Below are 72089 nucleotides of genomic sequence, written 5' to 3' on the forward strand. Positions count from 1 at the left end.
CTCTATATTGAAATATTAATATCTTTCCCCTATTATATTGCTTATGAGTATATTCATTATATGCCCCTTAAAATATAGAATATCTTAATTTTTATGAGTTGTTATCATTAACTTTAGCCAGTGGTGGAAAATATCTGTCTTGGATTTTATACAAATTATTTTGTTTCAGTTTACTGCCAATATATTTACATAGGCAAAGACTGGGAAAACAATGTCACAATATCAAATCAAAGTATCCCAAACTTATAAATAACATCCAAAGAGAAGAAAGTGAGGAAGGATCTTAAGAAGCACCACGTTTTACTGTACAGAAAAACATGACCAAATATTGTATCAGCTCCTATAGTTCACTAAAATTTGTGGAAGTCACAACTGATAAAATGAATGTGAGAAATCTGGAAGAAATGTCAAAATTTTCATAAAAATGTAAATAAAAGTATATATTATATATGTACTATGTACCTCATATCTAATTTTTGTCCATGAAATAAATCTTTAAGCCATATCCTAAAGAGAAATATTTTGAAGGATGTCTCATCACACACTACCAAACTAAAATTATTCATACCTACCACCAACAACTAAGATTTAAATTGAATTAAAATCAATTAGCCAGGATAGGAGATTTTATTTTTGTATATTAAAATGTTTAATTTAGGCTCAAATTTTGTGTAACCTACAGAAAAGCCTCTTAGTCATTTTGATATTCGTGAGTCATCAATTAATTTTATCTAGAATGTTTACTAAAGGCCCCCAAATGAGTTGAAACCAATTAAATCAATAGAATAAAATTCAAGTCTCTCTCTCTCTCTCTCTCTCTCTCTCTCTCTCTCTCTCAGAAAGCTGCCTTTAGTTCTAATAGTAAAGAAATCTATAAAGGTTACATTAAGTCCAGGTAACCTTTACGAAGAAGATGAAAAGACTTACTTCACCAACATTACATAAAACTTCAGAGTTTCAAATGAAAGAAGCCCAGAGATGGGTTTGATGAAACTTTTTCTTCAAATGCAGGCCTGATCATGTGTCTCATAAAGAAGACTTAGCAGCAAGATGTTCAAAAGAAAAGTATTGACTTGTTCAGAGAAAGCCTTAAATCTCCTACCAGGAATTCTGAAAAGACTAAATAAGGATTTTGTCTTCCCGTGAGATGAAGGAATAAAAACCACCTTAGAAAACTGAATACTTTCATTATAGATTGCTGAAAAGACTTCTAAGCAGATATGCTGTTCATCTTCTTCAAATGAAGAATATCTACAGCTATAATATGTTATTGTATCTGAATTCCACAAATAAAATAATATTGCCCCAAATAGTTGAGATACAATTTTGTATTTATTTTACAGAAAACTAAACCTCATCCCCCATCCACATTTTCTAAGCAACTCTGTGCATTGTTTCCAAAAAAAGATTGCTTAGTGAAAAAAAAAGACATTGAATTTCTATTTTCTTTTCCCACTTTCTCTCTTCCCACTTTATATTTTTTAGAAACATAGTGTTAATTCTTATTTGGTCTGCTTGTAAGGAAATTTTATGGCAATTTATTTGAATGTATTTGAAGAAATCTTTGTTGGGTTACATTACAAGTTAAATCACAGAATTAGACAATGACAAATCTCTGTTTCAGAATCTTGAATATAGCAAAACCATAAATAGTTCTTCTAGTAATTCAGAAAATGAAAAGGGAACTTATTATGTTCAAGGAGATATCAGGTAAATAGAACAACTAAATTCTGAGAAAAATCAGGTACTACAGGTAACTCTAGAATTTCAAAAGTTCTAAAATAAAATTATTAATTAAGGATAGAAAACCTAGAGGAAATCACTTTCTTGTTGCTGCCCCTGGTAAAGTGGTAATTAGGAGCTAGAACTAAAGCCAAAAGAAGTCTAATGCATGAATAAAAAAAGATGGTTTTTCCAACTTCCCTGATATCACAAAGTAAATAATAAAAAAAAAGTCACTAAGTTTGGAGATGCATGGAACTTATTAAATTCACTTGTTAAGATCTGTAAAGGTCAGCTCAAAGAATTAGACAATTGCCATTCAGAAAGTCAAAATTAAGATCTATGGGCACACCCATGGACTTCAAATGGCAGAGGTGCTTAAAGTTTTCCCAAAAGTGCTATAGTTTAAGAATTAATTGAGACTACAAAAGTTGACTATATCAAAGCTGAGCTTATTGGCCCATAATAAGCTCACCATGCCAGAACAAATTTGTAAAGTCTCTCTGGGTGAACAGAAATAAGAGGGCCATAAAAAGTATCCAGTTATCACTTTGGGTTGGTTAAAAAGGGACTGAAAACGCTGGGTGAGGTGGCGCACCCCTGTAATCCCAGCAGCCTGGAAGGCTGAGATAGGAGGATCATGAGTTCAAAGCAAGCCTTAGCAAAAGTGAGGCACAAAGCAACTCCTCGGTGAGACCCTGTCTCTAAATAAAATATAAAATAGGGCTAGGGATGTAGCTCATTAGTTGATTGCCCTTGAGTTCAATCTTGGGTAACAAAAAAAACTGGGGGTGGAGAGGAACTGAAAATCTCTTTAGGGATTGGGCATTATCCAAGTATGCTTTCTATAGATTAACTTCCCAATGATGTCTTAAAAAAAAAATTGTGGATTTTTTTTCCTGTATCTTCTATGGATAAAAAAAAAAAAAACAGCAAATATCACAAGTCTAACATGGTAAAAACAGAATCCAAAATTTAAGCATAGATGGTAAGTTAGCTTCTTGTCTTAGTGGACTTACACAAAAAACTGTTCCACAGTTATTTTTTAACATAAATAAGGTAAGTTTTATGGCAAAAAAAAATGAAAATGTGATCCTTCTCCAATTCTGATCTCATTTAAAATCCTCAACAGCCCTAATCTTCGAGATATTGTTTAATTTTACTTTGAGATATTGTCTAAGAGACCATATCTCATAGCATATAAATTTTCCCATCAAGAAAAAATATTTTTCAAAAACTTCTTTCCTGGTCTCTGGAAATTGAGAAAATTCAGGTTTGTGCAACAATAAGCTCATTCTTTTTCCTCCACTGCATACTAATAAAGCAATTATTCTCTTCTCACGCTTCCTGTTCAGACCTTTGGAGTATTCCTCTTTTCTCGGTGACAGACATGTGAAGTGAAAAAAGACATCATTAAAAAATTGTTTATTTTATTGTCAAATGTGGTTTAAAGTGTTGTTTTTCTTTCTTTACTCAGCTACTAGCTCCAATCTGAACATTTCACTACTGGTTTCACAGCTACCTCTGACAGGTTGCTAGGTATGAACACTTTTCCACACCTAAGGATTGCAGAACTACAATTGCCGATAAATTCAGAAAGTTTTTTTAGGAGTATTTGGTAACACTTCCTTACTTTTGCCTTTCCTTAATGTGCTGCTCTTTTAAACATCCCAGGATTGTTTTTGCTCTGCATCTTTAAATTGCTTACTCTAACATCTTGGCTCAGGCAAGAGCTCTTCATTTTTAAAGTACTACAAAATTGCTTAGGTGGGTTGTGAAAAAATAAAAATCATCCTTCATTTTTATTTCCTCTGAAACTTGAATATTTGACTATATACATTTTATTGTTTTTCCCAAGGACTGTTGCAAGCTTTAAATAGTATACAACCAATTATTTAAACATTTTCTACTTTGTCATGCCTCTTTTCTACAAAGGAATCTCAATATTTCAAGACAAATAAACCACAAAAACCCTTCAGAAATACCTCATTAACCTTTTGTTAGCAAAATATCTCTTTGTTTCCCTATACCCAAATTTCACAATTGATATATATTTCCCAAAGCAACATTTTTGGCCATGTTTATATGGAGAAAAATGTTAAGTTTTTGCTTTCCAAAACTCAATACAAAGTTTTCTTAAATGTAAGGGAAAATCTAAAGTTGTGTTTCAAATAAAATTATTAGAATGTCAAATGAAGAAATTGAAAAAGTGCTAGTAAATGGGATATGTATGAAATGTCTCATGTGTAATGTAGCTTTAATTACAAATGCTTCTAGTTATTGGAAGGGTGGCCCGTCATGGTTTAAGCTTTATATATTCTAATATGATGATGTTTTACTTATAGATATTTCTCTGATTTTAGTCACATTTTAGGAAATATGTTGGGGGTATGGATTTTCACAATATTCATTATAATTTTTCCAACTTAGAATAATTAAAAATAAGCTCTTGAGTAGTATTTACATGCAGATATCTAATTATCAGGAAGATATTTCTGGCATCAGTGTAGATAAATATAACTGATTGAAAACCATTTTAGTTCCCCAAACTCTCAATGTTATGAATTAAATTGCTAGATAGGACCATTACCTTCACATTCTTATGACTACAAATTCTAAATTTGTAAAAGAACGAGATTATTGCCACTATTATTTAGAGTACAAGTAAAGGACTGCCCTAATTTTTTCAACTATGAACATTTTGGTTTGATCATTACTTCTTCACAGTAATTCTAGAAGAATGTCCTAAATATCCTCAGAGAAATCCTGTTTCATAACTCTCAGTCTGGGATTTGGGTATATAGATTGATCTCAGTTCAGATTTCATCATTAGCATCGTTACCACCCACTATGCTCCCTTTGAGCTCCTATTTGTAATCCTAAGAGGGAAAATGCTTTGGAGCACAGAGCATAGTGATTAACAGTGCATACACTAAAGAAATACATCCTGAATTCAAATCCCAGTTCTACCATTACTAGCTAACTAACTAACTAACTAACTCTAACTTTACAGTATCATAGGGTTGGTTTGTTACCGTTTTAATACACTAAGAGATATTGGAATCCATTGAAAGGTAATTTTTTATACTAGAAATAATTACTCTGGTGGAGTGTGCCTAAAAGGGATAAAGGTGGAGGAAAACAATTTCCATCGATTTGAGCAGTTTTATTCAAACAGAAGTTTGAGATACATGTTGAAGGAAAATAAAAGTGAGTAAATTCATGATATATTTAGGAAGTAGAAGCTAGAGTAATGATAATTGATCTGTTTGTAGGAGCTGGCAGAGGAGAAAGAGACTATTTCAAGGATACTTAATATTATCTGGATTTTAACAAGTAGGTGAATGGTGTCATTCACTGGGATAAAAACATTGTATTAAAAGGAAGAATAGCTAAACTTTCTGGACAGAGACTCAGTAAACAATAGTAAAAAGGCTCATTCTACAATGACCAAGAAAAAAATTAAAGATATAAGAAAATATATTTTTCAAGGTATCAGAGAAAAATTTGAGAACAAATTTTACTTTAAAAAAGTTAGAAAACAATAGTAAAACAAATAAACTAAAGGAAAGAAAATCATACAACAGCAGATATCAATGAAATAGAATGCAGATTTATAACAGAAAAATCAAAAGATCAAAAATGGTATTTCTGACCAGGCATGGTGTTGCACACCTGTAATCAAGCTGCTCAGAAGGCTGAGACAACAAACTCGAAACCAGCCTCAGCAAAAGTGAGGTGTTAAGCAACGTGGTAAGACCCTGTCTCCAAATAAAATGCCATATATATATCCTGATTGAAAACCATTTTCAATCAGGGACACTGGACCACTAAGCCACATCCCCAGCTATATAGCTTAGTGGTCCAGTGTCCCTGAGTTCAATCACAGGTATCAAAAAAAGTTATTTATAATGAATGAGAAAATGCATAAACTTGAGCAAACAAATAAAAGGAAAATACAAAAACCAAACTCAGGATTAAAACATAATATCACTGCAGATTCTCAGGCATAAAGAAGATAAAATACTTTTAACAAATGTACAAAAAATAATTTTGTGATTTTTATGAAATGGAGAAATTCAAAGTATTATATTTGACAGTAGAAAAATAAATATGAGAAATGATGCAAAAGTAAATAAAAATTCTAAATCATCCTAGGTCTGTTCAAAGCAATGAGTACAAAAATAAAAACTTTTGCAAAAATGGAAACTTTAGGAACAGTTGGCTTCATTTACAAATTCTTTCAACTTTCAGGAAGAAATAAAACTATTCTTACACAAAATTTTTTAGAAAATAAAGAAAAAGAATATTTTCTAATCAATTTTATGAGATTAGCATAAAATTTATTTCAAATCTGACTAACACAATTATAAGAAAGGAAAATTATTGGCCAATATCTTCCAGGAATATAAATGCAAAAATGTTAAATATAGTACCATTTCAAAGAGTTCAGTAAAAGAAAAAATAGAATATAACTAGGTTAAGATTGTTTCATGAATGCAAGTTTGGTTTAAAATATGATTTAATTGTTGCATTATGCCACATTAACAGAATAAAGGAAAAAATAATAAGGCCATGTCATCAGAAAAAACAAACAAGAAATAAATGGAACTTCCTTATCTAATAGAGGGGATCTGTAAACACCTATATCTCACATGACATTTGATGATGAAATAACATTCTCCACTATAAATTTGACTGTCATTTTACAGTGATAGATTGGAAGTCAGTGAGTAGATGAGAATGAATAGACAGAAAATATAAGCTGAGAAGTGAAAAAAGTCTAGGATGGTGAGAAATATCAACTCTAAGTGGTACCAAAAAAAAAGATTGAAAATAACAGGCCAAGAAGTAGAACAATACACATGAGAGTGGGTCCAGGCAAAAGGACAGTCAATATACATAATGGTCGATTGGGTCTGTTCAAAAGGAAAAAAAATGCTAATACCTCCAGTACACTTCCCCCTCCTCCTCCTAGGTTGCTAAGGTCACCTGACTCCAGGGAATTGTTCCCCTCAGCAAGGAGTTGTTAATGAATACCCTCTGGATGGCTCTCTTCCTGCCCTTTTGTTAAAGTAGGCAAGATGAGAGGAGGAGGGACTGCAGAAGAAAGGAAACCTAAAATCCATAAAAGGGGCAAGACATCCCCACTCCCTGGGCACCAGCTCTGGACTGCCCCCTCAGACCTAGACTCCATCTCTCCAGAAGAGTGTCTATCTGTCTGTCTGTCTCTTTCTCTCTTTCTCTCTCTCTCTCTCTCTCTCTCTCTCTCTCTCTCTCTCTCTCTCTTTCTCTCCCCCCCCACCCCCTCTGTTCTATCCTTTAAATAAAACTGTGCACTTGCCTCGGCATTTCTCAGGTGTTCAATCCTCAACGGGAACAGGGACCCATTTCTGATTTCCAAGACTGCTATCAAGAGCATAATGTCATAAAAACTCAAGGATGGAAATTGTTCCAAGAAGGAGAGCATGATATTTATTACTTTTTCCTCTACTTCCACAATCCAAGTCTAGGCCTACATAGGTCATGGATTACTGCATTACAAACAATAAAAAAATAAAATCTCTGTGACACAATAGTACATATTTATTTTGACCATTCAACAGTGAAGCAGGGGGGGATCAACTGATTCAGTCTGGGCTTAGCTGAGCAGCTGTTAACTGACTAGTCCTTTTAAGATTGATATTCTATTAGTTTTGTAGAGCTTTATAAAGATTTACTGGATTTGTGCTAACATACTTTTCATCATCTATATAACCTGCCTATTCAATTATTGCTTTTTACCCATTACTTTGACAATGAAAAGACAATAGACTCATTTAGAGAAATACCTTTCATGAAAATTTGAAATGAGTCATTGGATTCTCATTTATAGTGATGTTACTTAAACCTACATGACACATTCCATTTTGTTTCCCATGAATTAGAAAGCCAATCTGCCATACTATGAATAAAAGCAGCTATCAGTTACATTGTCTTTATTCTATCCATGTTGGTACTATCAGCAATGTTTCAAGTTCCTTTTTATCATTTCCTCATTTTTCTTCCAAAAGTATTCTAAACCTCCTTTGTTTAGTACCATACTTCATTCCAAGCTCTTCATAATCAGGTGAAAGGTTTTCTTCCCAGGAACTACTCATATCACCGCAAACTATGAATATTTTATTTCAGACATTAAATTTCTTGCCACAATGCAAAATGTGAAATGCCATGTTTCCATCTTTTTTTTTTCTTCCTGAAAGTCCTGCCTCTTTATATGTTGCCAAAAATCACTTCTAATTGTCACATTTGATATTCAAACATCCACTTCTGAGAGGGATAGAGAAAGATGGTGGCAGAGCAAGAGCCTCTAGCAATTGATTATCTTCCCATACAGATATCAATTTGAATACCTATGAAGATACAAAATTAGTTTCAAAATAACTAAGGAAATCAGATGAGGTATACAATATCTGCTTTTAGAAAAATAACAAGAAAAGAACCATTGAGGAAGACAGAAATGAAAACTTTGCCCTATCGCCCTCAACCTGCTCCAAGAATACAGCAAGGAGGGGATGCCTCTGATTGTGTGAAGGGCACAGAATCAAGTCTAGGAATGAGATTGGAACCCTGTATTGGACCCTCCACAGCAAAATTCAGTACAAGGAAAATATTCACAGATCCTATCCACAGGCCCCCATAGACCAAGTCTCTGAACCTGTCTTAGCCTGGTGACCAAGGGAATGCCTCTAACATCTCTACTTTATCTTCAGGCAACACATTGTGGAGAGAGAGTTTATCCATTGAGGTGCATGGGGGATAAAGACTAGTAAAGTAAGCAAAAGGTATGCCTTGGAATTCAGTGTAGGGTCAGTGAAATTCAACACCATAGGGATGTCATTGTCTTCTGTCCCTAGACTAGCACCTACAGCTAGAGCTCTGGAATTGACCCATTATGAGCTTTAGATCCTCAGCCCCAGCTGGGCAAGCTTATATTCTGGGTAGCATCATTCATGGCTGGCTGCAATGGTCTCAGGCCAAAAGTATACCTCATTAGTAGGTTCCCCTTACCAATGGTATCAGTGGCTTGAGGATTCTGGAAGTGATGAAGCATCATGGCATTGGTGGCAATGGGACTCTTCACCCTATTTCTCCCCATCACTTGGCAGCATAACATGAAAAAAATTAATCATCCACTTGGGGAAGAAGAGAATAGCGGGTGCTAAATCACCTTATGAACATAGGGCTTATTACTCAGGGTCAGACTGAATCCTACAGTGCTTGATACAGGTTTGTAACTCTGAATGAGACATGAGGGGCTTCCCCCTACCAGGTGGAGATTTGCAAGGGCATATTACTCCTTCCTTTGTAAACATTAATCCAATCCATCCAGAACAACATACTAACCATTATTTGGGACAAACTTGGATCCAAAGTGTCTTCCAGTGCTGTAATGGCAGAGATAACTACAGGCTTAAAGAAAATAATAGCCTGCATAGAATTTCTATAAGCACAGTCCCACATATAGCTGGACCACAAAGACTGGAATAAATATCTAATCTTTCCATGTGTAATCATCATCATATACCAACAATCAAAAAGAAATTTCAGGAAATAATAACACTAGTTAACAGACAAATTAAGGTCTCCCAAACCAACTATATAGCAACTGATATGTGAAAGCATTCAGACAATTCAAAATAGCTGTTTCAAGAAAACTCAAGGAACTTTAAAAAAAATGACTAATTCAATACTTACGAGAAAATTTTAGCAGATATTAAAATAATTTTCAAAATCAAACAGAAATTTCAAGGTGAAAAATACACTAAACAAAATGAAAATGCAATTGAAGGCAAATTAGCAAAATAAATCAAATGAAAAACAATCAATAATATCAAAGATAGATTACTTGAAAATAGTCAAAGAAGAAAAAAGAATAAAGAGAAATGAGAAAAACCTTCAGCAATTTTGGAACAGCATTTAAAGAAAATATTTAGATTAGAGGGATTAAAAAGGGGCTTGAAAATACCAAAAGGGAAGATACATTATTCAAAGAGATAAAAACAAAAAAAAACTTCCAAATCTAGAGAAGACTACAAATATGCAGGTATAGTAAGGGTAAAGGTCACTAAGTCAGATTCAACTCAACAAAGTCTATCACAAGACATGCTATAATTAAGCTCTCAAAGGTTATTTGCAAATAGTAGATTCTTAAAATAACAAGGAAAAAACAAGAAATATCAAATAAGAAATTTGTATTTCTCAGAAGAAACCTTAAAAATTAAGAGAGAGTATAATGAGGTATTTGTAATACTAAAAGAAAATACTACCAATCAGGTATATGGAGAAAAAGAGAAAAGAACTATGATAAAACTACAAAACAATTTACAAAGTGGCTTTAGTAAAATCCTCTTCAACAGATGAATGGATAAAGAAAATGTGATATATATATTTGATGGAACATTATTCAGCTTTAAAGAAGAATGACATTATGGCATTTGCCATAAATGGATGGAGTTGGAGAATATCATGCTAAGTGAAATAAGCTAATCCCCCCAAAAAACAAAAGATGAATATTTCCTTTGATATGCAGATGCTAATTCACAATGGGTTGGGGAGTGCTAGGAAAGAATAGAGTTACTTTAGGTACATGGTACACTGGAGTGAAGGGAGAGAAGGGGTTCTGGGAAAGGAAGGATAGTAGAATAAAATAGATATTATTAACTTATGTCTCTATATAGCTGCATAACCAAGGTGATTCTACAACATGTAAAATCAGAAAAATGAAAAAATATACCCATTTATGTATGATATATCCAAGTACGTAAATGCATTCTACTGTCATGTATAACTAATTAAAACAAACAAACAAACAAAAAACAGTAAGACCCTATCTACTGATAATCACCTATTTTAGAAATGATAGATAAAGATATTCTCAATGGGGAAATTAAACTAGAAAATATTTCACCATCAGAACAGTCCTTAAAATGCTAAAGGAACTGAAAGGAGACATTAATGAGAAAAGCAAAGATCACGTGGTATAAAACTCACTGGTAAGAGTAGTTGTACAAACAAATTCAGAATATTATAATGTGTACTCATGAAGCATAAACCATTCATACCTCTAGAATAAAGATGAAAAACAAAATAATGAAAAATAATAATGGCAATTATTATTATCAATATGTTAAGAGATAAGCAATATAGAAAGATATAAGATGGAATATCAATTCAAAAATTGGTAATACTTTTAAGACTCCAGATGATCACAAAAAAAAATTTTATAGTAGACAAACAAAAATTAATAAGCAAGGAATATATTACTAGAGTAAATCACTTAAAGAAAAGGAAAGACTGTGAGAGATGGAGAATTAAAGAAAGGAATTACAATGAAACCTCAAAACAAGTTACAAATTGCTTTAGTAAGAACTTACCTATTGATAATTGCCTTAAATGTACATGAAATTTAAGTGACTGAATGAATTTTAAAAAATGAATTAAAAATATAAAGACCCAAGTATATGCTTCTTATACAAAACCATTTCACTTGTAAGAACATTACAGACTGAAGAGTAAGAGGTGAATATGAAATTCAAAATGAAGCAATAGTAGCCATACTTAGCTAAAATAGACTTTACAATAAAAGTAGTAAAAAAAAAAAGATAAAGAAGATTATTTTATGATGAAATAGGATTAATTCAGCCAAGGGAAAAAGCAAATATGCATAGATACACATACAGTCAATATTGGAGCATCTCTAAATATAAGAGAAATGTTAAAAACATAAGGGAAGGCATAGACTAAAATCAATAATAATAGGGTACTTTAGCAACACACTTTCAGAAATGGACAGATTACACAGAGAGAATATAAATACAAACAAACAATCAAAAATCCCCCAAAAGTTAAACTATAGTCAAGACCAAAGGAATCCATGAGACATCTACAGAAAAATCTAACAACTGCAGATGCACATTCTTCTCAACACCATATGTAAATTTTCCTGGATAGATCATATGATAGGGCACAAAGTAAGTTTCCAAAAATTTTCAAAATTAAATCATATTGTGTTTCTTTTTTGACCTTAATGCAATTGTGAAGATTAATCCTGACTGTCAGCGTGCCCAGATTGAGAAATGTGATGAAGTGCATTTCTGAATGTGTCTCTGAGGGGACTTACAGAAAAGGTTTACATGTGTGTGATTCAGCAGTCTGAGAAAGGAGGACCTGCTCTGAATGTGGACAGCCCTATCCAATAGGTTAGGGGCCTGAACAAAACAAAAACCAGAATAAGTGGGGGAGCCTGCCTGTGCTTGATTATTCTTGACCAAGTACATTTTTGGCAGCTGCCATTTCCCACAGACACGAGACTCCAGGTTCTTCAGATTTTAAGCATAGATTCACATTAGTGGCTATCCAGGGAGCTTGCAGGCCTTCCATGTCAGACTTCGGCCACATCATTGGTCCCTCTTTTCTGAGACTTTCAGCTTCTTGGACTGAGCAGCTACTAGTTTCCTCAGCTCTCCAGCCTACAAACTGTCATTGTGGACAGATGAACCTCTGATCATATAGGTCAATTTTATAAATACGTTTTTTCATCGTATATACTTTATATTGACTGTGTTCTTTTAGAGAACACTAGTTAATACAATAAAACTAGAAATCAGTAATAGGAAATAATTTGGAGATGATATAGATACATGGAAATTAAACAATAATTCCTAAACAACCAGTGGACTAAGAAAAAAATTTAAAAAGAAACCAAAAAACTTTTTGAAACAAAATGATAATGGAGACATAATATATTGAAACATATGGAATAGAACAAAAGCTGTATGTAGGAGGGAAATTTATAGCAATCAACACCTACACCAAAAAAAAAAAAAAAAACAGAAAAAACTCAAACAACCTTCCTGGATTAGTCAGCTTTTTATAACTGTGTCCCAAATACCTGACAAGAACAACTTAATAGAGGAGGAAAGGTTTATTTTTAGTTTACTGTTTCAGCAGTTCAGTCCATGGGGAGCCAAGTCCATTGCTCTGGGCCTGCAGTAAGACAGAACACCGTGGCAGAAGGCATGCAAAGAAAAACTTTAGCTTTTGGGAACCAGGGAGGAGAGAGAGAGATTGAGGTGAAAAGGACAAAATATTAACCCCAAAAGCATGCATCCAGTGACCTACTTCCTCTAGCCAATCCCTATTTGTTAATACTGATTATATTACAGTTCTCATAATCTAACACAGGTCCATTACCTAACATGAGCTTTTAGAGGGATATCTCATATCCAAACCATAATGCTTTCATTGCTCCTCAAGGAATTAGAAAATCAAGAACAAATTAAGCCCAAAATTAGCAGAAGGAAAGAAATAACAAAGATCAAAGCAGAAATAAATGGAATAGATATTTAAAATAATACAAAAGATCAACAAAAGAAAATTAACATTCCAAAAATGTTTTCAATGATAAATCGTTATCTAGACTAAGAAAAAAAGAGAACACAAATAAATAAAATCAGATATAAAAAGGAGTCATTACAACAGAAACCACAGAAACACAAAGGATTATTTAAATGATTGTAAAAAAAAAATCATACAGTGACAAATTTGATAGCCTAAAAGAAGTGAACAAATTTCTGTACACACATACATTACCACTTTTGGATATATATCCAAAGGAAATGAAATCAATATGTTGAACAGACAGTTTCACTCCCACATTTATTGCGGCACTATTTACAACAGCCAAGAAATAAAAACAACATAAGTAGTCATCAACTAATGAATGAGTAATGAAAATGTGGTATGTATACACAATGGAATACCATTTGGCTACTGCAAAAAAAAAAAAAAAAAGGAGAAAATCTTGCTATTTGTGACAATAGGGATGAAACTGAACACCACTGTGCTAGGTGTAATAATTAGGCACAACGAAGCAAGTACTGCATGATCTTGCTCACATGGAATCTACAAAAGTTGATCTCATAGAAGTTGAGTATAGAATGGTTGTCACAAAAGGCTGAATAAAGTAGAAGGGAGGAAAAGATGGGGAAGGTTAATCAATAAGTACTAAATTATAGTTAGATAGGAGAAATAAGCTCTGGTGTTCTATTGCAAATTAGGCTAACTATAGATAACCATAATGTACTCCAGATTTCAAAAAAAAAAAAAAAAGCTAGAAGAAAAGTTTCAATGATTTTATCATAAAGAAGTGATAAATATTTTAGATGATAATCTTACCCTGATTTGAACATTACACAATATATACATGCATCAAAACTTCACAATACCAATAAATAATTTTATATATGTGTTAGTTATCTTTCCATTTATGTGACCAAAATATCTGAAAAGTAGCAACTCAGAGGAGGAAAGGTTTATTTTGAATCATGATTTCACAGGTTCAGTCCATGATCAGCTGACTCCAAGTAAGGTGGCCCAAATTATGATGATAGAAGAGGATGGCAGAGAAGCACTGCTTCACTCACAGTGGCCAAAAAGCTGAGTGAGCAAGAAGGAGAAACAGAGAAGATGCACCCTCCCTTGGCATGCCCTCAGTGACCCACCTCCTACAGGTATGCCCACCCCATTTACAGTGACCACATAATCCATTCAAGTTAGGATAGACTGATTGCGTTACAGCTCTTGCAATCCAATCATTTCATCTCTAAACATTTCTGCATTAATACACAGGAACTTTGGGGAGACACCTCATATCCAAACCACAGCAAATGTACATTAATTAAAGAATTTATTCTACCAATTTAATTAGCAACGTTGAAAACTATTTATTAATTCATTGGTACTGGGGATGGAACCCAGGGCTGCTTTACCACTAACCTACATCTCCAGCCCTTTCTATATTTTTATTTAGAGACAGGGTCTTACTAAGTTGCTTGGAGCCTGACTAAATTGTTGAGTTTGGTCTTGAATTTGTGAGCCTCCTGCTTCAGACTCCCAAGTCACTGGGATTACAGGCATGAAGCACCATGCCCAGCAAATAATAAAGACTTTACAGATCCAGAATAACTAAAGAAATCCTGAGAAAAAAAGAATGCTGGAGGTATCACAATACCTGATTTCAACTTATAGTCCCAATCTATAGTAAAAAAAAAAAAGCATCATGGCTTTAGCATAAAAACACAAATATTAGCCAACAGAATAGAATAGAGGACACAGAAATATACCCACAGAACTATAGCCATACAATTAGTGACAAAGATGGAATAAACATATAAAAGAGAAAAGGCATCTTGTTTAACAAATAGAGCTGTGAAAACTGGATATCCATATACAGAAGATTGAATCTAGATCCTTCTCTCTCACCTTATACAAAATTTAGTTCAAAATGGATCAAAGACCAAAGTTTAAGGCCTGAAACTTTGATTCTGCTCGAACAAAACATAGGAGAAGTACTGTAAGATATAGTCACCGGCAGTGATCCTATAGCTCAAGAAATAATAGCAAGTATCAACAAATTGGATGGCATCAAATTTAAAAAGCTCCTGCAGAGCAAAGGATTAATGCTGAAGACACATGCACAGAATTGGAGAAAAACTTTGCCATCTATTTTTTTAAAAAAGGATTAATATCCAGAAAACATAAAGAACTCAAAACTTAACACCAAAAAATCAAATGGCTTATTCAATAAATGATCTAATAGAAATATCAGACATTTCTCAAAGAAAACTATACAAATGACCAACAATTATATGAAAAGATAATGTTCGACCATCTTTAGCCATCAGGGCAAATCAAATCAAAACCAGATTGAGATTCCATCTCACTTTAGTTAAAATAGTAGTAATCAAAAATACAAATAACAAATCCTGGAGAGGATTAAGGTAAAAGAAGTGTTGGTGGTAATGTATGGAAGTTCCTCAAAAAACTAGAAATAGAACTACTGTATGATCCAGCTGCACTACTCTTTGGTATATATCTGAAGGAATTAAAGTCCACATACTATGAAGAAACATTATACCCATGTTTATCACTGCACAATTCACAAGAGGCAAACAATGAAATCAGTCTAGACACCTGTCAATGATGAATGGATAAAGAAAATGTGCTATTTACACACAACAAAACCATGAAGAAGAACAAAATCATGTCTTTTTCAGGGAACTTTATGGAACTGGAGATCAACATATTCAGCAAAATAAGCTAAATTCAGAAAGTGAAGTACCACATGTTATCGTGTGCGGAAGTACCATATGTGAAATCTAGAAAAAAATATTTAAAACCAACACGAAAGCAGAAGGAAAGAATTAAAGATGAGAAAGGGTATTGGAGAGGGAAGAGCAGAAGATTTATAGTGCGGTTGAAATAAAATATGAACAAATGTGCCACAAGAAAGCCTATCACTCTGTGCCATTGATATTTTTGCTTCTTTTAAGTAAAACTAAACCAAACAAAAAGCAAATATCCCATTCTTTTGAGAGCCTTCCCAAATACTATCTATCACAATTGCTTGCTCAGATTCCTACTGTAAGAACTACTAACTGTAAAGTGTTATGCACAGTTGTGCTTTTTTTTTTCTTCACTATACAAAAAGTATTCAGAGGAGAGAATGACAACACAAATCCAACCAGAACTCTATTTGCCAGTCCTTTGTCCTAGCATGGAGCTCTATGCTCCTCCAGGAAAAAAAAAAAAAAAAAAACAGGGAAGAGAAGAAGAAAAGATCCAGAATATCTAAAGAAATTTATGCTCATTATGGTTTAGATGTGGTGTCTCCCAAAAGCTCTGGTGTGAGATAAGAGGAGAAATGATTGGGTTGTGAGTGCCTTAACCCAGTCAGTGAATTAATTCCCTGATTGATAGAGATTAACAGTGGTAACTGAAATGGTAGTGTGGCTGGAGGAGGTGGGAATTAGGGTATGGCTTCCTTGTATATATATGTACCTGGAAAGTGGAGTCTGTGCTTCTTGATCCCCATGATGTGTGCTGCCTCCCTCTGCCACACACTCTGCTATGACGCTCAGTCTCCTCTGGAGCCCTGAGAAATGGAGCCAGCCTTCCACGGGCTAAGACTTCTGAAATCATGAGCCCTCAAATTAACTTTTCCTCCTCTATGGTTGTTCTGATCAGATCCTTTGGTCAGAGCAGTGAAAAACCTGACTAAAACAATGTCCCAAAATGCCATCACCTTTTTAAACTCTTTAATAATAGGACTACTTCTTCCTAGAAATAAAAGCTTGTTCTAATTTATACTCAGAGAGGAGTTTTTTCTTCTAATTCACAAACTTATTTTGTTAGTTGTAAACTTCACTAGATACAACACCTGAAGGTAGATATGCATACAACATTTTGGTGGGTAAATTATGACCTGAGGACAAACAAGAGATGCATGATCTTTGAATAAAATTATCAGTAACTATCCTAAGGTCTAATACATAGAAAGCTAACAATAAGTGCTAGGTATCCAATAAATTATCCTGGGGGTGGGGTGGAGAGGATCCAGAGAGAAGTTTGTATTAAATTTAAGATACAGAAAGGAAATGCAACTATCAGCATTTTTATCATATTTAACTTATTTGATTGAGATTTAAAATTATTCATCATTTGTTTCTAAGCAACATACCAATTCATATTAATGATCAGGATGTCTTTGAATTTAGAAAATACCTACTCTAAAATAAAAGTGACTTAATTCTCCCTACATAATTCACCCAGATAAAATTTCCTTATTAGTTTCTTCTCAGGGAGGACAAATTCCTCATTAATTTTAAACATGTCAATCTAAGAATGCTATACACATCAAATAGAATAATGATTGACATTATAAGAAACACAATGCACTGCATACCAAAATCAAATTGCCCATTATTCACTCATACAAATACACACCTTTATTTGTACTTTGTTAACTTTATGAGGAGAAATTCAGTCAGATATTTAAATCATATTGGGATGGGAAAATTATGTGATAAAATGCTATTTTTAGTAGTGATAATATCCTAATGTGTGTTAATAATGTGCAATATCTCTGTACGGTTTGCCCATGTAAGCATACTTTTATATTTAGCATACTTTTATATTTAGATGTGTCTTCTTACCTAATCCCTAATTTGAGTCAACAATATTACTATAGAAAGAGAATATTTTCTTATGTCATTTCATAGGCCTCATTTTTTTACCCAATTATTTACAAAATAACAATTTATGTACTAAATCATTGAAAGAAATACTTCTGTTTGTTAGTTAAATGAATTCAAAGGTGTGGTCACTTTTTGAATGCTGAGAGGCATAATGAAAAGAGACCAACATAAATTCCTCTTAAAGGCATATTTTCTATAAAATGCTGAAGTATCCCTTCCTAAGGCTATTCATTTTCTCAAAGTTTACCCATGGCTTACCTATCTCACTCCAGACAAAAGTAAAGTTCTTTCCATGATCTGCTTGGCTCTCAAGGCCTAGACCTCTCTCCTACCTCTTATCCAACAACCACAAGGAACGCATTAGAGTCCTGCTTCAAGGCCATCCTGCATCCTGGCCCTTTAGCTCCCACTTTCCCCATGACTCACTCCTCCACTTTACTCCAGAGCTGCACACTTTTGCGCATCATGGAAATGCCTGCCCACCAAGTACTATCTTCCTACCCTTTTCTTTTTCTTTATGACACTTCTCACAGTCTGATAGTTGTCCTTTTGTTTTCCATGGTCCCTCCACTAGAATATAACCCCTAAGAGCAGATTGTGTTTATTCAGTACTGTATCACTATCATTTATTATAGTGCCTGCCATGTAGTAGAAACTTAACAAAATTTTATTGAATAAATGATATAATATCACTGGGCTGTTCATTGTGTATTTGAAGTCATTAAAGACCTACCATAAAGATAAAAAATTTTTAATTGCCAATAACAAAGCATTTTAACCTATCAAAGAATTTGTAAGCCCAAATTAGTTTTTTAACTATAGAAATATATGTAATATAACTTAAGGATTATTTTTCTCTTTGGAATATTGCTGATATTTTAAATTATGAATTAGACTTTCATTTAATATTTTTAAATGTTTGTCCTTGTCCTTAATTTTTTATCATGTTCAGATAATGGGATGGTTATATAACATAACTGCCAGGGGAATGCCTTCTCCAGAGTAAACAAGTCATCTATGTAAGAATGCTTATAACTCAGAATGGGAGCAATGCAACCTCTATTAAGATTTGCCCTTGCTATTTGCTGTGTGTCATGGAATTGAAATACTGCAATGTAAAATTGTCCACCAGGATGGATTCTGCCTCATCTGTAGATTTACAACTATTTTCCACTACTGTATTATGTGATTATATCTATGTTAAGGGTATTTTAACTATATCTCCAATTACCTATGCATTTTAATGCCAAAGGTTCTTGAGCATCAAGAGAAATACTTAGGGTATTAGCAAAACAAAACATGGGGAATTTTCATATATAAACAAATTCACTTTAAATATATTTAAACCTATCAGTTGCATCTTTGCTGATGAGGGAATAAATTAAAGAAATTAATAATACTGAAATATATATCAGTATATATATATACATACATATATATATATATATATATATATATATATATATATATATATACATACATATGTACATATGTGTGGTGTGTGTGTGTATGAGAAATGATTGAGTTGTGAGAGTCTTAACCCAATTAGAGAATTAATCCCCTGATAGAGATTCTGCCTCATCTGTAGATTTACAACTACTTACAACTACACACACACACACACACACACACACACACACACAAATATAGCCTTATCTCTTCTGGAACTTTTCCAAACAAAACTTATCCAAGTCACTGGGTTCGTAATACCTGATTCAGTTTGGGTAAAAACTAAACCCTTATGCCAAAATTATTGCAGATTTTGAGGTTTGAAAGAGAAACTATATTTTTTTACTTAATTTTATCTTATTTATTAAGCAAAGATTACCAGGCACATATTATGTAATATTTTTGTATAAGAGTAAAAAGATTATTAAGACAGTTGTCCTTCAAAGGACACAAAGCTGAATAAAAATGAGCCCACATCACTACAGAGTTTACAGTCCAGTGAGAAAGATAAGCATACAAAGTGATTATTGTCAATATTTTAAGTGGAATAGGTATCACTCGCACCATGTATTGTGGAACCTCCAAGAGCTTGGGAGCTTTAAAAACGTGTTCCAAGGAGAGGGATGCTTGAGATGTCACACAAAATAAGAATAAATTCTAAAAATCGTTGGTTGAAAGAGCAATGTGGAAGACAATTTCACATGTTATGCAACAAGTCTCAGTGTGGGAAAGAATGAGGCTAGAGAGGAGACAGGGAAGGTTCCCATGTGCCCACCAAAGGACAGATATTCAGCAGTAATTCTCACAATCGGTACAAGATTGTATGAGGATGGACATGAAGGCTTGCAAGACAGAAGGCAGAGAGACTAATTGGTAGACTTGAGTAATTCATTTGAGAGAGACAATGAGAGTCTTACCAAGTTGGAAGAGAAAAGATTAGGAAAAGCACATAGATATGAAAATATTTCAGGTCAATTAGGACAATGTTTTGGTTTACTGAAGTGTAAAAATGATGAATATGAAATATAGTTATATGAGAAAAAGTAAACAGAATTGTCCAAAGAATTGCCATACAATTGTCAATAGCTGAAAGGGACTTGATAGTTGTTTGAAATATTTGCTGCTTGCTTCATTTGGAAGAATTTTTCATTACCAGCTGGTGACACAATGTTTCACCCTGTGACTTGCTTTGGTCAATGAAATGGGGAGGGGGGGAGTGATATGGCCACTTCCAAAAAGAAATGTTATAAATAGTTTCAAGGTTCTTCTATGTTCTATTTGACATCAAATATGGGACAGAGCTATCAACCCTCATTTCAGATAGCTCTGTCCCATATTTGATGTCAAATAGAACATAGAAGAACCTTGAAACTACATGCTGCTGGCCCATGTAGCATGACAGAGAAAAAACTTTTTCACATCATAAGACATTGCCTGTTTTTAAATATTCTTTAATATTCCTTAGTCTCATTATTCAATATCCACCCTACTATTCATCTGAAAAGAAGTAAGTAATTGCCTAAACAACTTATTGAAGAGTAAATAGGGTAGACTTGATTGGAGCTTAAAGTTCATGAGTGGAACAGAATTGGAAATTATTGAGACAGGTATGAAGGATAAGGGCTCAAATAACTAGAAGAGAAAAAAAGGGGATGTTGCAATAAAAATCAAAGCTTCAGATCCAGAAGTAAAGGGTTTTATTCTCCATGACAGCACCGGAGTTTAAAGGTCAGCAGTAAAGCAGCTAGGTGAAGGTGAAGTCTTGTAATAGATCTTCTTAGAAGAGCCAATGTGTCCCTAAGCAAGTATCTACATCTTGATATGAGCAGAACATAAAGCTCAGGATGGATACTGTTAATGGTAACATATTATTTAGCCAATGTCCCTTTAGGAAACTGCACCTATAATCCAATGAAAATATATACTTTATAACCTGACTTTGACCCTAAAAACAAAATGTAGTTTGGACAATTTTAAACTGTGTAATGGCATATGCTGCATTGCAGTAAATGGAACGGAAGACTGATATTAAAATGAAAGGTAAATATAGCCTTTCAAAGAGGGTTCCCTCTTTCTGCTGTATTCTTTTGTATATTGTCAGTAAACAGTCATTCAAGACAGAATATAAGTATGTTTTGATAATACAGATCATGGGGATTATGTATACCTTTGCTTTCAAAAAGGGTTTTCTCTTTCTGCTGCATTGTTTTGTATATTGTCAGTAAACAGTCACTCAAGATAGAATATTAAGTATGTTTTGATAATATAGATCATGGGTATTATGTATACCTTTGCTTATAATGTTACCTGAGAATCAAACCTTGAAAAACTATAGAAACTGAGCAAAAATGAGGACGATATAAGAGTCAGGAAAGAATCATCCAGAAAAATAATGAAGGAAATGAATAGGAAGATAACTGTAGACAACCCTCAAATGCCAATTATAACGGAAGGAGCAGAAAGTCTTAGAGGAAAATAATGTGAGAAGAAAATTAGAATATAATATACACAAATAAGATAAGAAGAAACAAAGATGATTTATATTAATTTAATAATAATGATAAAGTTAGGAAATAAATTCATAGTACATTACCTACCTCTGCTAGCAACTAATATTTTCATAACAATAAAAATATAGCTTATTTTTTATTTAAATTTTTAAAAAATCAATAAAAATAAATAAATAAATTTGCGAATCCATCAGAATCAAGATGGTAGAGTGGAGGCAAGTAGTACATCCAAGCCCCTCTGGCCAAGAAAAACTGCTTAGACAAGGGGGTGATAGACAAAATGTACTAAGGCTTATTATTACATAGTCCAAGACTTGAGAGTCTCAAATGTGGTTATTGGAATGGAAAGCAAGAAGGAGTTCACCAGACCTGAACCTGTACATGCTACGGGTCAAGATTTCAAGGCAGGTTGACAAAAAGGGAAAGAAAGTGGTAAAATTGATAGGATCATCTAAGAAACAGCACAAAATGAAAAACTGAACTTAGATGAAGCATGAGCTGTCTAGTGGGTTGTTACATCAAAAGTACTCTGTTTTTCTCTATTCACTAGTAGAAAACTGTGGCATCCAGCTATTTCGTGTAGATCACATCTGGGAAAGATTCAATTTCTATAGCTCCATCTCACCTGGAGATAGCAGTGAATATTCTCATGAAAAATGCTTTTGAAGTAAATCATCTAAATAATTTAAACGGTGAGATAGCTGTGATCTGAAAGCCCACAAAGACCTCCAACAATAGGAATGCAGCAGAACACAAGGAGTACACATCAACATGAAGGTATGCATGCATCACCTGTACCACGCATTAAAAATTACAGAAAATTATGTGGGCACGAAAGCCCACAAAGACCTCCAACAATAGGAATGCAGCAGAACACAAGGAGTACACATCAACATGAAGGTATGCATGCATCACCTGTACCACGCATTAAAAATTACAGAAAATTATGTGGGCACACACAGCCCAAAACCACCGAAGCCACCACAATTGGCAGCAGGAACTGAATGGAGAGGGCAGGGTGTGAAAATGATGCAGGTGCACATACTCACTGCAGTCTAACATACTCTGTGCTATGCAAGCAGAGGGTTCTCAATTGCCAGAAACTATTATAAAACTCCCAAAGCCAATCTGGCGATGCAAGGCAAGGTAAGATCCATATTTATAAACCCATTGTGAACGAAAGCTGTCTCATGAGTCAGGGAAGGATTTAGTCACCAGATCACTACATTTCAGGACCATTCCCTCTGAGTCACAAGAGAATGTGTAATTGGATTATTTCTGTTTTTTCTTCTTTCTCATTTTTATACTCCTTCCTTTTTGTTTTCTCTCTTATTTTCTTTGCTTATCTCTATTTCCCCCTTTTTTAATTGTTTCCTTCCCTGTTTTTTTCATGTGTTATACAGTTCAATATTTTACATTATTTATACCTAAGTTTTTTGCCTATTCAATTACTCCTCTTTTTCATTTTTGGATTAGTGGAGTTTTAGAGAATATTTCAAATAATTTCCTAAGCCTTTTTACTATAGAGTTTGCTCTCAAGTGGTTGCAATTACTGATGATTATTATACCCTCTCAAAATGGTTCTGTATGCATTGAGTGTGTGTTTTGATGCTGAGATATGTCCCCAGCCAGAGGCAACTAGTAAACAGTTCATAGCTCACTAAAACAAACCTCCACCTAACATTGGAAAAGATATCAATTCCAGCAGATGTGAAAATATTGACCTAGAGAAAAAAAGGGTAATAAGACACCTCAAAAATTTCATCACTCTCCAATAATCAAACCTATAGTTATTGAGGTGAAGGAAATGCCAAACAAAAAACAATTTATAGATTGATGGTCAATGAATTAAATAAGAACTAAGAAATGAACTAAGGAAGAAAATACCGGCTGTGTCAAAGCATTTAAATAGAGATATACATTTTGAGAAAGAACTGAAAAGAATTCTTGGAAATAAAAAATTCAATAAATAAAAAAATTCAGTCAAGAGTCTCACCGATACACAGATAAGTAAAAGAAGTGATATTAGAGCTCAATGACAAGGTGGATAAACTAAAACATTCAGATAATTAATAATAAAGAAAAATAGAAACATAGGAACATAATACACAAGATCTCTGAAACAATATTAAAAGGATATACTTAAGATTCGTAGATCTTGATGAATGAGTAATGATTCATGCTATTGGCTAACAAAATCTATTCAGCAAACAATTGCAGAAAAATTCTTTAATCTTGGAAATGTGCTATAGGACACTCAGGTACTGTACATATTTAGAACCACAAATAAACATGACAAGAAAAGAAACTCTCCATGATACATCATAGTTAAAATGCAACACACACACACACACACACACACACACACACACAAACAAACAAAGAATTTTAAAAGTAGAAATAGAGAAATGCCAAGTCACTTATAAATATAAACCTATCAGAAGAAATTCTGAAGTCCAGCAAGGCATGGAATAATGCATTTCAAGCCCTGAAAGACAATAAACTTCCAAACTGGATTGCAATACCTAGGAAATTTATCCTTTATAATTGAAGAAAAAAAATTTAAAACTTCCAAGATAAGAATTAACTAAAGAAATTCATGTCCACTAAGCCAGCATTATAAAATCTACTTGAAGAAATCCTACATATAGAAGAGGGAGATAGAAAGAGAGTATGGGAAAGTATAAATTTCATTAGAAGACAAGATAAACAAATGGAAATTAGCTATGATTCTGATATTAGAAATAAAACAAACTAGTGGGAAGTAATAAACACCTGTCTTAATATATCTCTCTATAACACACTGAAAGTAAATGGTCTTAATTCTTCAATTAAAGGACACAGACTGACAGATTGCATTTAAAAAACAAGGCCCAATTGCATGTTTCCTCCAAGAAACATACCTCACAAGCAAAGACTTTTACAGACTGAAAGTGAAAGTGTGGAAAATGATATTCCATGCAAATGGAATCTGAAACCAAACAGGAATAGCAACTCTCAAATCTGAAAAAAGCAGATATCAAGCCAAAATTAATTAGAGGAGACAAATAATGTCATTAAATGTTGGTAAGGAGAAAATCAACAAAAAATTATGGTGATTGTAAATATTTAATGCTCCAAATGTCAGTGCACCCAATTTCACAAAACAAATATTATCTGATATAAAGGAACAGATAGATCTCAATACAATAATGGTAGGCATCTTCAATACATCATTCTCACCAAAAGGTAAGTCATCCAGATATGAAATTTAAAAAAAGACAACATATTTAAACTATAATAAAGATCAATTGGAACTGACATCTAGAGAATATTGCATCCAACATCAGCTCTTTGTCAGCCACTCAAGGAACTTTCTCAAAAACTTGTCATCTATTTGGCAATAAAGCAAGCCTTGGCAAATACAAATTATCTCTTGTATGTTTTCAGAAAATAATGGAATGGAGTTGGAAATCCACAGCAAGATAAAACTATAGAAGAGATGTAGAGATTGAACACTTTTGAATGATTGAGTAAAGAAGTCATGAATATGAAAAAATTTTAGAGTTAAACAAATATTAAAACAATGTCAGAATCTGTGGAATACTTTAAAGAAATTCTAAGAGGAAAGTTTGTTTATTTATTTATTTGAGATGAGATCTCACTGAGTTGCTGAGGCTGGCCTCAAACTTGGGATCCTCCTGCCTCAGCCTAATGAGTAACTTAATTATAGGTGTGTGCCATCACACTTGACTCTCAGAGGGAAGTTTAAAGCTACAAGTGCCTACATTAAAAAATAATAATAATAAGAGATTGCTAACATATAGAACCTAATTTTTCTTCAAAAAGTCTTAGATAAAGAAAGAAAACGAATCTCAAACTAGTAGGAAGAAAGAAATGTCGAGAGTCGAGATCAGAGTTGAAATTGATGAAATAGAGAATAAAAAAAAATACACCAGATCAATGAAACACTGAGTTGTTTCCCTGAAAAGATAAAACAACTAACAAAAGAGAGAGGAAACCCAACTGACCCTTAGCCCAACTAACAAAAGAGAGAGAAAACCCAAATAAAATTATTGATGAAAATTAGGTAATTAATAGAACAGATACTGCTGAAATCTGAAAGACAATTAGGGACTATTTTGAAAACTCATATTAAAAAAATAGAAAATCTGCAAGAAATAGGTGCATTTCTAGATACATACAACCTAACAAAACTGAACCAAGAGGAAATAGAAACCTAAACAGATAAATAACGAGCAACGACATTAAAGCAAAAATGGAAAACCTCCTAGACCCAGATAAATCCACAATTGAATTTTACCAGATCTTTAAAGAACTAACTCCAGTGTTCCTCAAATTAGTCCACAAAAGGTAAAAGGTGGAAATGCTTCCAAACTCATTCTGTGAAGCCAGTATCATCTTGATACCAAAAATCAGATAAGGACACATCAAAGAAAGAAAATTGATGACAAATATTGTTGATGAACACAGATGCACAAATACTTAATAAAATACTTGCAAATTAAATTCAACAACACATCAAAAAAATCAACAACATGATCAAGTTGATTTCATTCCATCAATATAAGAATGGTTCAATAAATGCAAATCAATAAACATAATACACTACATATGTAGACCCATGGACAAAAATTACACAATCATTTCAATAGATTCAGAAACAGTCTTTACAAAATTAAACATCAGTTCATAATGAAAAACTAGGAATAGAAGGAACCTACTTCAACATTACAAATTCTATATATGACAAATCCAAAGTCAACATTATTATGCTAAGAAACAACTGAAAGCATTTCCTCCCAGGTTGGATACCAGACAAGAATGTACATGTTTACTACTCTTACCCAGCATAGTGGTTGGCATTTTAGCCGGAGAATAAAATAAAAGGGATATAAACAGGGGAGGAAGAAGTCAAATTGGCCCTATTTTCAAATGGTATGATCCTATATTAGAAGACCATACAGGTTCAAAGAGAAGATTTCTTGAGCCAATAAACAAATCCAGCAAAGTAGCAAGATACAAATTAACACATAAAAGCCAATAACTTTTCTATATACTAGTAATTAACTTACTGAGAAAGAAATTAGGAAAACAATTCCATTCACAATAGCTTCAAAATAAATAACTGCATAAAATATCTAGAAGTAAATTTGCCCAAGGAAATAAAAGACTTCTACAGAATGCTGAGAAAAGAATTGAAGACACTTGAAGATGGAAAGATTTCCCATGTTCATGCATAGGCAAAATTAATAATGTTAAAATGTCATATTACCAAAAGTGATCTACAGATTCAAAACAATTAAATACCAATTATATTCTTCATAGAACTAGGGGGGAAAATCCCAAAGCTCATATGGAATAATAAAACCATAAACTTTACAACTGCTAGAAACAAACAGAGGAGAGACACTTCAACACATAGGCATAGGCAATGAGTTCCTGAATAAGACTCTGCTAGCTCAGGACATGATATCAAGAATCACTTAATGGGATGGCATCAAATTAAAATTGTTCTGCACAGAAAAAAAAACAGAATGAAGAGCCATCCTAAAGCACAGGAGAAATCTTCACCATCTGTTCTTCCAACAGAGGATTAATATTTAGTGTATAGAAAGAATTAAAAAACCTCAACATTTCAAAAGCATATAATCCCATCAATAAAGGGAAAAATGAAAAGAACCAACACTTCTCAAAAGAAGAAGTATAAATTACCATCAATTACATGAAAAAATGCTCAATATCTTAAGCAATCAGAGAAATGCAAATCAAAACTACACTGAGATTCTTTCTCACTCCAATCAGAAAGGCAATCAAGAAAACAATAAATGCTGGTGAAGATGCAGAGAAAAAGGAACTCTTATTCTGATGATAGGAATGCCAATTTGTACATTCACTTTGGAAATCAAAGTTTCCTCAAAAAACTAAAAATAAAATACCATATGATTCAGTTATAGCACTCCTGGGTAATTATCCAAATAAGCAAAATCTGTATACTTTAGAGATACATAAATACTAATGTTTATCACCACATAATTCACAATAGCCCAGTTATGGACTAACCAACGTGTCTGTTGACAAATATGGATAAAGAAATGGGATATATATTCACAATGAAATTTTAATCAGCTATAAAGAAAAGCAAAATTATGTCATTTCAGGAAAATGGATGGAACTGGAAACATTCATATTAAGTGAAATAAGCCAGACTCAGAAAGAAAAATATCACTTGTTTTCTCTCTTATGTGGAAATAGAGGAAGGAAAAATTTTAAATGGATTGTCAAAAACAGTAAAAAAGAGATTATTAGTGTACAGGAAGAGGATCAGAGGAAGAGGACACAGTTGGATGGAGAAGCAGGAGTATTGGATTTGATCAAACCAAGTTATAAGCATATGTGAATATGACTCAATGAAACCCACATTCTATGATTAATGTGCACCAAAGAAAAAGAAACCCATTTATTCTAAAAATGATTTGAAATTTAAAGCACACAAAAATGTACAAATATACAAACATATATTACCACACCACAAATTTTGTCATATTTTGCTACAAGTGTTCTATTTTATAAAGAAATTAAATATTGTGGAATAAGTTGAAATAATTTTGATCTCCATATTGCCTTTCCCAATGTCTAGAAACTATTAGTATTATAGCTTCATTATCTCTTGAAGATATTATATTACATATACATATCTTTATAAAACAATTTATATATTTTATATAAACATGTTCAAAAATGACAAGCATGCTAATAAAATTTAACCTTTTTCCTAAATATTTCTGAATACCCATTCCATTTAATTGCCATTTAGAATTTTATGTTCTAATCTAATTTTGTTTCATATTATTGCTGCTTTTGCTCTTACACTAAATAAATATTTAATCTGGAAATTCACTTATTAATTTATTTTCACATTATTGCTTCATGCATTTCACTGAAAACAATCTTTTACAAATTTTTTAATTTATAGTCTAAGTAAGCAAATTCTCTTAGTCTTTGTGTATCTTTATTCTGCTACCATTCCTAAATGATAATTTAATTGGGAATAGAAATCTAAGTTGAGAATCATTTTATTACAACTCTCTGTTTTCCATCATTAATTTCTTTAAGAATACTCCTGTCAATTTAATCTTTCTTTCTTTATAAGTAACTTTAATATTTTCTTGTTTCTTTTAAAGATTTTCTAATTATTATTAACACTATAGATGTACTTAGTTTTTCTTCTCACAGTGTACCTCTTCTATTTGTCCTATTCAGCTCTCAGTAAACATTTTTAATCTGAAATAAGGAATAATTTACTCAACTGTACTCAACTATTCCTTCTCCCCCAAGTCTGCAAATTAAGTTTTAAAAATGTTCACTGAAAACATACTAGGTTTTATTAGTTCATTGTCTCTTTCTTATCCTCTCTTTTATATTTTGCTTTATCTCTGTTGTTTCTGTGTAATTTGCTTTCTTCATCTTTAATATGATGATTCTCTTTAACTGAGATGGCACATCATGTATCTCATGTTAATCCTCCTCTCTCCCCCACAACCAGTACATTTTTGTATTATACACATATATAAATTGTCTTTCACACATCACCTGTCCTTGTTTGGTAACATCCGTTATCATTGCAGGGAAATTTATGTCTTCAAGAACGATACATATATTTATTTTAATGCCTTTTCATATAGTGTTACTATTTCTGCAAACTTGAGTTATTATGTTTAGCTTCTGTGGCAAACTTTCTGTGATAGTTATTGGTGTACTTTTCATTTTGACCAAAATTCATCATTTTGGGCTTCATCATACAAGTCTTTTCTGCTATGTGATTCACATTTGCCGGTCCATTGCTCTAAGTAGAATTAACAATGATGTATTAGGTGGTAATCTTGTGCAAGAATTCACCGAGTTTGCAGTTTTGAATGCTACCTGTCTTCCTTACTCAAACCTGAAAGGTTATGCAAACCTCTATCTCCATCCCTTTTTCTGACCAAGCTTTGAACTTCTCTTCTCAATTCTTGAATCAAATCTTTACTTCCTGTGAGCCATATTGCCACTTTTTATTTGAAACTATAGTGGTTCTCTCTCTCTCTCTCTCTCTCTCTCTCTCTCTCTCGCGCGCGCGCGCGCGCGCGCCTATGGAGATGGTTCTCTTTTGTTGGAGCACATCTCTGTATTTTTAACTGATGGATGCTCACATAAATATATATATATATATATATATATACATATATGTATATATATATATATACACACACACATATGTTATATAATATATATATATTATATAGACATAATATACATATAATATACACTATACATACATACACAATATACAATACATAATATACAATATAATTGTTGCTGTCTTCCCCAGTGCTTATCACCATATGATATGATGCATTTGAATTGGTTTATTTGTTGTTTATTGTTTATATTTTGCCACAAAAGTAAGATACATTCCTGAAGAACTTTGGGTGTTTTTCTTTTACCGACATATCCTTCCCTACCTTGTAAAAGAACACCTAAAAAATAGTCAGAAATCTATATATATCAAATGAGTAAATAAGTGAATTAAATGAAATTACCATAAAATCATGGCTATAAAAGGTAATGTACTTGCCAACCACAGCAGAATCTAAAATTCAGAATTTTAGGATAGAGGATGCTCAGAATAGTTAAGAAAATGATAAATGCATTAATATCCTCATCATATAAGGCAAGGATCAGTGAGGAAGGAGGAAAAAAGACATCAGTATAGTCTCTCATGCTGCCAAATTAACATGCAGGAAAAATGTATATAATGCTATAATGACATTAGGAGGTAAGAAGATATTTCCCGAGTGGACAAAATTGTCTTGTTATAATAAGAAGCTAATGTATGAAAATTTAAAAACAGAAACACTATTATAATATTTATATTTCTATAATACAAATAATGTATATTATTATAATTTTATAATATAAAATAATATTAACAGAAACAGAGGAAAATACCAGGAGAAATATCTCAAAGAGACTAATAACAGTACTTTAGGTTAATATAACTAGTGATTGGAAGGAATGAGACTGTGGGCTCATGCTTTCCACTATAAGCCCTTTGAAATATCTGATTCATTTTTTACATCATGTATATTTTATTTCGATAAAAATAAAGCAAGGCTGTTAGATGTCAGGAAGATGCAGCAGGAGAGGTACCAGAAGAAAAAATAAATGGGGGGAAAAAGAGAAAGGAAGATATCCATTCAGAGAATCTGGTTTGCATTGCTATTGGTTCTTATTTTAATTTTTGCAATTCATTTAAAAATCTGAAAATTCTAATTTGTAAAATTTAGAGTTATATAATCTGAGGAGGAGGAAAATACTGTCCAAGCAATTTTAGAAGTATTTTTCACTCTTAGAAGTAGGAAAGCAAATTCATGAAAGTGGGAAGGATTAAATATCAAAAGTACATCTGTAGGCCAGTGACAAAAGATAATATTGATTCTTTCTTAAAAAAAAAAAAAAGAATCAATTCCTTTCCTTAGGATACATAGATTTACTTTTAACAGAAATCAAGGGTTAATTTCTATGTACAACATTTTCTTGGCGGGGGAATTATTCTTTATTTTTCTCATGTCTTATGATCTTAGAGCAACAGCCCTGAATTTACTGGTGAAGAATGTGTACCAAGAGAAGTCTTATAAAGTCAGAGAGATAATATGTCTGTGAAGCCTGTTCCCCTGCTTGTCTTGCATCACATTAGAGAAGGGAACGTGTAGTGGCCACAGCCAACAGGAAGATCAATACTAAAGTTCATTGATTCATCATGATCAATCGAATGGGAAGGTCTGTTCCAAAATACTCTGACTGTATTCTGACTTAATACTGAGGCAGTAGGAATTCACTGTAACTGCCTTCATAATTCATTTCATTATTGAAGGCTTTAGTGGCATCATGAATATTTAATGGCACGAGAGGAAAAAAATAAGCTTTAAAATATATCTCAAAATTGCCAATGAAAATGCTTAGATGGCAAACAACACAGTTTCCAAGGTGAAAAGTTTTATTGAATAAATGCAGAGACAGCTGTTTTCAGAAAAATCACATTTTCCCCAGTCCCAAGTGAGACATGTTCTTACACATCACAACATTAATAGTCACATTGTGTTACCTGATTTAGTGCAACATAATGCAGTGTAACTAATGCAACCCGAAGGTACAAATTCATGAAAGTGAAAATTCTATCATCTAGGAAATGTGAAACAAAGACACACGTTCCTGAAAACAAAGGTTAAATAAATCAAAGTTATCCAAAGAAAGAAAAGTCACGCAAAAGAGGGTTTTATTCCAATCCACCTCCACAATGATCCCTGGATATGCTAGAGAAGGGAATAAGCATCAAAAATGAAAAGCTTTTAAGCTGCTTGAACTCAACAGTACTTAGCACTTTCACAATATTTTCCTCTGTTGTACCAGTCTTCTGAAGCAAGAGCTTTTTCATCAATCTTATCATGCATTGCCCAAGTGACTGCTGCATGGACCCAGTTGACAAGCCAGTATCCTTTCTCCAGCAGTATCTCTAATAATGTACTTGGGATATTGAAGGAATAATAAAAAATTACTTTTAAAGTCCATCTTTTAAGGACTATTAGAAAAATAGAAATAATTAAGTGAAATTTTTACAATAGGCCTTTATTTGGGTTTTGATTGTGCAGATCAATTTATATGTTGTTTTTTTTCATTGTCAGGAACATGAATTATGTGAAACATTATCTAATAATATCAACTGGACAGATAACAAGAGACAAATGTTGAACCTCTCAGTCAGTATTTTGAAATTGAAAGAATTGTTATTTTACCTTTCAAAAAATTGCACCCATAAATTTGAGGAGAAGATCCTAAAAGGGTATTTGGATTATATTACCAACATTTCATTCTCATAAAATGAGATAATTTGAATATTATTCCATAAGGTATTCCTTGATAATTCCTCCTCCATTACCTCCATCTCAACCCTGCAACCTTGCAAGTTAAATTGAAGGATATTTTAAGTCCGAATGGTAAGCATTTATTGAAGCTGTTTTTTTTTTCTTTTTAATGTCCTTAATTATACTGGATGCCCCTGAGCCTATTTATTATAATTATTGAGAATAACTACATATGATCATAACATATTATTCTAAATTATCACTGAGAATATACTGTTATTTGACATAGCAATGCTGAAATAAAATACTGTTATTTTCACTTTCCAGATGAAGAAGCTGAAGCCAGGAGGTCAAGTGAGTTGGTTTCTGAACATAACAAGTAAATGATAGAATGGTATTTTAGTACAAGCTTATCTAGGTTCAAACATGTGTTTGTGTCATCTACAGAACAGAGTGTGTGTCATATTAGAAGTGCTCAATAAATACTGAGTCATAAACTCTAAGAGTTGAAAGGCACCAAAGTCTTCTTTTACTTCAATGTTCAAAGAAACTACTTAACATTTATACATTTCAATAATTGTTTTCCAGCCGCAGTGGAAATCTTCATTGTTCGGATCTCATTTATTCAAGGTCATCTGCATAGTTCTAAGCACTAGAAAGTTCTTAAAGCTGCCCAGAATTAAGTCTCCCTAGAAAAGTCTGACATGTGCATATTCAGCTGAGTGTAGTCCCTGAGAGCAAACTGATTTAAGCATGCCTGTGGTAGACTGAAACATTGGTGGCTTCTAGTGAACCAGACTTCATAGTCTTCATGTCTTGTGTAGTTTCCTCCCACATAAGATCTAAGCTCATGTGACTTTCTTTAACCAAAATGGTAGTAGCCTGCTTAATGTAAGTGGGCCTTACTCTCTTGGAAGCCAGAGGCTATGATGTAAAGAACTCAGGCTCACTACTGAATGATGAGTGGTCACATAATAAGAGATCCCACAGATGTTCTCTTGATGCTGTAGCTTTCGCTAAACTCCATCTGCAACACGTGGAGCCACCCAGGTGAGCCCTGCCAACTCATATAATCACAAGAAATAATTTTTTGCCAGTTTTTCACTGATAAGTTTAGAAATGGTTTGTTATACAGCAATAGATAACTGATACATGGTACTTGAAGGCTCTCACATTTATTGAGGGAGTGACATCTGCAAAGGCATGCATTTTTCCCCTCTGATAATAAAATAACTTTTCCTTTACTAAGGCTTCCTTCTCAACATCCATCATATGAGAAGACTTTCAGATCCTTTGCCTTCCTCATATGTTGTACCTGTAATATGACATTGATTATATTGCAAGTGTAAGTGGTTTTTCCTTTTTAAAAGATCCTATTAAATAAAACAATTAAAACAGTATCTTAAATCAAATGCTTATATTCCTATTAAGTTTCAGATACTCTGCAAATTTATTTAAATTTTTTTACCAACTCCCTAAGATAATATGTACCATTATTTTTCCTATTTTGTAATTCTGAAAACTAGGGCAGAGTTATTTTGAGAATTTACATAAGATTAGATAGCTATAATTAGCAATAACAAATTCAAACTTATAAACATCTGACACTAAAATTTACATCTTTATCCATTATATATCAACAGACAAAATCTCAAGTAGTATCTGAGGATAAATAATGAGAGAACCTCACTCAATAATGTATATACTGGTAAAGTGAATTATCCTCTTCAAGTTAAAATATAAGATCAACACATAACACATGATATAAAAAAAGTAAAGTCTCCTTGAAGAGACAAAATTAATCTTAGACTTAAGCAAAATATAGTTTTAAGATGATTTACATCATTAAATTCACATAGGGGCAGAGTGGAAGCAATTTAAAGGAAAAATAAGGCCCAATTAGAACTTGAGAAAGAAGTGTCTATGACAAGCAGTGATGAAGATGATCCAGAAAATATTCTGCAGGAAACATTTGGACAACTTCATGTTGGGTTAATATGGTGGGTATTTTTTCATGGAGAAACAGACCAATTCCTATAGGTTGTTGATCCCTACAGCTAATTATTTTGTTCTTCAGGTTCTGATTTTAATCTGACTTTCCATGACACATTATAAATGTGTAAGTTGGTGCTCTATTTGCTGCACTAATTAAAGTTAAGGCACTAATAGAACCTAAGCTCAGGCTGCCTGTATCAAGGTAATAGTGCTATGAGATCTCTGGATTTCAGCCACTCCTGCCGTAAAAATTTGACCTCTTTAAATGTTAACTTTATCTTTAAATTAATAAATGGTAGTTAGTCATAGCTTATCTCCTATGTACCCAAATTTGAGGAAATCTCTTTCCACTACCCACACTAAGTAAAGAAAGAACTACATAGTACAGCTTTGCCTCTTGCTGAATGATCTACATATGGTATTGCAAACTGACCTTGTGTAGCACAATATGGGGAAGAATCCCATGGTCTCCAAAGTTCACCTTTGACATTCAAATATAGATTTCAAAGAGTAGCTGTAAACTTCAACAGATTACTGAATTATGCTGTAGCTTTCATGTCTACAAAATAGAACTAGTAAGATAATGTCTACCTCAAAGAATCATAAACACTAAGAAAAAAATTAAATCATAAACATTGCTAAGCATGTAAAACCAAATACTATTATGTGGCATGTAACAGGTACTCAATATAGTAGTGATGATGATCATGATGGATATTGTGGTGTCTGGTTCAATCTGGCTCAAGAAAGAGAAAGTAGTATGTTCACAGTATCCCTTTTGTGGATTTCAAAAGAGACATATGGTTGGGGGGGTTATCAATTTCATATCTGAACTACATCATGTCAAGCTTACTGATTCATGAGTGAAAGAGCAAGGAGAGAAAGGTAGACAAGAATTAGAAGAAGAAAAAAGTTATACAAAAAGAGATAAAGATGAAAGAATACAAGAAATTCTTGTGCTATGGAGAAAGTATCTTTTGTTCTAGATTTTCAGTTTTCTGGTTGATTATAATGCTGCTGAAGTAATGCTGTTGAATTGGTATCTATATCATTCCTGCACTCTACCCCTCACCTATAGCAACCTAACTTGCTTTCTGACTTTTGCATCTGTAAAACTGCACCCTTTGTTCAAAATTTGTATAGCTTAATTCTTTGAACTACTCTAATCTCTTTCACTTTGTTCTGCCTTTCTTGTCATTTATCATTTGAACCTGCCAATTCAATAATGTAAACAATGTCACAATTGGAAATTTAAAAATGATATAAAACCCACAGGAGATTAAATTGATGTGAGGATAGGAAATACCATCACTTCCCAAACACAGAATTGATTTTTAATGCCTCCAAGCAAAGAAAGATGCCCCCAGCACTTCATGAGGATGAAACTGGAAGTACTAAATGACTTGTAGACATCATATCATCAGCACAAATTTCTCTCTCTCTCTCTCTCTCTCTTTCTCTTCTCTCTCTCTCTCTCTCTCTCTCTCTCTCTCTCTCTCTCTTGTTGTCTTGTTTCTCTCTCTTTTTGTTCTTTTTCCTTACCTTGTATCTGAGCTACCACTTTTAAAGCACTGAATTTTAAGCTTTCTCTTCAAACCTCTGAGGAGTCTGCATACTTTCTGGAAAAAAAATTAAACTGTATATCACAGCGCTCAGATTATAATGGTTAAAAATTCATTAATGAGAGCAGATTGATGGTATATTGCTTCTTTAATTAAAGAAGATTATGGAATGGCATTTTAAATAGCTCTGTCATTTTCTAAATTGACATAGCTCCATTATAAGGAAAAATACTTAAATTGAACCTGAAGTCTCACAGTTACTCTTTTAGTAATACAGGGCATTTCAGTTTAAATTTTTAATCTGCTAACAAAATATTCACTGCCAAAGGAAAAAAAATTCTCATTATATCATTTTTGCCTGAATCCTAATACTGGAAAGATTCCAAGATTATTTTCAGGTAGCTCAAAAAGTAAACCCTAAGTGCTGAGGACTAGAGGCAAGTGGGAATAAATTTCTACACAAATCTAGTTAGAATAGCTTCAAAGTAGATTTTTCCAAAAATAGTTATTTTTATATCTTTTGACAGTTACATCATATCCTTCCTCTGATCTCCCTTGCATGTTAGAAAGGAGCTTCAGGTCACTGAATCTTAGCATTAGAAAGAATTCTTTGGAGATTTACCTAGTGGCAAATAATTTGCTCTAGTAAAGTCAGAGCCACAATGCTGGCCTCCAGTAACCAATCTAGGACATTTTTCAACTATATCATACATTATTTGAAAATCAACTCCCATATCTTACACCATTTATACAAAGCTTCTGGCTTAGTTTCATACTATGTCAAAATATGACTTTTGACAAGGGTATAAAGCTATTTTAAGGATATAAAAATCCCCTGTTTTATCATAATTATGTTCCATATTCTAGGACAACTGATGGAGGGACATCTTTTTTAAAGATTTTTGTTTTTGAAGTTTTGGGTGTTAAAAGAGAGGATGAGTTTAATTTTGCTTTGTTTTAAATGTAAGAAGCAGTTCAAATATGCACAAAATAGTAGAGATTAAGAAAACAAATTTATATTTACTGAATATCCATTTTCATAAATTTTAATTGAAACTTCATCTTATTTTTAAAATATTGGGGAAAAAACCATAGTGGTGAATGATCTGTGTGTTAGCCACCAACCCATTCCTCTATTTTCTCAGAAGCAGCATTTAATGTTTTCATAAGTATTCTATTTTACAAAGTGTCCAGGTTGCCATAGGCAATATATTGTGTTTTAAAGGAATAAATATAATAATAACAGAATAGTGAAACTTTAATGACTTGTTTTGTCTTTGTTAATCTGTGAATCTATAGTTCATTTGTTTAAGAAACTGTAGTTTCATATTTTATGATATATTGTCATTTATCTTTTCTTGTATTAATAAACATTTTATTTCCAGTTTTTCTTAAAACAAGTCCAGTGTGAACATTCTTATCATACCTCCTTCTGAACATGTATGAGTTTCTTTATGGCATATATTTAATAGAGTGATATCATGGTATTTTCTCTCCAAAATGGTTAAACCATTTTAGACCCTTCTTACACCTATCAGAATGTACAATAATTTTCATTTTCAAACATCCTCAATAATACTTCCTGTTCTCAGATTTGTAATTATTTGCTCAACTAATAGGGGCAAAAAGAGATTGAGGTTATTTTTTAAAATTTGAGTTTCTCCAATATTAAGAGAGAGAGAATTATTACATTTTTTTCCTATTACAATTATAACAAATTGCCACAAACCTCAGTGTCTCAAAACAAATTTGTTGTCTCACACTTCTGGGAATCAGAAGTGTAAAATGGGGTGGCTAGCCTGCATGGTTTCTGGAGCTTCAGACTTAGTCAGTTTCCTCTCCTTTTTAGCTTCTGAAGTCTGCCTGCATTCCAGGACTTGCAACCTGCCCCTTACACATTAGCCACCTCTTGCTTCCACCACCACACCTCTGCCCACATCTCCAGGGAGACTTATGATTACATCAGAATATTCCCAGATAATTTTCCTGTATCAAGATTCTTAATGTATTCGAATGGACAAAGTTGCTTTGCAATGTAAAGTAACAGGATCCAGAGACTGGGACATGAACATCTTTGGAAGCATCATTGAGCTTGCCAAAACAAGGGTTGACAATTTGTAATTCCTTCCAAGGAAACTTCATGTTTACATTGATTTGCTCATTTTTCTACTTAGTTGTCTTTTTCTACTCCCTTTGTAAAAGATTTTATGAAGAGTTCATGAATATTAAGAATTTGTCTGGTAAAGACAAATCAGTCTGTGGTTCTTTTCACTTATGATTGTGGGCAGTTTTAATTTTAATAGAGTCAAAATTTAACTTTCTTGCCTTTAGAACATATTCTTCTGAGTCTTGTTTAAAAAGTCAATCGCACTGTTTTTCACATTGAAGTATTTATTGTTAATAATTTTTCTGTGGAATTTTTTCTTCCACCTGTATAAACTCTTTCAGCATCATTGATGAATAAACCAGTCTCACACAGGTCACTTTGTGATTAGTTTCCATATATTCATAAAATTTTATACTGATCCAATAGTCTATTCATCTTCACCTACATTAATAGTACATTATCTTAGTTGTTATAACTTTAAACTAATTTTTGAGTAGAGTTTTACTAGAGTAAATTTTAGTAGAGTAAATCCCTCAATTTTGACTCTTTTTGGTCTTTTGTTCTTCCATTGAAATTAAGTGTTAGTTTTCCTCTTTCCATAAAAAAAAAAATCTTAAAATTTTTATTAGAATTTCATTGAGGTTACATTTTAGGGAGTATCAATGTCAGTTGTAATTTAATTCCTGAACATGATACATATACATACACATATCACATGCACACACACTCACTGACATTTTTTTTTTAAATTATATCCTGATTTTAGTCAGCTTTTTCACTACTGTGACTAAAAGACCCAATTAGCACAATTGTAGAGGGGGAAGTTTATTTGAGGACTCATGGTTTCAGATAATCTTTTTCCATAGAAGGCTGGCTCCATTCCTTGGAGCCCCAGATGAGGCAGAACATTATGGTAGGAGAGTGTGGTGGAGGAAAGCAGCTCATATGATGATTAGGAAACAGAGAGACACTTCACTAGCCAAATACAAAATATATGCCCCATAGCCCCGCCCCCAAGGAACCACTTCCTCCAGCCATACCTCACCTGCTTCCAGCTACCACTCAGTTAATCCCATCAGGGATTAATTCATTGATCAAGTTAAGACTATAACCCAATCATTTCTCCTCCAAACCTTCTTGGATTGTTTCACATGTGAGCTTTTGGGGGACCTCACATACAAACCACAACAATCCTGAATCTTTTACAGTTTTCTCCAGAGTGGTTTTGCACCTTTCAAATTAAATATACTAAGCAAAGTTGTATGTTTATTCCTACGGAGACTGAGATTTTTAGTTCTGATTACATTTTCTAATGGATTATACAGGTGCCTAGGAACCCTTTTGATGATTCATCTCTAGATGCTCTTATAATTCCTACATAGATAATCATGTCAGCAAATAAAAATATTATCTCTTTCTTTCCACTGTTTACATCTCTTACATCTTTTCTTGACTTCAGGTAGGGCTACCTAGGTTTTAGTGAGATGTATAACCTCAACATCTTCCTGACTCTAGGGAAACATCTAAACCTCACCAGTAAGTGTGCTGTTTGTTGTTGGTCTAGATTGGTATAATTCATCAGAACAAAGAAGTGCCCATTTTCTAATTCCAGGTTTGCTAAAGTTGATCCATAATGTTGAATTCATCAAATGCTTTTTCTACATTTATTGAGATGCTATTTTGCTTTTCTTCTCTAATTCATTAGCATAACATCAGGGAAATGGCAAGAAAAAATATATTACCTCATTCTTTCTAGAATGGATATTATCAAAAATAAAAAGGGTAACAAATATTCATACTTGTTGACATCAATAATTTATATATATATATATATATATATAAAGCAATATTATTCAACCTTTAAAAAGAATAAAATCCTGACAGTTTTGAACAGATGAATGAATCTGGGGGACATTATACTGTGAAATAAGCTGGGCACAGAAAAGGATTTATGTGTAAATCTAAAATTTATTTCTCACAGAAGCAGAGAGTAAAATATCCATAACTAGGGCCTGGGGAGTGGGGGAAATGGGAGCTAAAAAGTTTCAATTAGGTACATAAATAAGTTCTGAAGATGTGGTGCACAAGATGATGGTAGTTAATAATACTCTACCGTACATTTGAAATTTGGTTAGAGTAGATATTAAATGTTCTTACCACCTTACACACATACACACAGAAAAATGATTAATTGAGCTGAGTGCAGAAATGTCACCTGTAACCCCAGCAACTCAGAAGGCTAAGGCAGGAGGATTGCAGGTTTGAGAAGAAATAAGCAACTTAGTGAGTACATTTCTCAAAATAAAAAATAAAAAGGGCTGTGAATATAGCTCCATAATAGAGCACCCCTGGATCTAATCCCCAGAAAGAGCAACAAAATAAAATGAGTCTCCAAGTGAATTAAGTGGTACAGTATGTTCCTTATGACTTACTTGAAAATAGTTTGTATAAACTCAAAACAAAAAAAATAAAAATAAAAACTTTTTTTTCTTTGCTGTCAAAACCCTAAAGTATTTGTGTTCATTAATAAATTAATGAAATCAGTCTATTATATGTTCAGTTAGGAATTCTTTTATTCCAGGCCTGGATTTTGTAATGTTTTATTAAAATAAAGGAATTACAATACACTTTGCCTCAATTTTCAAGGTTTGATTTTCCAAAGTATAAATTTTCCAAAAATATGTAGAATGAAATATTTCTCTTGAAAGTAAAAATCTTGTAGGACAATTGATTAAATATATAAAATAACATTTATTTTCAGTTTTGAAACACTGTACAAGTAATTGATAAACAAAAATGATAGGAAAAAAATCAATAAGGAAAAGTACAACTGGCCTTCAAGATGGTCAGGTCTGCAACAGTAGTTATTACAGAGAGTTGTCAAGACAGGAATTCCAAAGTAAACTCAGAACTTTAAGGCCTCTGAGTTTTCAGGATTCTGATGATCACTTTCACCCACTAATTTGTCTTAGCTATTTCTTCTACTGGATCTTCTTTTCTCCAGAAAGCATTTTCCTTGTATCTTCAAGTATTTAGTTGGTAAACTGTTGTCAGCAATCATTTAAGAGTAAATATCTCCACTGGTAGCCTTTGAGCAAGATTTCTCTTGTCCTTCCTATCTTCAAAAAGCTATGGATAACACATTCTAACTAAGAAATGCCAAATCACATCAGAGTATTAAAATGTCTTGGAGAATCTAACTAGTTCCCACCGTCTTCTTCTCCTGACCCTGAAGCCCGTCCCACAGCACTGTCAGACTCCATGGATAACCTCACAAATGGATACGTCAGGAGTGCCATTTCTACGAATCTAAAAATAAATACCACTGTTATTATCCCACTTCCCTGCAGTAATTTTATTTAATTTATTGCCCTTGGGCTTCATTTTTAGGATTGCAAACTAGCTACTTTATGATCACAGATGAACATTTACAGAAAGGCCACATACATTGCTCTGGTATGGATGTTCTGTGTGCTGTCATTGACATCATCAAAGACTCTGCTGCTTTGATAAACTATTTTTAAAACAGGAGAACTTGAAATTCTCATGCAACTCCACGACAGCAAATGTATGCTGCTGTGGTTGCATAACTAAACAGCATCCAAGAATATCCTCATATCCCTTCATATTCTATGGGACTGTTTTAAAATCACAACTTTTCGAACTTCTTTTCTACCTTTTTAAAAAAATTGTCAGGAATTAATCTAACTTCTTAACATCTTCAAAAATACGGAACCAGATATACAGAAAAAGCATTAAAATATTTTCAAGAAGTCAAGGTATTTTCCTCTCCATGCTTAAATAATAAGGTGAATTACAATATAGAATATATTACATAATACTTACTTATCTATAAATACATTACTGACACTCATATTTATGATGTCACACACGCACAAGAAAAAAATAAGAATTACACCCAGCAAGGAAGCTTCCAGAACCTACATAGAAAAGCTGCCAAAATGTAAAATTAATTTTCAGTTTTGTATAACTTTAAACCATTTTGGGAAGCTGAAAGTAGAAAAACATATGAGTCCAAAACAAACAAACCAACAAAAAAGTCACAGAATTCATTTGACAGGCAATAACCAAAGGCAAAGAAAAGGATATGTCAAGAAATGCATAAGGCAAACAGTTAAGTCAAAACATTTTATGAATCAGTATTCTGGTCTGAACTAATGGAGCATCAAGGAGTTAGGCAGACAAAGAAATACAAACAGCAAGCAGGTTTCTTAGAAATCTGGAAGCTTAAGAAGAATGGGATAAGAGGAAGCAGGTCAGCCCACAGGGGGTCATGGAAGCCAGTTAAAAAGTTCAGCAATAAGACAGTGAAACCAAGTAAAGAACCAGAAGAATGAAAATGGGGAAAAAAGCAGTCAAAGCAGGTTTTGATATGGAGCAAGCTCTTCCCTTCCTCATTAGGATCTCCAGAAGAAAAAAGCTCATGATTTCAGGTAATGATCGGGAAACCAGAAGATATTAATTCTTTCCTTTATAAACTTTGCTTTCATATCTTTTTTTTCCAAAGATCTAGCATCTTTGTAATCTAAAGATTCAAACTATGAATTATACAAAGGTGTCCAAGCAACCTCGCTGAGGTCGAAATTATTTTTTGTCAGTAGAACTTCACCGTAGACTGTCAAAATAGTGTGAAAGCAGATGAGAAAAGTGTGTCTTTTGTTGCTCTCTCTCTCTTTCTTTCTCTCACACACACACTTACATGGGAAAACTTTTCCCCAATCCCCAACCAACTGTGTGTCAGTCTGGCTTCTGTTATAGTGGGACACATCAATTTACATTACTTTGTAACAGTGGTGAGTAGAATAAGAATTTTTTCTGCTTAGAAATGTCACTCTATCAGCTTCTAGAAGCCGCTTTAAATTCCCTTGGCTTCTGCTGTGATAGTAGTGCTGTGTTTATTCTTCCTTAACAAGGAGGGAAAAGGGCAAGGACAGGAGACATTCCCTGAGAGTCCGCATAATTATGTCTGCAAACAAAGAGCCAGTTTGCTCAGGTTCCTTGCTCAGGTGCAATTCCATCAGGTCTGCTAGGAGTTGGATCAACTCCAAGCTTGTCATGCATACCAGAGTCAGATGCTTAGGGAGTAGAGATCTCATGAGAACTACTTCCTCAAAGCACTGATTGTGAAAGTCAATAGCATATTTCATCTTTTAAGAAAGAGAATTTTCTTTAAACTTCATATTACCTTTATAATGTCCATTCCTAATCTTGTCCTTGTAAAAGATGTTCACAGTGCCAATAATGGAAACATGACAGATAGGCTAGTTTATAAAGCCCATTGTGTTTAACACCTTGGTTTGGTAGCCAATGACACAGGATGGCAGCTGTGCCAATCAACCAAGCCTTAGAATCCTTTTCAGTTTTGGCAGCCTCTACAAGGAAGCAGCAAGTCAAATCTCTTATTGCTAAAGGGTCCTTGACACAAATATTGCCAATTACACTGAGAGAGAAGTTATTACAATTTTACTCCCTCTAGTAATGTTCCTGGCATGTATTTCCTTTCTTCAGTTCATGAGTGAGATGCTCAAGCCAGGGCAACATGTCCCACAGCACCCATGGAAGACACAGGAGTTGACCTTCCTTAGGAATAAATATGCAAATTAAATTAACAAAAAGTTAACAAACATTATCCTTGTACCCTAGGAGTATTTTTTAAAGATTTGAATGAAATGAATAAAAATGGTAAGAAAGCTTAATTCTTTGCTTATAATTTTGTTAAATTATTTACTTATTTAAAAGGCAAAATTCGAGCTTCAGATATGTGCATATTAGGAAAACACATTTTTTCTTTTTCTTTTTTTTTCTTTTTTTTTTTTTGCTAACAACTGGAACTAGCTCACATATTGTCTTTAGAAAATGACAGCATAGAGTTCTTAGAAGACTCCCTAGTTGAAAATAAATGTACCTCTTCCAAGCTCAGATATTGACTATAATTAGATATCATATAGAAAATAGCAGATCCTACCCTCCTCTATCCATTTATTTAAATGATTTTTTCATTCAGGCTATAATTTAATTGTCAAAGTAAGGTTTAAATAATTCATAGAGTACTAAGTTGATAAGGAACTCTTAAAATAGTATATAAGTATAATTCTATTTTTTAATGTTTTGAGACATGTTTACCTTTCTAAAATGATTTTCTTCTTAGAGTTACTGTTTTTCTATTAGAAAAGTACATATATAAGTAGGTAAAAATCTAAGGACAGTTGTTTCATGTTTATACAAACATGTTATTATTAAGTCTGTAATTAAGTTATACCACTTGAATACTAGCATGAAATCTCGATATCTAAATATCTATCTAGGAATATACTTAAAAACTAGGAAATAAACAAAAATGGTATATCTGATTAATCTGTTCCATATATCCCACCTAGACACACATATAAGTACTCACTCATTATAGTTTATATATATATTATATATATATATATAATATATATATAAAACATATATATGTGTGTGTGTGTGTGTGTATATAACAAATTCAAACGTGTGATTTCAAGAATTATAAATGAACATAAATATCAAAACAATAACAGGGACAAGTACATTGAAATGCAGACAAATGAAAATATTTTTGAATATGTCAATAAACAAATGAAAAAGATGCTCAACATCATTAGATTTATATAGAATCACTATGTGACCTAGCAATTTTACTCTTTGGTACATATCCAAGAAAAAATTAAAAATCTGTTCAAATGGATATTTAATGCACAGATGTTTATGAAAGACTTATTAATAATAGCTAAAAAGTGGAAAAAGCTCAAATGTCCATAAACTATTAAATGTATATATAATATTTAGTATATCTACACAGTGGAACATTATTGGGCAATAAAAAGAACAAAGCACTGATTCGTACTACATTTTGTATAAGCCTTGAAGTCCCTCTATTAAATGAAAAAAATCCAGTTGCAAAATACCTCACATATTTATGGGTGTGGTCTTCCACAACTATAATTCTAGCTACTTGGGAGTTTTGAGGCTGGCCTATGGCAACCCGTTTCAAAATAAGAAATATAATAAAAGTTTTAAAGGGTCTAGGAATGTAGATCAATTGTACAGCACCCTTAGATTCAATCACCAATGTGACAAAATGAAACAAACAAATACACATATTGTATGATTCATACATATAATGTATTCGTACTAAGCAAAACTACAAAAACAGAAGTTGCTAGAGAAGGACTGGGCTAGGTGGGAAAAGAAGAGTTAACAGGTAAAGGATTTTGAGGGTGGAAGAAAATGTTTTAAAATTTATCAAGGTTGTGGTTGCACAGTCCTGTGAATATATTAAAAAAATCATTAAATTACATAATTTAAATGAGTGATTGTATGATATGTGTGTTATAGCTTAACAAATGCTATTGCAAAATAAATAAAAGTAGGGCCCATTACAAGCAATAAAAATGATGACCATAAGTTCTCTTTGCCCATTGTCTAATACAGTCTCCAAAAGTAGAGCATTATTTTTCATAATTGTAAAATTCTTTTCAAAAAATATTCTTTGTTGAGAAATATTTCTGACACCTCTTGTACAATAAATGATATATTTTTAAACAATATCCTAATCTCTTTAAATTGGTTGAAAGGAGAGAATACTTAAATTTCAAATAGGGTATTATTATAAATAATTCCTAAACCTAACCAGGTCTCAAGAAATATAAAAAAAATATTATTAATCATGATATCCCTCTAGCAGGAAGAAGATAATGGAAAGAAAAAGTGCTAGATGAGGACATCGTGTATATTTTTGCAAATTCTTGTGCAATTTATATTTGCCTTTCCGGGCTCTTCACTAAAAAGAAAGTCAAGTGCCTCTGGATATAATAAAGAGCCTGAACTAATGTAAAATTCTGTTTAAAACACTCAAGTCATTTGGAACCAACATATGCTGTCATCCCATTCCAGTCTGTCCTCATTCCTGTTCACCCTCAATTACTGTAAGTAAATGATACAGCGTTAGTAAAACCAGCCACAGCAATTCATATAGCACAAAATGCTTACTATGACTCCCCATAAACTCTGTCCCTTAAGTGTATAACTTCAGTTTCCCTTAGTCTATCTTTCATCTGCCTGAACTACAGCAGTTGACACAGCTATTCAATATTAAAATTCATAGTGGTCTATGGCTCTTCTCTTACCAGTGGTTTGTGTTATTTAAAGATTGGAGGATTGGAGAAAATGCGCTATCTTTTTAGAGAATGTTCAGTAAGGATACATATTTCTAAGTAGATTGTAGATGTATCTATGGGCAATAGCAGCTTGAAACCTAAAATACATACCCAGTCATACATAACATGCTCGCTCCCGCTCTCTGTCTGTCTCTCACACACATAATCACAAATATATAGCAGTTAAAAAGAAGTAAAGATCTCAAAGGATGAACCTGGACCTCAGAGCAAATCACGCTATTGCTCCTCATGCTAATGCTCTGAAGGACCTATGAAGGTTAGAGCTGTAAAGAACTAATGCCAATATCAAGCATTTTAGATCCTGAAAGTTATTAGGCACTGTTTTAAGCTCTGAAAATAAATAAATTTCAAGAAGAGAATCAAAATTCCTATTTTCAGGAAACTTTCATTGTAATGGCAGGAACATGGTGTTAAACAAATGCATACATAATACAAAATCTCATGGATGAAGAAGAAATCAAGCAAGGGAAATGCTTGGGGACCAAAGAAGTGAGGTGTGTGTGTGTGTGTGTGTGTGCACACACACACGCACACACACACATTTATATCTGTGCTAATGTAAACATGCTAGACAAAATAATTGTCCTATAAGGGCTAGCAAAGAAGAAATCTGATTAAAATGAAAGCATAAACGACACATTTTGAACAATGCATTTCTTTATTTTTTATTTTTTTTAAAAAATGTATTTATTTTTTATTTATATATGACAGCAAATGCATTACAATTCTTATTACATACATAGAGCACAATTTTTCATATCCCTGGTTGTATACACAATATATTCACATAAATTAGTGTCTTCATGCCTGTACTTTTGATAGTAATGATCATCACATTCCACCATCATGAATAACCCCATTGAACAACACATTTTATGTAGGAAAAATGTTCTAGGCTGCCACAGTCTGGCTGGGCACAAAATAACCGAGCCACCACAAAGCCTTTTAGATTCAAACAGCAACTCTTTATTCCCAAACTCTCACCCACACTCTACACGCACATTCTGGGGAAAAATACACTGCCTCCACCAGGCTCCGTGCGCCAATTCTCTCAGAACCCCTTGAGAACTCAACGGGAACTCAAGGAGCAGGCGCCTGAGGCAGCAGGATATGCCCTAATCCTGGATCCACCCTAATCCCTGAGCAGGGTCACCTTTCAAACCAAAATGCCATGCGTCATTCCTACTTGGCTATTGCTCTCAGCATCTCCCCCCTTCTGTTTAATTAAGCAACAAGCAATGTGGCTTAGGGACCGTGCCTGTTAGGTTGTCCAATTCAACATATGGTCCTTACCCATCATGGGATGAGCTGACCTCTAGGCGTCAGCCTCCTGTCTTAGGTTGGTACCACTGCAATTGGATCATACCCGTCACTGACTACCGGTTCAGCATACAGCCATACTTGTGGATAGGCCTATGCACCAGTGGGGGGTGAGGTTCTTTGCCTCACCTCTGTTGGCCCCCAAATTTGGCCTTGGTGCCAGTGGGGGTTGAGGTTCTTTGCCTCACCTCTGTTGGCCCCCAAATTTTAGACCATCACTAGCAGAAGGGAGGAGGATACAGAAATGCCACGACACCAAGTCAATTGACGGCTCTTTTGGAAAAATTGTATCACCGGTGACACCATCAGCAAAGATAGGCCAGCACTATCACAATTCGCTGCACCAACAGATAGTTCACAATGCATACAATTGATACATAGTCCAGGCAAGTTCTGCAAGCAGTTCAAAGCGGAGGAATCTATCAATATGTCCATTTCCTCCCAAAGTAAATCGACTCCTTGATTGAGCATTACTTGTTGAGTTATTATTCATTGATGCATCAGTTTACACAGTTTGTTGAGATAGCTATCATAGAAGCTGTAGTTTGGTTTTATCTTTGTTTTCACCGGCACTGGGATGAAGATAGGAATTCTGGCAATGAAGCTAAAAAAATTATGTAACATTCCAACAGGTACTAAGAAAACAATTTTCTGAACAATTTACATTATCCTGAACAGAATTATTAAATATAATGAAAAGGAAAGGTGAGAGTAAACAAACAGATCTGTTAACTTCCTTATTTGTACACATATAAAAGCAATCCTCAACAGTTGTTTACCCAATTTAAATTAAACCATTAAAATCACGCGAATAAAAAAAAAATTCGGAACCATTTTTTCATGAGTGCCCCTCATATATGATATATGGACATATGCACACACAGACATACAACACAAAACACAAGAGTGCACACAAACGTACAACACATAAGACAATAGTAAAGGCCTTGTAGCTTTACACAGGTGAAATCTCCATTGCAATGTTTAAAAAGTCCTCAGTTAAAAAATAAAACTGATTAGAAAAACATTAACTTAGGTCTGTATGAGCTCAAAAAATAGAATAGAACTTTAAGATGTGGAAAAATGCAATAATAAAATAGATATTGAAAAAAGCATCCTGGTTAATCACTGTCGCAGATGTAAGAATAGCCAAGCTAGAGCTCTGGATATCAGATGTTACGGATTTGAGTCAAATCATCTTCTTTTTGGTCTGTAGAAATCACTTTGGTTAGTCTCTCTGGAATCCAAATCGGCTGCTGTTCTCCCTGTGGAAACACATAAACAGAATCCCAACTCCAGACAATCACTGGGTCAGGACCTTTCCATTGTCCTGTTAGAATATCTTTCCAAAGTACCTTAGGCTTATGTACATTTTTTGGATACATATGCCTTTCCGCAGCACTAAGTCCTAAGGAATCCAAATTTTAAGAATTTAGAGTAAAAAGCGTTATTTTAAGTTTATCTTTGGGGGATATATACCCCTTCCCAATTCCCTCTTTTTGCTTTAATAAGTACATTTTAATAGTTTGATGAGCTCTTTCAACTATGCCTTATCCCTGTGGATTGTATGGGATTCCTGTTAAGTAAAACATTAACTGATTTTTCTTCAGGGATGATGTTCCAAAATATCCTATATGCATCCTTTGGAAATTTAAAGATCCTTTTAAATTCATATCTTCCAAAAGCATTTTGCCTTAGTTTTTAGAATTACTTTAGTCCTTTTAATTTTTTGATGTGGTTTTAAACCAATTTCCTTCTAGTTTAATGTTTCCTAAATTGGCTCTTGTCTATAAATTTTAACACCCTCATCTGAGACTTCTAATTTCTGCACCACCAGAAATTAAAGTTGATGGGCTTTTTGAAAAAATTACTAATAATCTCCTTGTTCTTCTATTTTATCCAATATTTGACTGTAAACTTCTCTCTTTTTGTATTGGTTATTCAAAACATTACAAAGCTCTTGACATATCATATTTCATACATTAGATTCAAGTGGGTTATGAACTCCCATTTTTACCCCAAATACAGATTGCAGAATCACATCGGTTACACATCCACATTTTTACATAATGCCATATTAGTAACTGTTGTATTCTGCTACCTTTCCTATCCTCTACTATCCCCCCTCCCCTCCCCTCCCATCTTCTCTCTCTCTACCCCATCTACTGTAATTAATTTCTCTCCTTGTTTTTTTCCCCATCCCCCTCACAGCCTCTTATATGAAATTTTGTATAACAATGAGGGTCTCCTTCCATTTCCATGCAATTTCCCTTTTCTCTCCCTTTCCCTCCCACCTCATGTCTCTGTTAAATGTTAATCTTTTCCTCCTGCTCTTCCTCCCTGCTCTGTTCTTAGTTGCTCTCATTATATCAAAGAAGACATTTGGCATTTGTTTTTTAGGGATTGGCTAGCTTCACTTAGCATAATCTGCTCTAATGCCATCCATTTCCCTGCAAATTCCATGATTTTGTCATTTTTTAGTGCTGCGTAATACTCCATGGTGTATAAATGCCACATTTTTTTATCCATTCATCTATTGAAGGGCATCTAGGTTGGTTCCACAGTCTAGCAATTGTGAATTGTGCTGCTATGAACATCGATGTGGCAGTATCCCTGTAGTACACTCTTTTAAGGTCTTCAGGGAATAGTCCGAGAAGGGCAATAGCTGGGTCAAATGGTGGTTCCATTCCCAGCTTTCCCAGGAATCTCCATACTGCTTTACAAATTGGCGGCACCAATTTGCAGTCCCACCAGCAATCTACAAGAGTACCCTTTTCCCCACATCCTCGCCAGCACTTGTTGTTGTTTGACTTCATAATGGCTGCCAATCTTACTGGAGTGAGATGGTATCTTAGGGTGGTTTTGATTTGCATTTCTCTGACTGCTAGAGATGGTGAGCATTTTTTCATGTACTTGTTGATTGATTGTATGTCCTCCTCTGAGAAGTGTCTGTTCAGGTCCTGGCCTATTATCTTGAATGTCTGAATCTAATAGTTGTCTTAGTCTTTTGCATTTTCTATCTGAAATACCTTTACTTGACATTTTCAACCATTTTCTATCTTATTTCTATCTTCTAGTTTTTTCTAAGGTTTGTATATTTACCCTCAGTTGCTTTTTTTCCTCCTAGTTTTATTTTTTTCTTCCTATTTTGTGGGTTTAAAATTCTTGTCTTCCTACATCTTTTTTATCTTCCTACATCTTCTCTATCTTTTTTTAACCTTTCTGTACTTTTACCTTTAAAGTTTTCCACTTTAAATTCTTATTTTTTATCCAAATTGCTTTTATCCTATTATCTTCCCATTTTCATGTTTTTTTTAAGTAATGCTTTTTAGATTAACTAGGCTTCAAATGACACAATAAAGCAATCTTTTTTCCGCCATGAAGGTATCTCGACCACCTTCAATTTAACCTTTTAAAGCCTTCCAATTATCATCTATACTGTACTTTCAAATGTACTTTTTCACCACCTACAGCTTCACTCTTTTAAACAAGGCTTAGATTCTGTTTAAATCGCTTAATGTTAGTTTACATGACTGCCCTTCAACTAAAGGCTTTTTTTTTTTACTCCATTAAGAAGCTTTGTCTCAATCTGCCATGTACAAATACCTTTTTCTTCTTTCTTCCTTTATCAAGCTTTTAAAGTAAGTCTAGTTTCCTCAAAATCTTTTTAAATGGCACTTTACAACTTTTTACTTTACCACACAGAGATTATCTCATCTAGAAACATATTTCCACATCTTGAATCTTTTTATATCTCTTTTGTAGCCATTAACCCTTTTTAAAAAATTCACATTCTGAAACAACTCTTATAAAATTTCTGATTTAGACAAATTACTCCACTTTAATAAGATGAAATACTGTCATTTTTTTATGGTACTATAATACTATAATTGAAACCCAACTGAAATTTCTTATACTCTTTGTATATAAATTACACATGATAGAATCTTAACTCTTAGTAACCTTGTTTTAGCAAAGACACAGACACAAAGCAATATTAAACTTTTTTCCATTTACCAATTTATGAAAACACACATAATGTTTAAATATATTACCTTATGGAACTTAATAAGTAAAGAGTGGTTGATGTTTCAACGCTTTAGCTTTGTCTTTTTACAGGATACCATGATGGTCCCATTGTGATATACTTAATAACTCGTCTTTAAAAAGCCATGGGCTACATTTTTGTATTGTATCAACATATGCCCTAACTGTTCTTGGTCTTACTGGGGTGCCTCCTTCCTCTAACAATTTCTCTTCCTTGGGAACGAACAACTTCAAACCTTGAGTCAACCATTTTCCCCAGTTTGCCTGAGAAAGTTCTATGAACAGGCAACTTGAAATAAAAACAAAACAAATCAAAACAAGAACACATTGTTTTTTGAAATGGTCACCCGTTCTCTCGCCTTCCCTCAGGGGCGAGCAATTTCACTTACCTCTAAGCTTCAAGCGTTCCCGTACGGGCCGCCAAATGCCGCAGTCTGGCTGGGCACAAAATAACTGAGCCACCACAAAGCCTTATAGATTCAAACAGCAACTCTTTATTCCCGAACTCTCACCGACACTCTACACGCACATTCTGGAAAAAATACACTGCCTCCACCGGGCTCCGCGCGCCAATTCTCTCAGAACCCGGTGAGAACTCCACGGGAACTCCAGGAGCAGGTGCCTGAGGCAGCAGGATCCGCCCTAATCCTGGATCCACCCTAATCCCTGAGCAGGGTCACATTTCAAACCAAAATGCCATGCGTCATTCCTACTTGGCTATGGCTCTCAGCATCAGGCAGCATATCCAAAGACTCTAAAAATAAGGGAAATTATTAGTTTCTTAAGAAATAGAAGAAAGTTTGCCTCCCAACAGAATGGAATAGGCAAGGGGGAAAACCCTCAAAGATGAATTAGTGAGGGTGCCAGAATAAAGCCATGGTTAGAATATTGCATTTTATTATATGTATGATCGCAGAAGTCTTTGAAGAATCTTTAGAGTAGAACAAATTCAAAGTAAGTTCTGCTTTTAAAATATTAACTTAGGACTAGGAATGTAGCTCAGTGATAAAGTGGTAAAGGTACTTCCTAGCAAGTGTGAGGCTCTGAGTTTCATCTCCAGCACCACAAAAATATAATAAATGGATAAATAAAAGATTACCCTAGCTATTTGATGGAGAGACTCTAGAACAAGCATGGGTAAAGGGTGGACCCATTAGATGAAGATCTCAGCAAAATCTTAGGGTGACTTGGACTAAGATTGAAAGGGAGAATAGGCCAGAAAGGTCAGGAGTGATGTGTATGTTGAAGATTGATTCAACTTGACTTTATAATGAAATAAATGTGGGTGGGTGAGATTTTAAAAATAAAGTAAAATAACACCTTTTCTTTCATGGCAATTAAGTGAAGGGAGGCATTATATACTGAATGGGACAAGAAAGGAAAAATAAATTCAATGATCAGAGTTAATCCATAGTTCTGACTAATAGACATTTAAGTAATAATGTTGAATGGTCCAACTAGATATATATTGGGTCCAGAGTAAATATTAGAGTTGAAGTTATAGGTATAGAAAGCTTCAATTTAGGATCAATATCTGTGTTAGCTTTCTATTACTATAACAAAATACCAGAGATAATTAACTTATAAAAAATAGGGGTTATTTTGACTCACAATTTAGAAGTTTGAGACCATGATCAATTGAACCCATTGCTTTGGGTCTGTTACAAGGCAGCATATCATGGCAGGAGCATGTGGTAAAGTCACTCAGCTCATGATTGAGGAGCAAAAAAAGAGATGGGGTTAGAAAGAAACCAGGGTCCCACAATCCCCTTCAAAAGGATAAATGACCTAAAGACCACTCACTAGACTCCAACTCTTAAAATTTCTACCACTTTCCAATAGGGATCAAACATTTACTTGTGCTTTGGGGGATATATATATATATATATATATATATATATATATATATATAAAAAACAGTAGAATAGTAGGATTTATTTTGACAAATATACACACATGGGGTGCAACCCATTACAATTTTGATTCCATTCTTGTGGTTGAACATGATGTGGAGTAGTTACACCGGTCATGTATTCATACATGAGCATAGGAAAGTTATGTCCTATTCACTCTACTGTCTTTCCTATTCCCCTCCCCACTTCTCTTCATTCCCCTTTGTCTATTCCAATGAACTTATATACATCCTCATCCTCTCCTTACCCTCCCTTGTTATGGGTTAGCATCCACATATCAGAGAGAACATTCAGCCTTTTTTTTTTTTGGTGGGGGGCAGGAGTTGGCTTATTTCACTTAGCATGAGAGTCTCCAGTTCCATCCATTTATCAGCAAATGCCATAATTCCATTCTTCCTTATAGCTGGGTAATATTCCATTGTGTATATATACCAAGATTCAATAAACCAATATCTTTGTTAGGGTAGAATCTAGGCTATCACAACAAAAATATAGTGATTTAAAACAGAATTTTATCTCACGTTCATATGAAAGTGCAGTGTCAAGGAGCTGCGCATCTAACTTTTGAAATTCATGTACTTCTAACTAGGCTACTTGGTTTAACTTACCAACCCTTGGCCAAGGTATTGAAGTTTTAGAGAAATAAAATTCCTTCCTGATTTGACCCATAGAGCAGCTCCTTTTCTTCAAACTAAATTTTACTCAGTTGAAACCATCATCAAGTATCTAGATTTATTATCATGGAATACAGGCACTGTGATAGACTTTGAATATACAAAAATAAATAAAAGAGAATTGGTGTCTGCTCTTAGAATAAAATCTACAAACTAGGCAGAATAAATGAGTAACATACAAAATGATACAGGTTCACAGGGGAAGTCCCAAGTCCAAAAAGACTTAAGACTGCAGACACCTCTCTGCTAGCTTATGAAATCTTTCATAACTTAAGGCCTTACATATATACACACACACACACATATACATACATATATATATATATATATATATATATATATATATATATATATATACACACACACACATACACATACACATATATATACGCATATGTATACACAATGCCACCCTATTTGGATCAGGTACAGTTCCTCCTTTTCCTCCAAAAAGACCAAAAATTACCATCTTATATTGGATCCTTGAACACTTATGAAGGCAAGAGTTTACATTATAGGACCTCCAACTCTATTTGTATACCAAGAAATATATGTAAACAAAATAAATTTAGTCTTTCCTACATGTTGAGATAAAATTTAGTATCCATACTGATTGATTGAAACCTCCATAATACTGCTCATTAAATATTTTGAATTTCACCTCTGTCTACACAAAGTACTTCCAAAGTCTATATGAATCAATTGTAATTATCACATGCAAAACCTTGTGAAAGCATTAATAAATTCACAATAGCTTCTTGATAGCATGTGGTTGTTCAATAAAAGGATGCAAAAAGGCCAAATATTGATCCTGAAGTTTATATCCTTGTTCCCTATAGTCTATTCACCCTGTGGCAGCTAAAGTAAGCATTTTAAAACTAAATCCATATAATGTACTCTACTCAGAAACCTCCAACGATGCCCTATCTCACCTAATTAACCTACAAATTTCCACACACTTTGTTCTCAGTCCTGCATTCCTCATCTCTTTCCATGCACCCTCTTGTTCCCAGGATGCTGGTCATAATGGACCTGGTTCTCTTCTTCAAGCCAAACAAGTGAAGGCCTCCACAGCTACTGCTCTTACTGAAGGATTCTTAAAGATATCTCAGATGTTTCCTCTCTCATGGTCCCAGAACCTTCTCAGTTACATGAGTAGACAGTTTTAGAGCCCCATTCTGATCCATTTTCCAAGCTGAAACATCCATCAACCACTGCTGCTAGTGTTGGTCAGAGGATTCACATCTGACCCTCCTTTGTCCAGATATTTGGTATTAGTCACACAGAAGTGCCTTTACCCTAGGCAATGCCATGCCACCTCAGCCAGGTACCAACTGACACAGGCTACAAAAGGTCAGGCCCTACCTCAAGGTGTGTCCAACACTCCAGTACAACTTGTAACCCAGAAGTGCCAGTGGTTTACCTAAAAGTCTCCAGCTCAGATCTCATTCTTGCTGATGTCTTTACCCAAGTCTACCCTGCTTGGCTCACTCCACTTGTCCTGAATACAACTGTGCTCCCTGAAATAAGTTGTTTGGACAAGAATTCCAAGTTGTACTACTAGGGAGCCAACATAAGACTCCTGCCTTTCTTGACCACCACACCTACCCATGTCCTCCATATCTTTCTTATGTTGATTTACTTTTTACTTTTTGGTTGCTTATCATCAACCAAAATATATTGGTAATTTAATTTTGTTTATTTACTTTTTCTTCCAGTATCATGTAAACTCTAAAAGATCAGGAAATTTTAAAATTTACTACTATATTCCCGAGACTACAAAACTCCTTACCTCAGTATAGCTAATAAATACTCATTGCTAAATGCATGAATAAATGGAATAAGACAGTGAATATGTCTTATCAGTATTTTTAAAAGTATGCCCTATTTTAAAAACATTGGGAACAAATAACATGATTGATTTAATCTACAGTAAAGAACAGCTGTTAGAAACTTTTGTATATTCTAAAGTCTTTCAAACTATCTCAATACTGGAATGCTCTGAGTTAGTTTATTAACATACCTTCACAAGCCTTATGAGGTTTTTAACTCAAAGTCTTAATCTTGTTGTATTTTGATGGTCATTCAAATTCCTTCAGAGTTTCTTAATTACCCTTTTTTCATGAAAGAAAAATTATTTTTTAAAAAATCAGCAATATTTTGAACCCATATCTAAAAAATCCATACTGAAAACATCTAATGAACATCTATGTAATTTAATTCTCTCTATATGTATGTATATATATATATATATATATATATATATATATACACACACACACACACACACACACACATATATATATATATAATGGTATATATATTTATCAGTATTTAACAATTTTATATATATATATATATATATATATATATAAAATTACACACACATACACACTATTTAAAAAGGAAGAATACACTGCAATGATAGAATGGTCAATCTGTGAATTACTCATATTATCTCAGAAAAAAAATCCCTAGATCTATTCTAGAGAAGTATCTAAAAATTGATTGTAAAATAAGGTAGTATTTATTAAATTAACTACACAGACCCCATTTGACTATAAAAGCAGCAAAGAAACACAGCTTCCCTTGAGCTGCTTCATTAAGGAAACACTGCAGTTGGTTATGATACATAAAGAGTCATCAAATATCTAACTATGGAGACTTTGGCTGACTTTCAGCCCCTTCAGTTCACAAGCTTTCTAACAGAACTTGGCCCTGATGAGGTTTTGCAGAAAATTATCTTCTTTGTCAACCACACTCCACAAAAATGTCTTGGATAATTTGACTTTTACAGATTCAAAAAGTCAAAAAGGATTTGAATTTGCATGCCAGCTCCACAGAAGTCTTTTCATTAAGCAATAAATAAAGTTTGATTTAATTTTTTTTCATAAAAAAGGACTTTGTGGTCATGAAAGCCTGCTGTCTGTTCCATTAAAAGTAAAGAAATCTTCTAAAGAGAATCTTAAATACATTCAAATGCAAGCCTTGCAAAGATGTTTCATTCTAATTTGGGAGTACATAATGAATGTACTTCTTTGCAGCTAGCATTTAATGCCAGTGCTTTTATGGTTTATGATGTAACGTTTGTTTCTTTTTATTCAACAGAAAAGGTCAATGTGACTAATAATTAGAACTATGACTCTGAGAGAAGAAGACTGTAATTAGACTGTTTTTCAACAAATAATAAAGTGTCAGGAAAAAAAAAAGAAAGTGAATCCTTAGTGTCAGCAAAATAGTTTGCATATGGACAGGCAAAGTGATTCTTTTATGCAGATGCACACTTAGGTGACCTTCCAATAATCTAACTCAAATAATAAATGTACATGAAAAGCACAATCCAGATATTCAAAGTAATACAATGGATCACGGCCAAGAGTGATTTCGCCTACAAGGAGAAATCTGACAATTTCTGGAAACAATTTTACTGTTACAACTGCAGGGTTGCAACTGACTTCGAGAGGGTCAAGTTCAGGAATGCTGCCAAGAGTAATACAATGGACGGTGCATCAGACCACAACAAAGAACTACTGAGCTCCAAGTGTAAAGTGCAGTAATTTTGAGAAACTGAGCTAAAGTTATAAAACTTTGTCATTTTGAAATTAATGATCTTTAAAACAGACCACAGAAACTGGAGCTCTGTGGAAAATGGTTGTCTACTGACATGGCAGTGTGAAAGACTTTTTGTATTCATTGTAGATTTTTTAAAATGCTAGTCGTCTTACAATGAATCTCTTTGACATAATACTGAGATTCAGGACACTTAGATGTCATGTAAATGTCCGTTGGTTCTCTATGAATTTATTAGGGCTACGTACCACAGACTAGGTGGCTTAAATAATAGCAATTTATTTTTTCACAATTCGGAGACCTCTTATTTTGCTTGTAGATGGGTCATCTTCCCTGTCTTACAATGTCCTCTCTGTGGCTGTTCCTGTGTCTGTGTCCTATCTTTCCTTCTTATAATGACACCTGTAATATTGGATTAGAACCTATGTCCAAAGAATTTATTTAAATTCAATTACTTCTTTAAAGAACCCATCCCCAAATGCCCTCATATTCTGGGATATGCTTTCTGGGACGTAGGACTTCAATGTATGAACAGTGGTGGGGGCAGGGGCCATAATTCAACCTGTAACAGGAGCATCGGTCTGTCTTTGGTCCAGGAATCCTCCAGAGGAAGACTATGCCTGGTGATGAGGATGAGCACTGCCCAGGCGCTCTGCTCTACTGGAACCCAGGAAAGCATGCATAAATGAAAAGTGTGCCTTCTCTTAATTAACCCTTAATTTTTATAAAAATGACTGAATTTGCCCCAAATCTTTTCAGGAAATAGTTACAGGAACCCAAAAGAAAAAAAAATCTACAATTTGATAACTTCAAATCATAGAAATAAATGGTGTATTTAGGTAACATAACATACACTTTTCTAAAGCAAACTAGAACTAGAACAGTGGGTTTTAAGCAGAGATCATGTCTGCCATGTTTGCAAAGCTCTGTGAACAGTGACCAACACAGAAAAGCCATCCTTCTGCAAAAGTTTGCTCGCTGGCTATGTAACTGGCCAATGAATGATGTTTTCCTCTCACTCTGCTACCTACTGGGTGGTAAAATGAGTCTCACCTTATCTTCTGCCACTTGCTGTTTTGCATCTCATGCTACATCAGCAACAACTTGGGGGCAGCCTCAGGTTCAGGTTACATTGTCATTCTTTTGCTGACAATACCCTAATTTCTCCTTTCCTGCACAATTTCTGAGGTAGCTTCATCTCCACCCCATTTCAAGACTGCTCAAATATCACCTATACCAACTTTAAAACAGACTGACTTGCCAAACATTACAGGTGGCCAGTAGAATTTAATATATTTATACAAAATATGTGCATTATATATATATATATATATATATATATATATATATATATATATATATATTATATATAATTTATATACTATTATGTATTCATTTATCTATATTAACAAATATTTACTGAGTAACTATTTTGTGCCAGACCCTTTATATGAATCCTGAGAATATCAGATATGTAGGATCCTTGCTTCAAAGAAAATACATTCTAGTATATTGGTACCAAAGAATGGACAGCTCTCTTTGTTGAAAAGGTATACAGATTAAGAAATGACAAAATCATAGAATTTGGAGGGAAATGGATGGCATTAGAGCAGATTATGCTAAGTGAAGCTAGCCAATCCATTAAAAACAAATGCCAAATGTCTTCTTTGATATAAGGAGAGTAACTAAGAACAGAGTAGGGACGAAGAGCCTGAGAAGAAGATTAACATTAAACAGGGATGAGAGGTGGGAGGGAAAGGGAGAGAAAAGGGAAATTGCATGTAAATGGAAGGAGACCCTCAGGGGTATACAAAATTACATACAAGAGGAAGTGAGGGGAAAGGAGGAAAAATATAAGGGGGAGAAATGAATTACAGTAGAGGGGGTAGAGAGAGAAGAGGGAAGGGGAGGGGGGAGGGGGGATAGTAGAGGATAGGAAAGGCAGCAGAATACAACAGACACCAGAATGGCAATATGTAAATCAATGGTTGTGCAACTGATGTGATTCTGCAATCTGTATATGGGGTAAAAATGGGAGCTCATATCCCACTTGAATTGAAGTGTGAAATATGATATATCAAGAACTATGTAATGTTTTGAACAACCTACAATAAAAATTAATTTAAAATTGCAAAAAAAAAAAAACAATCAGGACTTTATGAGAAGTCTTGGAAAACTAGCCTGGACTAAAAATCCTGGATTCATAGTTTTTCATATCAATTAAACAAAGATATTATTTGAGTTTTCCCTGTACACTTTTAATTGCAGAGAACATCACTCAGTTAAAACAAATAATTATATCAAAATTTATATGTGCACTTGTAAATGCCTTGCCTTGAAGAATACCAGCAAATAAATGAAAGAGGGGAAACAAATAAAAAAAACCCTCAACTCAAAATGGACTAAGGACTTAGGAATAAAACCAGAGACCCCGTGTCTAATAGAAGAAAAAATAGGCCCAAATCTCCATCATGTGGGATAAGGTCCCAACTTCCTTAATAAGACTCAATCAAGAATCAATAAATGGGATGGACTCAAACTAAAAAGTCTCTTCTCAGCAAAAAAAAAAAAAAAAAACAATCTGTGAGGTGAATAGAGAGCCTACATCTTGGGAGCAAATCTTTACCCCTCACACATCAGATAGAGCACTAATCTCTAGGATATATAAAGAACTCAAAAAGCTAAGCATCAAAAAAAAAAAAAAAAAAAAAAAACAACAAATAACCCAATCAATAAATGGGCCAAGGATCTGAACAGACACTTCTCAGAAGATGATATACAATCAATGACAAATATATGAAAAATGTTCATATCACTAGCAATTAGAGAAATGCAAATCAAAACCACTCTAAGGATTTCATCTCACTCCAGTCAGAATGGCAGCTATTATGAAGATAAACAACAGTAAGTGTTGACGAGGATGTGGGGAAAAAGTCCTACTGCTGGTAGGACTGCAAATTGGTGCAGCCAATCTGAAAAGCAGTATAGAGAATCCTTAGAAAACTGGGAATGGAATCACCATTTGACCCAGCTATCCCACTCCTCAGTCTATATCCAGAGGACTTAAAAACAGCATACTACAGGGATGCAGCCACATTAATGTTTATAGAAGCATAATTCACAATAGCTAAACTGTGGAACCAACTTCGATGCCCTTCAGTAAATAAATGGATAAAGAAAATATAGTATATATACACACAATGGAATATTATTTAGCAATAAAAGAGAATAAAATCACAGCATTGGCAGGTAAATGGATGGAGAATATAATGCTAAGTGAAATTAGCTAATCCCCCAAAACTAAATGCTGAATGATTTCTCTGACTTAAGGATGCTGATCCATAATATGCTGTGCGGGGCAGGGGATGGGAGGATTAAATGAATTCTAGATAGGGCAAAGGGGAAGAACGGGAAGGGGGGCATAGGGGTAGGAAAGACGGTGGAATGTGATGGCCATCATTACACTAAGTACATATATGAAGACTTGAAGGATGTGACTCTACTTTATGTACAACCAGAGATATGAAAATCTGTGCTCTGTATGTGTAATATGAATTGTAATGCATCCTGTTGTCATATATAACAAATTAAAATTAAAAAAGAAAAAAAAAAGAAAAGGTATACAGAGGCATAAAATGAATAACTGAAAATCAACAAACAAAAAACTGGGAAAAAAATGAATTGATTTCTTTAAGCAATTATATTTAAATCAATCTTTGTGGATTATAAAATCAAGGTAAAAATTTCAAAATTCATATTCAGGGGGAATTTTCTTACAAATTAATGATTAATAAAAACAGGCCTTCTGTGCCTTGAGAATAATACATACTTTATATATTTATCTTGACCTTTACATGGTATAGATTATTGACCAATACTCAGGGTGGACAACTGAGATTCACATTCTAAAATTAAGAATTGGGGAGGAATACTAGATAGATATTAGATGAGTAAGAACTATAAATTTGTACAGAATCTCCTCGCTTCTCACACTCCCCCAGCTGAATGTGTGCCCCTAAAAAAGTTATCTCTGGTGGTTCATCTCCTATATAGTGAAGAAAATAAATGAAAATCAATTTTACCAGATTTCAAACTTGCTTTCTATTCCAAAAAAACTTCTTAGATACACAGATGAACCTCACATTTTGGAAGTCAGTAAGTTTCAATAAGTGAACAGCAAATCTCTTTAGGTTAATGACTTTTAAAAACTAATACAGGTGAAGAGCTTTAAAAGTTTTGCCAATTTAAAAGTAAAACATTTATAAAATAATTTATAAAAATGATTTTTCCTGCTAAATATAGAAACTTATAAAAATGCTTCATGATCAATGAAAGATCTTAAGTTTCATACATGTTTTACTTGTCAAATACATTTACATGACTGTATTAAAATATGGGAGAAATTTGCAGGTGTTTATCTCTGTTTTTCTTTGCATAGCTGTATCTCAAAGCAGGTGCTATTTATAATGGCAAGAAATAATTAAGTGGGTAATAGCTAATGAGCTTTCCTTAGCAGAACTTTGACCAAAGCATTAAATAAAATTGTTAAATGAAGCAAATCCATAAAAGTAACAGAGTAACCAAAGGGAAGATTGCAAAAGGTGGTAAAAACTAATGGCACTTCAATCATTAGAGAATGAGAATAACAAGGGAATATGTGAAAAAAGCAATTGAGAAAAACAGGTATTCTTTAAAATTACCTTGCCCACAATAGCAAACTCTGGTCATTATCTTTAAGTATAAAGAAAACAAAAGATTTGCACAATATCTTGCATTTTAGTCACAGAATTCAAAGTGAGTGTCATAGTTTGGATCTTAACTGTATTCAGGAGAGAGGAAACAATATGAAAAAAAATCCTTGGCCCAAAAAGCAAAACCAGCTGGTAAAGTTATGAATGACTGAGCTGAACAGCAGGAAATCCTACTGTTAATCATTTCTGCAGTCAATTGAGAATTCTGTAGAGAATACATTAAAGAATAGTATAAAATGTATAGTGACCCAAATAAATTGCTAAAGGAATAAAGTCAAGATCAGTTAACAGATATTGTATTACTTCCAAAATTGAATAATTTTAAAAATTACTAATGAAATTGCTTGAATATTGCTGTGATAAAGCTATTTCCTCCATATTTTAAGAATCCCTACTTGATTGTGTTATTGTTGACTTTCCAAGATAATAGAAAAATTTCCTGCCCTACTTACAATAACCACTAAGAGATATTTGTTACTAACGCTTTAATTATGAAATACAAATGGTCAAAATCAATCCATAGTAAGAGGCAATACATTTATTTGAAATTTAGCACAATGAAATTGAATTTTTATAAAGTTCTGCTAATCTCCAAAATCCATTCGTGTCTTATTTTCTTTCTCTCTTTCTGTTTCTTTTTTTCCCTCCTTTTTCTCTTCATGCCTACCTATCTACCTCCCTTCCTCCTAAAATGAAACTCTTAATTTTAGCTTACATGGAACACCCAACTACAGATTTGATTTACCATTTGTGTGGCCATGTGCTGTAGTTTGGGTTTTAAATATACCCTGAAAGGCCCTTGTGTTGAAAGCTTGGTCCCCATTGTTGGTCCATAGTATTATTGGGAGGTGATGAAACCTTTAGAAGGTGGGACCTAGTGAAAGAAAGTTAGGTCATTAGGGTTGAGTCCTTTAAGTAGATATTAAGACCCAGACCGTCCTCTTACTGTTTTTGCTTTCTTCCCACCATGAGGTAAGTTTCTCTCATTATCTGTTCCTGCCATGATGTACCATGTCACCATAGACCCAAAACAGCAAAGACAAGTGGTTGTGGACTGAAATATTTGAGACTGTGAGCCAAACTAAAATTTTCCTCCTTTTAAGTTGCTTACCAAAGGTATTTTGTCACAGTAATGGAAAGCTGACTAGCACAACATAGGATTAAGTTGAGGTCAAATAGGATGATTTTACAAGGGATAAATGCAACTTCTGAGTCCTAATCTTGAAGATAAAGATAATTGCTTTGCATGTCATCTTTCCTCTGTAGAAGGATGACAATTCATCTAGAAGAGAACAATACCCCAGGTGATGATGGAATATCAGACAGCGTATTATACTACAAACAAACTTGTATCCATGAATGACTTCTTTTATGAAAGTCCTATAGGATTAAAAAAAATAAAATAGCATATCTTATAAGAACAGACCACCTTGCAAGAAGAGATAGAAAGAAACAGAGCCTTCTCTATGGACACACTTTCTACATGTGCACTCCATCTACTCTCGCTGAAAGTTGTGTGGCTTTACAGGATTAAAAGAGTCAATTGCTTTGGGGCTCCAAAAACCAAAATTCTATCCTTCAGAATTTTTCTTCAGTTCTCCCCTTAATATTTTTCAGTCGAAGGCCAATGTTCATATTATCGTTTTGCTTAATGCCTGTATTTTTAGATGACTTTAATCTAGCTGCATTAAATTGAAGGTGAAAGGAAAGGTTCAAGCACAGATGCAATAAATAAGAAGATGTCTCACAAGCTTAAGAAACATGAATATAAAAGATCATTGTGTGTGGTATCTTTTCCATAAATTTCATTGAAAACAAGTCGTCTAAGTTTATTATGTTTTTGAGAGAGGTCTATTGCAAGGAAGCCACACATCTGAGCAACAAGGGCCTGTGATTGTCCGTAAAGCAGTGCTAAGGAGGGCATATTCTCAGGGTACATTGACTGTGGCAGAAGAAGATACTGGAGAGAAAAACCCTATTTCACCCTAGAGGGAAGAGCTATATGACTTCAGTGAAAATGCACCAGAGAGTCCCTTCAGAGATCTGGACAATAGTCCAGGTGAGGAGTCTACCCCACTGTAATAGCATAGGTCTTAAATCATTGCCTTCCACATTTTTGTCATTTTCATGGAGCAGTGATTGCTCCCATTCTTCCTATTTCATCATCAGGAACTCCTCACAGTGGTTGTAGTATTCTAGCACCACCATTGTTAATTGGGTGTTACAGACATACAAGACTTAGATATTAGTTAATGAATTATCGGTTTGCAGAGAATCAAGTTCAAACTTGAAAAAGAGGAATACACAACACTCATTTAGCCTCAATATTTATGAGGATGTAATAAGTTAGTGGAACTTTGAATACCTCATTTTTTTCATTGCAAGAAAATGTGTACTTAGAGGAAGAAGATATTCATGGAAGGTGACCAGAGAAGCAGATGGAGTCAGACCATTCACCAATATTGGATTCTTACTCTTTCCTTTGAATGATATGGACTCTGGTGTTTTAAGTGCCACCTGTTTACCCACATTATGGACTATGTTTCCCAGTTTTTTCTTGCTGCTAGGTTTGGCCAATAGCATGTAAAATAAATTTATGTGAGTAATTTGTGGGTATCTTCTTAAAAACAAAGATGTTTGCCTTGACTTAGTCTTCTGAGTTGTTTCAGTTAGATTATGGACAAAACGGTCATTCAGCTCTAACAAAGCAGACAAGAATATCCCAAGGGAGGATGAAGCAATAGAATGAGTGAAACTTGGTCCCTGAATGACCTAGAAAAGCAGAGCCACCCCAACCAGCCTGGGCTCCTCACTTCTGGCTGTTTATTTATAAGAATATAAATTTGGGCTTTAAGCTTGCATATTAGACTCTCATCATATTCCACATTTAATTTAACCTAATAAATCAATGGCTGTAAGGACATTTAGGATTGCAAAATAAAACCAAATTTATAAAGGTATATATCTGAAAGGAAATAGCAAGCTTTTATAGACCAGGAGAGGTGAAAACTATTTCTTGCGGAAGCAAAGACGTATCAAATAGTTTCCGAGACTTGCTGTGATGAATGCCTTCTACACAGATGTTAGACTCAGGCACTTTTTATTTAATTTCAAAAGGTGTACCATATGTACATCTGTCTCAATAAAAGATCATATTTTATAATTATAAGACTCTTTAAATCATGATTCAGACACATCCAGATGCCAAATAAGTCAAAATCTCCAGTGTTCAAACCACTACTCAAAAATAATTTATACACCTGGGAAATCAAAGTTAATGATTTGGAAAATATTTCTGAATGTGCCATTATATCCTCAAAATGGTTGGAAGTCTTAAGGACAGGACAAGGACAAGATATTGTTCCTATAGTTAAGAATATTTCACCCTAATTAAAAGTACAAATCTGATCTACTTTAAATAATTAAGGAAACACTTGCTATTAAAAATAAGTGCTTCTAGCTATAATTCAATTTAGAAATTATTGGTGTTTATGTGTAATATTCTGGTGAGTTTCAAAAATAAGACATTGTTCCTCTCTTGAAAGAGCTTAAGATTGTGGGGTGGGGTAGGATAGGCAAAGGAGATATGCAAACATTGTCTCACACACAGACACATGCAAATAATATAAGGCAGATGTCAAGTAAATAAAACCTTGTATCAGTTCCTTAGGCAGACTGGTAACTTATAGGCACTAAACTTGTGTTTAGATAATGGTTATGAATAGAAAATGTTTATTCATCCCTTCCAGTCCCATATGTTTTATGTATTTATTATGTATCATGTGCTATGTTCTGGGAACTGGGGCCCCGTTAATGACCACAAGGATATTCACTATACAACAAATGGCTTGCTTGTGCAATGCACTGGCCAGGCGCTGGGATGCCCAAGTAAATGGGAAAGCCTGGACTTGCTCTCAAGGAGTTCACAGCTAAGAGGGAAAAGGACAAAGGTACAAGAGAGAGCACTGCCATGGTAATGAAACAAAATGGTGATCAAGTCAAAGAAAAGGACAGAGTTGAAGAGGAAGAAAAATGAAGCAGCCTAACCACATAATCCTGACAAATTAGGTGAAACCTAGAAATGAGCCACAGTCAATGTCAAACATTGGGAATGATATACTTCAAATAAAAGTGTAAATCCCATTTTATAAGCCCATAATCTAATGTAAGAGGTAGAATTGAAACAAGTCACTTTAAAATACTCAGAAAAGTACCATATTAAAGGTATATGCAGGATTATGGAGGAGTAGAGTGAGAGGGCTTCTGTGTAGGATGTTGGAGGTAGTATGAAAAGACTGCCCCTGAGCAGTGATGATTCTAGACAGACAGACTGAATGAGTGAATGATTCATTATTTATGGTCTTTCCATCTTCTCTGGTTTGCAACAAGGTAAAAAATAAAAATTAAAGACACAGGGGACAAAGACAGGAAGAGAAAGAGACTGGGGGAAGAGAGGTGTGTAAGAAATGTCTACGGTGTCCAAAGAGCAAAAAAGAAGCTGGCAAATGAAAAAGGACACCCACACTTGAACTACAAAAATGAATTCAGTTTTTGATAGCTCTGTATGCTCTCTTACCAACCCCAAAGATGCAGATTAAAAATGTTTTAATCCTAACATCATATACTTTTTGATTCTCTGATTCTTACAACAACTGGTACTATATTTGCATTGACTTTGGTTTAAAATACAACACTTCTTTGCATCACTCTAAAAATAATACACTGTTACATGAATGAAATTATCAATTAACTGATGATCCCATAAAAGACTTGAGAAAAGGAATTTTTATCCTCCAGCCTTCAGAAACAACCTTAAAATCAACATCAATGTTTGCATATGTGAAATTTTCTCCCTGGACACTACCATCATGAATTATTTTGGCCCCTCTTCCCCTATGCAGCCTGGTCTGCATAGATGTTTCTCTTCTATCTCACCTACTTTTCATTCTGCTATCCTCATTACTCCCTTTCTCTTTTCAGGAACCAGGACTCATAGAAAAAAACATTTTAGCCAGAGTAATTCTTTTTGAGCCTGTTCTCAGGGTCTTACTTTCCACCTCCACAGAACAATCAAAGTATTTTTCCCCCTCAGGAAATGCTTTAATCCCTTGTAAGAGAATTCTATTGATTAAAAGAATTTTCTCTTATTACACGATGAATGAGCTCATTTTATTTGTTTCAGAGCTTATACACTGTAATCAAGAAGTGGTAAGAAAATACATGCTCATTAGGAAAATACAAATAGAAACCTCAATAAGATACTACCTCACTCTGGTTAGAATGCCTATTATCAAATAGTCAATCAAAAGAGAAACTGATTCAAAGTAAAAACCAGAAATAAATCAAAATGGCAGGGAATACAAATCACTTCTCAATGATAACATTGAATGTAAATGGTCTAAACTCATTAATCAAAAGACATGAACTGGCAGATCCGATTTTTAAAAAGCCCCAAAATATGCTATCTTCCAGAGACTTACCTCATGGGCAAAGACATCCACAGACTGAAAGTAAAAGAATGGGTAAAAACATATCATTCACATGGCTCTCATAAACAAGATAGAGTCTCTATCCTCATAGCAGATAAAGTGAACTTCAAGCAGAAGTTAATTAGAAGGGACAAAGAAGGACATGTCATAGTGCTTAAGGGAATTATATATCAACAAGACATAACAAAAGTAAATATTTATGACCCAAACAATGGAGCATCTATGTACATCAAAGAAACCCTTCTCAATTTCAAGAATCCTGCAGACTACACCACAATAATACTGGGTGACTTTAACACTCCTCTCTCACCACTGGATAGATCCTCCAAACAAAAACTTAATAAAGAAGCAATGGAACTAAAAAAAAAAAAATGATAATTTAGACTTTACATACACATACAGAACATTTCATCCATCAATGACTGAATACACTTTCTTGTCAGTAGTACAGGGATCATAAAATAGACCATGTTATGTAAGCTATCACATATGTTGGTATACGACTGTAATATTACCTTAATATATTTTTAGCATCTGTGGGATTGTTTTGATAGATCTGTTTCCACCAATATTAATTTTTGTGTTCTTGCTTTTTTATTGATTAGATGTTAGATTTTTATCAACTTTTAGATTTATCACTTCTTTTCTGTTTCACATATTTCTGCTCCTACTCTTATCTTTTTCCTTTCTACTACCTGATTTGAAAATAATTTGATTGTTAATCTAGCTTCTTTCTGATACAAGTACTAAGTTGTAAGTGTTCATTTGAGTACTGTTTCATCCCAGAGGTTCTGATCTTTTAAGCTTTTTTTGATCACTTAGTTCGGAGCATTTTTCATTTACTTTTTTTGTGCTTTCTTCTTTGATCTGTAAGACACCTATAAGTGTGCCATTTAATTTTGAAGTAGTTGATATGGGGGAATGGGGTTCTATATATCTTAAGGTGATTGATTTCTAATGTAATAAATCATGCAGGAAACACAGTCTGTATTATTTCAAATATTTTTAATTTCTCAAAGCTTATTTTAGGACAGAATATAGTCTATCTATATATTAATTTTCTACTTGTCATTTTTGTGTATAGTTCTCTATAAATAATAAGTAGGTCAAGGTGGCTGATAATGTTGTTAGGACTTCTATATCATTAATACTTTCATCAAAGTGAGGGAGTTTAAAATCTCCAAATATGACTGTGGATTTGTGTTTCTAGTTTTATTCACTTTTACTTCATGTATTTTGAAATTTTGTTATTAGGTACATATACATTTAAGATTGTTAGACTTTCTTGAAGAAGTTCCCCTACTACATTTATGAAATGTTCTCCTTTAACTCTGAAAATACTTTTTCTTGAAATTTATTTTATATTAATAGCTCTACTTCAGATTTCTAATGCTTACTTTCCCCATCTTTGGCTTTCAACCTATTGGTGTTTTGTTATGTGTATATCGCATATAGTTATTGCTTACTTTTTATACATGTTGAACCTTTATACCCTTTAATTACAATATAGAGTTCATTTATATTTAAATTAATTATTGATATTGTTGGGGAAAAAAAGATCACCTGACATGAAATTCAGTGGAAAATTACATAAATGATAGTTTTAATAATGGAATGTTTCTAGAAAACAGGATGAATAATCCTGCTGTCAGTCTCAGAAAGAAGATTGTTGGAATGCTTTTGTTGCCATTGTCCATTCTCTCATTTATCATATGGTACACATTAACAGGGTTATTTTATTGTTTGTTAACACTTTTTATTTTGAAAATAAAATTTTCTCAAAAAAAAAAACAAAAAAATATATATAAACAAGTGTTGGTGAGAATGCGGAGAAAGGTCAACCCTGATACACTCTTGATGGGAATAAAAATCAGCACAGTAATTATTGAAAGGAGCATGAAGGTGCCCAAAAATGTTAAAAATAGAATTATCATGTAATTCATCAATACCACTGGGTATGTGTCCCATGGAAATGAAGTAAAGATGTTGAAGAAACATTTCAATTGCCATATTTATTGCACCACTCTGCACAATAGCCAAGAAATTGATATAAATCTGCCTGTTAACTGAGGGATGAATTAAAAAAAAAAGTGGTACAAATGTATAATAAAATATTACTCAGCCATAAAAAAAGAAAACCTGTTATTTGTGATGCCCTGATCCTCATATTGTCTGCCTCTTTCTCCTCTAATGATTCAATAAGGCCTTTTGTCCTCCTGTGTTATGACTGTTCTACTCTCTTCTGATGTTGAATGCTTATGGCTAATAAATCTCGGAGGCTATGGATAGAACTGGAGCTCCTTAAAGGGTAAAATTTAGGTTAGGAAAAACAAATACTGAATGATCTCACTCATATGTGGAACCTAAAACAGTTGAGTTCATAGATGTTGAGAACAGAATGGTGATTAGGAGAGGCTGGAAAGAGTTGGAGGACAGAGGGATGGGGAAAGGTTGATCAATGGGTATTACATTACAGTTAGGAACAAGTTCTGGTGTGCTATTTTATAGTTGAGTGCTACAGACAACAATATGTACTCTGAATTTAAAAAAAAAGCTAGAAGAAAATAATTTGAATATTTTCACCATAAAGAAATAATAAATATTTGATGAGCTAGATATGTTTACCCTGATTTAAACACTGAATAATGCATATATGTATCAAAAACTCCATAAATATGCATCTTTATGTAAATTTTTAAAAACAAAAATAAATAAATAATTTTTTTTTTTTAGACAGAGAGAGAGAGAGAGAGAGAGAATTTTTTTATTATTTATTTTTTAGTTTTCGGCGGACACAACATCTTTGTTTGTATGTGGTACTGAGAATCGAACTAGGGTGCACACATGCCAGGCAAGCGCGCTACTGCTTGAGCCACATCCCCAGTTCAAATAAATAAATTTTTAAAACAGTCTTGTATACATTAAAGCAGCAATGGTTGGTCTTCTGAACAAGTCAGTCATTTGAAATATTGGAAGTTGAGGACTATTGTACTAATTAAATCAGCCTTGCTTGTGCTCAAACTGTAGTGTCTTCTATGGCCAACCTTCCTGGCACTAGTGCATCCTGCAGATTCTTACCACTTTCCACATTATGGGTTCATGGTTGATTTCACCTGCATGATATTGTCCTATGTATTTTCAAATCCCTAGCAGTAGAGTCTCCTCTCCAGAGTCACAAAAATTTCCTTAGAACTGATTTTTCATTATTTTCCCATTCTGTTGAGATTTTTTTTGACCCACTTTCATGTGAAACTAGAGGATTGTCACTAATTTCTCTTGGGTCTCTCATTATCTTCAATCAATTCTATATTATAATCACAAAACATATTTTATTTAATATTTTCAACTCCCACCACATGCATTCCAGAGGATTGTACATTATGAGGATTAGAATCAATTTACACATAAAAAAAATGAAGGGCTAGCAAATGGTTATGTAGGAAAGATATCCCAGAAAAAAGGAACAGCCCTAAAAAAATTATTGAGACTTAAAAGCTACCACTGTACTGAAAAAAGTACTCCACTTTGGATATTTCACTGAATATTTATAAAGGAAGGATATAACACTAGAAAAAAAAGTTGTAGTTAAATTTTGGAAAAGTCCATAAGTAGGACTGAGAAGTTTTAATATAATGGTAACTGAGTATTTTTTAGAAGTGGGTTAATAGAATCAGGGTCCATATTTTAAAAGATTAATCTAGAATAATCATGCATGGAAAACGATGGAAGAGAAAGGGTCAAGAGGGAGCATATCAATTAGAAATTGTCAAAATAA

The sequence above is a fragment of the Callospermophilus lateralis genome, chromosome 4, assembly GCF_048772815.1.
Source record: "Callospermophilus lateralis isolate mCalLat2 chromosome 4, mCalLat2.hap1, whole genome shotgun sequence".
In the NCBI taxonomy this organism is placed as follows: domain Eukaryota; kingdom Metazoa; phylum Chordata; class Mammalia; order Rodentia; family Sciuridae; genus Callospermophilus; species Callospermophilus lateralis.